Here is a 72,089-nt window from a genome sequence, read left to right on the forward strand (position 1 = left end):
TATTAGTCAGTTTGTTGTACACCAAATGTAGCCAGGAGAATTTTAATTTTATCTACAATATTTTATTTATTTTATCATTATTTGATAGCTATTTGTCACTGCCAATGGACTAATACATGAAAGAACCCCTGAAACTGCAGATATCACAAGCCAATGTGTTTTCTTCACTTTTTGTCACCCTTACCAAGAATTGCATGTCACCATAGTGATGTCCGTAACAGATCAATTTATTGGTAACAATCACTGTTTTGGTATAGCGTACTTCAGCAAATGGAGTAAAGAAAACACAGATTAAAATAAGGTCTAGCTAACAATCGCAATAAAAAGAAATAAATAGAAAATAATCCAATTAAGGTCTAGTAATTCCATGTTCATATGAATACATAACATCTACAGTATAAGTTAATAAATTGAAGCTACTGTATAAATACATCACCAGCATGCACAATATTGTATTATGGAGAATATTGGAGCAGTTATCATCTTACACTGAAGAAACAGTATAATAGGCAAGTGCATTTCTTGACCAAGAAACTGAAGACAAAGTAAATCCACAAACCTCAAATCTGCTTTTAGAGATTCCACTTAACATTGCATGTGCTCTGTCCACAAATTATGCTTAGTTCACTAATCACGTCTGTGGTTCAAGGTGCCGTTTCAGAGATCCTACTGATTGTTATGAAGACAGCATAATTGGAGAATAAGGGTGGACTCGTAATGTTCAATCACCACATTTTTTTAAAATTTCCATTCATTTTATTTTGCTACCTGGATTTCTGTGATTCAAATCATTTCCTACAAATATAAGGAGCCAATAGAAGTTGTTATAGTAACGACAATACTGACAATAAGAATTAGGTGTCCAAAAACAGTTAATTTATTTAATAAAGCACATCAGCACATGAGAGGGACAAGCTGCACTAAGTTTACTTTATGAATTGGTATTTTTAGTTACAGTATGGCTGTTTGACTGAGCTGGACACGTACCTGACACAAAGCAAACAAAAAACATTTTTTATGTTATCTTCAGTAACAGAGACAACCTGCTTTTCACTCAACGATCATAGTGTGGTGCAACTAAAGATGTCGGTACGTTTGACGTTACACAATGAAGTTCGACACCCCTAAAAGCCCGTCTTCCATCTCTGTAACCCATCTGCTCTCTCACTCACTTTCTCTGTCTTCCTCTCTCACTAAGCAAGGCCATGACATTCAAGGTTACTCTAATTTTCTTGTTGCTCAAGCATCAAAACTCAATTTCTGAATGCTCCTCCCCTCACCGAATACAATAAGACAGCTCAGCTTCATTTGCGCGATAAGACCAGTCTCTGCCAGTGTGAAGGTATCATTACCCAATAGTCACACTGCGATGAATGACATACCTCTTGCTTCTAAAGTGGTATTTTGGCAAATGCTGCAGAGGCTACCAAGGAGGGGGTTTCATTCTTTTATTTTTTTTTTTTAATTGTAGGTTATTTCTCAAACTAAAATTGTCTTCCCTCCTCCTACTTTTTTTTCACTTTTAATTTGTTGAAAAATAAAGAACAGCAGCCGCGTTAGTAGCATCGGCTAAATTGGCCACCGATGTTCCACACCCCCCCCACCCATTTTTTTAATTTTATTTCTAAGAACTTTTTAATTATTATTATTTTTGTCATCATTTGTGAGCGTGTGTGTTGTTTTGGCAGAATGAGGTTTTGGACTCTTTAGTTGTTGCCCTCTCCTCCCTCGTCGTCCTGCTGGTCGCTCGTCCACAGCGTCAAGTTGTCTCGTAGCAGCTGCATGATGAGAGTGGAGTCTTTGTAGGAGTCCTCGTTGAGGGTGTCCAGCTCGGCGATGGCATCGTCGAAGGCGGTCTTGGCCAGGTGGCACGCCTGCTCCGGGGCGTTCTGGATCTCATAGTAGAAGACGGAGTAGTTGAGAGCCAGGCCCAGGCGAATGGGATGGGTGGGCTGCATGTGCTCCTTGCTGATCTCGTGGGCCTCGCTATAGGACTTCTCGGAGGACTCCACCACTGAGGCTCTCTTCTCCCCCGTGGCCACCTCAGCCAGGTAGCGGTAATAGTCGCCCTTCATCTTCAGGTAGAACACCTTGCTCTCGTGCTGCGTTTCATTGCAGTTCTTGATCAGGAAGTTGTCGAGGAGGTTGAGCACGTCCTGGCAGACGGCCTCCAGCTCCTTCTCGATCTTTTCCCGGTAGGCCCGCACCATCTCGATCTTCTTCTCGTTACCGTCGGCTGACGTCTTCTGCTCAATGCTGGAGATGACGCGCCAGGATGAACGCCTCGCCCCAACCACGTTCTTATAGGCCACAGAGAGGAGGTTCCTCTCCTCATTGGATAGTGCTTCGTTCAGCTCTGTGACCTGAAGAAACAAGAAAGAAAGAAAAATATGCTGGCGTTAGCATGTCTGTTTTTGTTATCTCAATTGTCTTATTTATGTCAAATATGTGAAGATATGTCTCAATAACATTCAATAGCTGACAATGGGACAGTTATAACCTGCGACATGCTATAAAGTACAAACTATTGACACGAAAAAACATTTAATCCTCTGTGCACATGTCAAACTACAGCAATCGCAAGATGCTGGACAACATCAGCAAAGAAATACAAAGCTACAACTCTGGAAACTGTCACAGATGCCTCTGGACAAACTCGACTACAGCCAAGGCATCCAGCAGGGTAAATCACGCCTCCAGCTCACTGACATCATCCTCTGAGGTGACTCCTGATTGGCTGTCTGCAGCTCTGAAAGCTGGTTTTGTTTTGTTTTGACAGGCCTGTGTCTGGCTAGAGGATTTAATCCTTTATACCCCACTGGGACTGTGCAGCAGAGGCATCTTTACAGACCTTTTCTGAATATAAAGCTTGTTGTTACTTTCTTTTTCAGCACAGAAATCAGTTCCATGAGTATACCAAAGCAGGGGCCCCTGGCCGATCACGTGGAACAGCTCTTTACAAAGCCCTTACTGAACGCTTTATCGGTCATCATAAAACTACATTCTGGCTTTATTTTCAGGCTGTTTTGCTTTTACTATAATGCCCCAGAAAAAACTATAATAATAAAGAGACTGTTTCTGTTAGAAACAATTACAAATCCATGTCTTACTTGATGTTAATACTGGTACATTCATTCAGCATCTACAAATTCAACATTTGCTTTGACGTAATCTAAATTCAGATTAAAATGATTCTAAAAAGACATTCACAATGACAATGCTAACTTACTCATGTATAGCAGGTATTGTCACTGCCCGAGCCGTACCAGAAACCAAATTTGTTCTGCACATGTACGAAAATGCGGCTACTTCCTGTCACCGCTATCGTTTTATGCCGTTGTTCTCTGTTGTTCTCTTCTGTTTTAATGCAGAAATTTGTTACGTAAAGCTTCAACTCAAGTCACACTTTGTTGATAAGTGGAACATATCTTTAGAAATACATATTGATAAAATATGTTTAGTGTGACTTTTACAATACTACCAAAATCGAGTGGTCCACTTAAATCTGATAAAACGTATCTTAGGTTAAAATTTAACATAATAAATATACATTAATATATATTGAATTGTTCATAATTTAATGAATAATTAATTAATTTTTTTTAACCAATTACTTTATTCAAGCAATGCAAGCGTTTTACCAGCTTTTTTTGTATGTAGTCTTCTATTTCATTAGCGCTATTTATAATACACATTCTTTACAAAAACAAGAAAAACATTTAGTTATTTACTAAGAAAAATTTTAATCTTCTATTTCATAACTAGTAAAACCAAAGATAACATTATTTTATTTAAATCCCAGAAACTGCCGTAAATTGCATCGACATACTTCCAACAGGAAGAAGCCGCTTTTTCGCACATGCGTTGAACAAATCATGTTTCCGGTAGGCATCGGGCAGTGACAGGTATAATGTTTACAGTGGTCGATAGCTTAGCTTTGCATGTTAGCATGCTAACATTTGCTAATTAGCAGTTAAAACAAAGACTGAGCTGAGACTGATGGGAATGTCATTACGTTTGCAGGTATTTGGTCATAAACGCATTGGACAAACTAAAAATTTGACCTGATGATTGCGCTAGTTGAAAAGTCAGAGGATCGCCAAAGTTATTACAATTCATCCTGAGGGGGACATGAATTTCGGCAGCAAATGTCATGGCAATTCATCTAATTTTTGTAGAGATATTTCACTCAAAACCACAAATCAACCTCATGGTGGCGTAAGAGCAAAAGTCAGGGGATCACCAAAGTCATTAGGATACATCATCTAGGAACCATGAATGTCTGTAAAACTGTACAAAATTTCATGGCAATCCGTCCAACAGATATTTCTGTCTGGACCAAAGTGGTGGACCAACCAACAGACTAACATTGCCATCCACAGAGCCATGGTAGCGTGGCTAAAAATTCTACAATTTTTCTTATTCTGTTGTTTCATTTCAGGTAAGTCTGTTTGCTGTGTTTGGGTATAGCAAGACAAATATTCCCCAGAGAGTATACTGCATGATAGTGTACGTGCTGCATACTCAACACATGGCAGAGCCTCAGTGTCTTACTCAAGGACAGAAAAGCTTAAACCTGTGACCTCTGAGGTGCATCACAGTCACTGTGAGCTAGCAGCTGTGTCACTCTGCTTTGGTTTGACTCCAATAACACACAGAAGCTGCTAATCCCTGTTCCAGTTGTTACTACAGTCTCTATTCATACAAACATATGACTAACCATGTGTTCACCTGATGATCTCATTCTCAGCATACATAAATCCTTACATACATCGACAGCCATCTTTCACACTCAGTGATGCGTAAAGCAGCACCTCTTTAATAAGATTACTTGAACTGTAAAAGTGAAGGGCAAAGAGCAATCAATGATGCAATCTCCTGTTTCCATAGCGACTGCAAAATTTGCTTCTTGTTTGTGAGCGCCATAGTATCTCTGCTGGAGACACTGGCCACAAGCTGCTAATGGCAAGGATGCTGACATGGCTGATGGTATGGAGAAAGCTGCAGGACTGTGGGTGGGGATAAGTGCAAAGAAGCCATTTCATATCTCATACCTTTCAACCAACTCATACACTGGGAGTCAGTCCAAGCAATGTCATTTTCATAACTCTGTACAAGATCAGGTCAAATTTTCAACTCTGTAACTTAAAATATGAAACACTGCTGAGTACATGTCCATGAAATTTTGGGTGACCACTACTTTGGTCAAGATTGAAATACCTCAAAAACTATTGGAGAGGTTGGCATGAAATTTGGTACAGATATTCAACGTGCCTTGAGGATGAATTCTAATGACTTTTCCTCTAGCACCACCAGAAGGTCAAAGCTTTCACTTATTCAGTGAAATATCTTCTACTGGATGGATTGGAACACAATGTTGTACAGACATTCATGGTTCCCAGACAATGTGCCATCATCAGGTAAAATTTTAATTTGTCCAATACTTTGATTTACAAATACCTGCAAAACTAATGACATTCCCATCAGCCTTAGCTGCACTTTGTGTTCGGTGCTAATTAGCAAATGTCGGCATACTAAACTAAGATTGTGAACCTAGTAAATATTACCTGCTAAACATCAACGTGTTGCAACATGCAGCATTGTCACTGTGAGCATGTCAGCAAGCTGATGTTAGCATTTACCTCAAAGCAGTGTTGTGCTCCTGCAACCTCACAGAACTGCTAGCATGGCTTCAGCCTCTCTATTTGTAGTCACCAGAGGAAGAATCCCACTGAGTCTTGTTTTGTTCTGAAGCCAATACTAGGTCAAAAGTTAGACACGTCTCAAAATCCTAAAGGCAGATTACCATGGCATCTACTAAAAACCACCAGCATCCCACAGAGTCTCTGCCCATTTCAGGCATTACATGACCTTTTTCTTCTGGTACCACCCTAAGACCAAATGATCAACTTGGTCCAAGGGTAACTAGTAGCCAGATTGCCAGGAATTTTTAAGTGGATTTTCATGGTCCCTACAGGAAGCACCCCTTTGAATTTGGGTTTCCCATGACTTGTTCTGTAGTGTCGTCCCGAAGTCAAACTTTAAATTGTTTTGCTCTCACAACCAATCCATCAATATGCCTTTCGTTCCTTACTTTACAACTGACAAACAAAATGACTGTCTGTACTGGAAGAGTATGAAGACAGCCAAACAATAAAATGACATCCATTGCGTAATGATCCCACTTACAAGCACAGGAGAAAGTCACCCTGCCCCCATTAGTCATTGCTGAAACACAGCCTCAGCTCTGTAACGCTCTATACTGTAGCCCATTAAATTACAATTAGCGTAAACGAATATCTGACCTACAGCAAATGCAACCAGCAGAGTAGGTCAGTGTTGGAGCAGCAGAGAGGTCAGAAAAACAAGGCCTAAACAGCACATCTGTAAAAACATGGCAGCCTTTGTTTCAGAAGGCTGCAGGGTGAGCAGAAAGCCCTGACGGAAGCTGTGGTGCGGGGATGACAATAGAGCTCTGTCTACCCATAAAGCTCATCAATTGCGCCTGCTCTCTCGTGACTCATCCTTGCACAAGGCAGTCAAACTTCCAAACAACTGAGTGTTAATACAAACAAAGGCCAGGCAGGACAATCAATAATTTCCTCTTTGACAGCTCTCTGCATGGCCATTAATATCCACAGGAGAGACACAGTAAGAGCTGCAGGGCTGGGTGGAGTGAGAGGATATGTTGGGCCTAAGTAGGGGCTGGGTTAGACCTCAATGCTGCCGCCTTACATTTCCATTTAATGGATTACAATTCACATAATGAAGGCTTGCCACAGTCCCACAGCTCCCAATTTTTCTTGCTGTTCCACGCTTTCCTTCTGTCTTTTCCTTGCTCATTTGCCGTCACTCCCTGGTCTCTCCTAACCTGATGTGACAACCCCCCTGCCGACCCTCTTTCAAGCAGCAAAGCACAGAGGCGCCATGGACTACCTGACGTCACTGGTGGTGTGAATAGGGACAGAGCCTTTTGATAAGAAAAGGGGGATGCAAGGCAGTGTATGTGTGTGTCTTAGTAATGGTGGTGCAGAGGGAGCTTCAAGCAGCTCTTTGTTGCTACGCTACCACATATGATTGTTTTTTCTGTGATTACAGCTGATGTGCGTATCCAAAAATAAGACGCAAATAGGGTTGATCACTCAAAAGGAATGAGAAAGATGCGTAGACCTAATTAGGCTACTGGACTGGTATGGAGGAAGGCCAAACACCAGTTAATGCAAGCTGGGGCCTCTCTGTTAGTACTAGCTCTCTGCTGTGATTAAAAAAAACCCAACAACAACAACAGAGAAACAGGCAACACACAATGTGACCAAAAGCAAAAGTAAAATGTTAGCCCTATTTCATGCTGGTACGTGTGTCATATATTACTTTGATTAAGTAATGGCTTGTTAAAAAATAAATAAAATGGGTGTACAGTATAAGACTATCGTGTTCAGCCCACATTTTTTCCTGCTTAGCTGTTGTTGTCAAAGGCTGATGTGTTCTGCCTTAGACAAAAAAACAGATCTGACTGAATATAATATTCCACTGTTATTTATTAGATTAATAGTTGCTGTACAATTATAAGTCACATGAGGTGAATAAGAAAATGATAACTTTGGGTTTTCTTTAAATTCCTCATTTCCAGATCACAGTTTGGATGCACTGCAGACTCATCACGTATTGACTCGTAGTGTTATTAACAATGACAGTACTGACATTATTGAGTAATTGCATTTTTTTTCCAGGTCTGTGATAATCCTGTAAACTCATTCAAGAAAATGACAAATAACCCTCATCATGGTGCCAAACCACTCTTCTACAAACATGAAATGTGGTGTCAAGTGACATTTCACCCCATGAACTAAGAAGACGAAACACAGTAAACACAAGAACCTAGCCAAAATTAAAACAGAGGTCCACAGATTAAAACCCACTCTTAAGATGGTAGAACCGAGAGCTTGTTTGCCCCAAAGTCCTTGCTGACCATGGCCGTTTAACCTAGAAAGCATTACCGTGCTCTGGTAATTGTGTCACTTTCATAATTATTCACTACTACAGTATTAATGAAGGAACGGGACACTGAGGAGAGACTGTGTCCCCATATAAGACAATTTTACAATCATTCAACATCTGGCAGAAACTGCTGCCACATCTCATCTCATCTCATCCAATTTACCTACAGTATGAATAGAATATTATTTGAATGCTGAAGACGAAGATTTTGAACATGGGAGTAAGTGGGCGTTCAGACCGAAAACTGCCGTAAATTAAAAGGAATGCAAGGGGCTGTGTTGGTGGGGGCGTGTTGTATGTACGTGTATGATCCAGGAAGTCTAGTTTGTTTAACAGGTTAATGCGTATGAAGGCTTATCAGACACCAAGAGAAGGATTTTACAACTCTTAAAAGTTATCACAGTGACAATTATTTTCTTTTGTCGGGACAATCTCCACGTGAATGGCAGCAATACGGCGTTCACATTACAAAGTAATCTGCTAGGAATGTGCGTTTATACGTTTGATTAGCCACTGCAGCACCTTGCCAGATGACATAGCATTGTGTGGCGGCGAAAGTTGAGCCAGATTTAACGTTTCCTGGACAACCATGGATTTTTTTTGATGGGACCCCTGCTCCGTCAACGGATTGGCCACATTTAGAGCAGCGATATCACTGCCCTGTGGAGTATTTGACCACTAGCAACGCTATGGAGCAATGTTTTTACAAGTGGATCCCCATTTTGTTTCTATCATGCATGCGCACAAGAACGCACAGGACGGTTCACATCCGCTCTGCAAGCTTGACAGTTGGTGGCAGTAAGAGGCAAAGAAATGTAGCATTGAGTCAATAAAGATAAGGAAGAAGAAGACTGCAGGCAAGCAAACATGAATGTAAACAATGCACGATTTAAAATATAATAAGTGTAATTGTAATTCTCAATAAAAGAAAACAAAATAAAATTGTAGATGTGGGGATAATACTTTTAAATCAGCCGGTATAAATAAATGTACAGTTTTGGTAAGAAACAACACCTGGAAGAGAAATGTGAATATCCTAAAAGCTGACATCAGTCTGTACATGTTTTCACGCTCCACACTGAGAAGATGTTTTCAGTACCAAGAAAGGAGCTACATTAATACTCTCTACTTATTCCTTTCCTTTGAACTACAACTTCAGGTCAGGGTAGACGTGTCATTGTGATGCCTTATATTTCCGCTAGCAGGTGCGCTGCACCCTTTGATAGTGAGTAAGCAAAAGGAAAAGTAGCGTAGAGTGATGCTATAAGATAAGGTGCTGTGGAACTTGGAGAGGAATATCACTCAGTTTAATTCTGCACATATTGCTGCAAATGTAAGTGAGGTTCTTAGATGTTGAAATTAACCTGATTATAGTGTGTGTAGGTGGGTACGGTGCCTTTGTGACTCACCACTGAGTCAAGACTCATTTCAGGATATCCTGAAATGTCCTGAGATGACATTGGCTGCATTCATAATTGGATTGAGGTTCAGGAGTGTGTTCATACTTCAGAAATAAAGAAATAGAAGTGTGATACTTCCTAGGCACCCTGGACAAAAACTCCAAAATGAGGAGGATGAGGATGAGCTAGAAAACAGGAAATGGTGACTGAGAGAAGACAGACATTTTCTGGGGCTATAACCCCATTTCCTAGTTTAGCACAGTGATTGCAGCAATCATTATCTAAAATGATGCTCATCATAGGTGTCAAATAAAGAAAATCTCAGTCTCCCATTCACATCATGGGCACATTTTGAGATTATAAATCTCATTTGATCTTGATGATATCTCCCACAAGATGCACCATCCCATTCACACCCACTCCTATGGAGATTTCAAAAAGACACATGTAGCACTTGGAGTTTTCTTTAAGCAGTGAGAATTAAAAGTGGATAAAAAATATTATGGATCAGGTCCCTGTTTCTCTACCAGTTTATGCTGTTTCCCATAGCAACAGCCCAATCAGATGCTGGAGTGTCAGACTTGAGAGTAGCAGTGGTGTTATTGTTTACAGATCAGATTTGGATCAGGGATGGCAATTTCAATAAATGTGTAACCGTCTACACAATAATAACAGCCTGTCGTATTTTCATATATATATTCGATTTATGCATTCATCCCACAATAAATGATGCTGGCCACTCAGTCCCACCAGCACTGGAGCAAGTATATTCTGAACATTTGTGTTGGGTCCTGTGGGATCAGCAGGGTCACTCACTACTGGTACAGATATAGAGCATATAGCCTATACTGTATCTGTGATTATACACAAGTGGGAAACCCAACGCTTTAACAAATAAACATCAGTTTTACAGCTTAAGGCAGTCGGATAATTCTGTTGCACCCTGAGATTTACAGACAAAGAGACATTTGTGTCTTCCATTTTTGAAAAAAACTATTTCTTTATCCAACACAGCAAACACAATATGGTCTAGTCAATACATATTAAACATACATTCTATGTATGGAGCAGCTGCAGCACAGTGCATCTGTTAATGCATTGAACGGACTTCCAAAGGAGAATAATGCATTCAGTTCATTAAACATGATGGAAGCACTGGCTCTCTGTGCCATGCACTTCCTTTCGACAAAGAAGTATGCTCTCCGATAGGATGTGTGTGTGTGTGTGTGTGTCAAAGTTAATTCAAAATAATGGAGTCAAATCACCACATCATACTGGCTATGGTCACTTGGTTAAATCAGTCCTACTCAAGCTCAGAACTTTTAGCATGCATATGAAAGTGAGCTCTTTTCAGTGCAACGGCTCTAACAGACCCTGATTTTACAAAATTAGAGAATACATATTTACATATAAATATGTAAATATAAATATATATATATATATATATATATATATATACACACATATATATATATACACACATATATATATATATATATATACATATATATATATATATACACACATATCCATCCATCCATTTTCTGCCGCTTATCAGGGGCCATGTCACGGTGGTAGCAGGCTAAGCAAGGTAGTCCAGATGTCCCTCTCCCCAGCAACATTTTCCAGCTCCCCCTGGGGGATTCTGAGGCGTTCCCAAGCCAGATGAGACATATAATCTCTCCAGTGTGTTCTGGGTCTACCCCGGGGTTCCAGTTGGACCTTATTTTGGCCTCTTGTATCCGCGATCTCATTCTTTCGGTCACGATCTAAAGCTCATGACCATAAGTGAGGGTTGGAATGTAGATCGACTGGTAAATGGTGGGACAGCATTGTATAAACTATAGACCAGGACAAAAACTGTATCTTAGCTGCCGTTGCTATGGGACCCTGGATGTCAGATGCTGGAATCTGTTATACTCCTTTCAGACCAACACAGTGAAATAGGAAAAAACCCACATCTGTGGTTGATCTGAATGGGGCAACACGCATCATCCAAAAAGGTTTCTTGACCCTCATCCCAACCAGGATTGAACGTGAGTTGGACACAGCTAACGTTACTTTGCAAACTTTGTTAACGTTTAACAAAGGAAAAGATAGAGAGTGACTAAGAGAAAATATACTGAAGCTGAAACTCAAACCTTGTTGTTTAGTTACTTTACGTAATCTAATTCTGTGTAACTTTGTAGCTCTGTGGTTTAGCAGACTTTTGTACTGAGCTACAGTTGCAGACTGAAGTCTCTTTGAACATTGATGCTCAGGGATTAACTTGTGAAAGCGCTCTCAACTGAATCAGGTCAAACCCGGGCTGAACACATCATACCCGGGTTTGTATGAAAGGAGCATAAACCTTGTATGGCTTGTAAACAGGCAGCGTTTGATTATGCTGCTTCAAAAGCTTGAAAGAATAACTTGACATTTAGAGATTTATTTTGGGTTTTTTCTTGTGGGAATTAAAGGGACAGTTCACTCAAGATAATCCACAGACCTTGTTGTGAGCAGTTTCATGTAGGAACTATCGGTAGAAAGCAAATAGTTCCTACATAAAACTGCTTACAACAAATCTGTGGATTATCTTCAGTAACCGGGTCATGATTTCTGGAAAGAGACGTTGCTGTTGAGTTTTTCAAATGTATTTTGGCGCTGTGAGCACCACAAGCCGAGTGCCATCTAGTCCCATTATCAAATTAATTAAAAAAGACAGGCATCTCTGCGGCCGATATCTCCAAAACTCAGCAACTCACACGAAAACAATCTAGATGGATAAATAGCACTACAGGTAAGCGGAACAATATGTGTTTTGGATTTTCAGGTGAGCTGTCCCTTTAATGTTCAAGGTTTCCCCCAAAATGGCATGTTGGGTTTTTCATTCTTCAAACGGAGACACACTGCTAGTCGCAAGGTAAACTGAGTAACAAACAAAAAGAAAGTCACTAAAATTCAAACTGTAATGATCTCCTTTTAACAGACGTGTGAGCATTGAAAATGATTATTATCATTCAAACATATATTTAGCAGAATGACAATTTTACTTGATAAAACTGAGTACATGGCTTGAAAAAAAAATCTTTTGTCAGTATTATTAAAACTATATGTTTGTATTTTGTCTCTACAAGTTGATTTTCATGGTGAATGCAAGTGAAAGGAAAGCCCACAAGGTAGAAAAAGCTCATTCAAAAATCTCAATAAATGTTTATCTCCCTAAAAAAAGAAAATGCGTATGGTTTGACGCAAATGGGCTACAAAATGCAAAAATCCTGGCGTGGCCTTTTAAGAAATACTGGTGGAAAACATGTAACATTCTTCTAACACTCTAAATGCATTTTTCTTACATTAAAACTGGTGTATTGATTTTGGTTTATTAGGCCTTTAAGAATGAATCATGACTATATCAAAGGGCTGAGGCACTGTGCCCATGTGGATACTATGATGTAATAGTTTCATTAGATATGCACACTGTAGTACTGAGGTCTTTTTACATGAATATTCAATATTCACAGTCACTCTTGAAAATGACTCCTACTACAAACAAATTCCTCATCAATGGTCAACTGTATATACTTTAATAGCAGCAGGCATTTTGTAACATATACAGTATTACTATAAAAGGCAGTAGCACAGTACTGCTCCATACTGTACAGTACAGGTTTTTGCAACAAATGATTGCATAAATTCTGTTTTCTATACACTCCAAGCACTTCCTCATTAGCCAAGCAATACTATATCCCAAGACATGGACCGCAATTTGTGACATGTGGTTCTGATAACACGTAGGGATTAGTTATGTGAGTTAAATGGGGCGTATGTGCATGCTAATGTAATGCTCTCCAGCTGTGATGGCATCATCTTCATCCACAGTAACTGAGAGTCAGACGTTTTGTTAAGAGGGACCAAATTATTGGGGCCCAAAACACACATTTCTCAGAGAGAGATTTTTTTTTGTGAATTTCATTGGCTTTTAACATCCCCTTTGAATCATTTATAGTCAGAAGCATTATTGAACAACTAAAAACCAAATTTTCAGTTCTTGTCCAGGACCCTGTCATTTTTGACCAGAGAACCACATATAACCAATGTTGTGCTCTATAGGTTAAAGGAGAATGCACAAGAGAAACACAAATATTTTGCAGGCAACTGGGTCTGCATCTCTGATCAGTTACTGATCACTCATAGCCGTCCCCGACAGACAGAAAGAGGACAACCAGAATTTAAGGCTGTTTTTAAACCTGTGATGTCACACTCGGCTCCTAAAAATGAATTTGGAAAAAACACGAGAGACCTGTTAATGACTCTCTGCTGGAACATTTTTATTGGATGTAAAAAATGATGACAAATAATATAAAAGAACTAAACCTGTCTCTCATTTACTGTTGGTTTGAAACACAGCTCCCAAATAATGATTGACCGCCCCACATAATGAGAATAACTTCTGTGTTCTTCAATAAAGATGATTTGCCTTTGTCATTGACTAAATTATTGATGCTGTAAGAATATACTTGATGGTGAGACATGCTGTCCTGATATCTACTTCATTATAATCTTCTAAAGGCAGTGGTGAAAACACAATGCTAACAGCAGTCCATCAACATTATCGTTCTTTTTGGTTGAGCCTGGTTCCTGAGTCTGAAGCTTTACAGTCCTCCTGACGATGGGTGCAGTGTCGTGTTCTGTGATCCTGGTTATTTGGTTCCGTTGCCACCGAGGCGGTTACCATGTCTGCAGTGGCAAGGGATTCCCCTCAAATGATGGGCGAGGCAGCAGACACACCCCGCTGCCCAGTGCTGCAGAGAGACTGGCTGGGTGAGGGGCAGCTCTCTCTGACTCGGCATAAATCGGAAGGGGTGGAGCCGGGCCCCCTCTGGCATTACCACTACAGCCTGGTCCTAGAGAGCAGCACACAGCGTGGCCTTTAAACAGGCTGACAGCTTACTTGTTGACTCTTGGAGTTGAAGCTGATGTAGAACAAGTAGCTTCCACTAATCTTGCTTACTCCACTATTAAACACAACCACTGCCCTATACAGCCTGGGCTCACACTGAGGCTGCTGCAAGTAGGAGTGGCCTTGTAATAATAATCAAAGCAAACAGATACAACTCTTAGAAAACACAAGATAAGTAATTCTATGATCATTTTTAGAGGAAAATTATAGAAATATGACACCAAAACTACTAGCCTCTGAATAAAAAAGTAAAATAGATAGTAAAGGCTTCTAGAAATGTATATATTATCTCTAGACGTCACTATTAGTAACCAGAGGCACAATATGAACTCCTGCACAGATATTATTGCCATTCTTTTAAATAAAGGAGAGTGGGCCTTCTCACACAGCACAACATGCCTTGACGTCTCCTGCCAATCTGTCCATTCCTCTATTATCTTATTAGTATCCAGACAGCACTGACAGAGAGAGATGCAGCCTTTGTGAAGCTGTGATAAAACGCTGCCTACGAAATGGTGCACTACGGGTGGGCCTGTGCTGCATCTTGGCAGATGCTGCGGCACGCCTCTGTGTGGGAACCTGCTGTAAGAGGTCGAGGACGCAGGGATGCGGTTGCTACACGGCATCGATTAACACAGGCGGCCCGTCATGCTACAGGTTGCATACAGAAACGACCATTTGCTGCAATATGACATCTACGGAGCCATCTGGAAAGCTGTCCGTCCACCAACACCCACGTCTGGACGGCGAACGCTTCGGATTTTGTGCGCTGCTTCTGCGCAAATCGATTGCGATCAACCTTCAGCCAACATTGCGCCAAATGTGCAGCAATAAGAGGGACGCTGGCTGTTTTTTTTTTTTTTCTCCACATCAAAGCTAAAGAAAAGTGCCATTCCACACTACATGGATGGCTCATTATTTCGTGCTCAGCAGCATGTAACGTTAAACCGGAACCCGAGCATCAGCGCAGCCTACGATGTCACTCTCATCATCATGGTACCACCTAGCTCGTCCTGTGCTCCGCCAGTATGCGCATCTTTCGACGGGATCATTTTGACACTCTTTCGTTATTAAGCCCGCATTTGATCCAGACAGACGATTAACTTAACGTCTTATCGTTGTGCTGTGCTTTAATGCCCCTCGGTTCGTTTCCAACCAAGCAGCCTGGCCGCTTTTAAAGTAGCCTGGCGAAAGGCACCGCCCCAAGATCAAACAGTCCGCATTTCAGACTGCCACAGTCCACCGCAGCACACCGCCAACAAAACCCTTTCATTTACTCTAAATTAATGCTTATAACTGAACCTCATCATATCAAAACGATGTCACTAATACCTCTGAAATGTATGGAAATGGGTGAAATGTGACCGTAGGCTTTACAGGCCTTACAGTCCTGTTCAAAATGATGTTACCCAAATCTTATTATAACAGCCCTACACCATGCTCACACTTAGGTCTTTCTCACGAATGTAGTCTTTAATCATAAGTTTCATACACCAATTTTGTCTGGCTTGTCCGTTTAAGCCAAAATGTGCTCTAACACAGCGGCTCAGTCCCCCGTCTGCGCATTACTGCCCCTAATGCTAGGTTAGCTAGCTTTCACACATTTCTCACACATACACACATATCGACGAGGCTGTTTCTAATAGAAATGATTGAAAAGAGAAAGGTTAATTACAGAGGAAGCCAACTTACCGATTTCATGGCAGCTGCCATATCATCATACCTCTCTGCCTGCTCGGCCAGCCTGGCTTTCTGCACCAGTTGCTCGCGGTCTACCATTTTAGATGTGTGTGTTGCTGCCCTGTGTGTTTCGGAGCTAAAAATCGTAATATGAATGTGTTAATGCAGAGTAACGGTACCGGCTCCTCTCGCTGCAGCTGCTGCCTGCTGTCTGTGTGCCTGCCGACGGGACACCCCTCCCCCTCCGAGCACTTTCCCCTCGATTGTGTCACCACCCAAAAAGGCGTGTCTTCACGGAGTGATGTAACGACCCAGGCAGTCCAGAGAAAATGACAGCACAGCCTGCTGCCCTTCAGTCAGGCAGTGTAGGGTTTGTTATAGAGTATCTTTGGTGTAGACTTCACATATCCATGGAAAAGGAGGTGTTTCTTATAGAGTGGTGACATGGTGGCATTGGGTTATGGAGCAAGTACAGCACTCACATGCCAAATGCAAAGCTTGGTTACCGATCAGGCAAATGCCAGCTGCCCTGGTCCCCAGACCCCCATGGGCCACTCCTAAGGCCTGACGTTGACTTTAGGATGCACCACTGAAGCACAATACCAAGTGACTTGATAAGGGTCTAGCTGATCTGTCTTGAAGAGGGGCCTTGTGTCAAAATCTGGCCTTCATTATGCAGCTGATATAATGTTTGCATTGTTGATAATCCTTTATTAGCGTGTTATCCACACACCAAACCTTGTAATGCAATATTACAGCATTGGAATACTGGAAGCAATGCTAAGAGAGAGGGAGGAACAGGGCGTTGATAGGAGCCCAGCAGCTCATTTCTACCTGGGGGGGGCCAAGAAGACCTGCCATTTCCATGTAGCCCAACCTGTAATAATAAGAATGTATGGCACAAGATAATGTTCTCATAATATATCTTGCACCGACAAGATGCTATGTTGTAGAATATAAAATCATGCTTCCAGGAGATACACAAAGGCTCTTTTTGTGTAGCTTTAAACAATGTGAAACTTCTTGACAGCAGTGAGCCCGGAGAGGCCGTACGTGCAACTACAGGATGCCAAATGTTCAATGTTTCTAACCGGTAATATAATAATATAAGAATACATGTTTTACGTATTATTTCTGTGATAATGTAATCAAATAATCAATGAAACAGATTTCCTGTCCTCAGGTCTGACTGGCTGAGTCACCTTCAACGCCTGTGTAGCTGATAATGAAAAGACACACCTGTGACCACAGAGCTATTATTATCATCATCATCGTTATTATTATTATTATTATTAAAAGTTAAAGATTTAGAACATATCATAACAGTTGCACTTTTTATTTTTAAACAGTGGAGTATTAGAGCTGTATTTTTAATATTGTGAAGTAATTTTTTTAGAATGTATAAACTGAATACGGTTTGTTCTCATGTAATCGCATGCAATATAAAGTGTTTGTGAAACCACCTTTGTAACCATGGCTATGCCATTTGCTAATATTCCTGGTGATTGTAGTGACTGTAGATATGAAACAGGCTCATAATGCTGATATGCTGAGTCATTTTATCATGAGTCATCAAACACGCCCTCTTATACAGGCCATTTTATTTCCCAGTCCGTGTAGAAACTGGATGTTTCTGAAATTGATAAATCAGCTCCAACATTGCTCTTGATCCTCCCAGACTATGGAAAGCCATTTTAGCTTCTTGTTTTCTGTTTACCACATTCATACAGCTATCTGTAATTCATTTATGAGTCAAAATGCCAACTTAAAATATTGTATCTTTTATTGTATTTTACTTATGAAAATGTTAATTCAAGATGCTGAATCAATCAAGTATGATTTGACTAATAAGACTAAAGTTACCTTTTGCCATCAGAGTGTATGAAACCTCCAATTACAGATATCTGCAGTTCAGCATTGACTGTCTGTGAATGCCAAATATCTCCATTTAAATTATGACTTGTCATAAGTCAAATTCAAGATACTGTCTCCAGCTTAACATATCCTTAATTTCCGAGATCATAATCTTTTTTATCTAAAACTCCACTTTTTTTTTACAATAATTTACTAAAATATTGATATATTTCTGTATTTATTCCTTATAATATCTTAAACTGAAATTATTACTTTTTTTATTACTATTATTACAAAAATAAAATCAAGAAATTTTAAATTTGTTTAAAGTCTATTACACAGAAGTAATTGGTATTTTAAAAAGGAATTTTTAAATCCAAGATCATCCAGTCTGTTGTTGTTGTGAGTTTCAGGAGATATAAAATGTGCTAAATTCTCAGCAGTTTCTTGGGCAGCTGTCAGTCAAATGTAGCTTTAGTTCACTACAAATTCCTTTATATTCAGCTCATTCCTATTCTTCAAAATGTTCCTTCTACTTTTGACAAAATGCAATATAACAATGCATATGGTTTCTCCAGAATAGGTAATCAGCACAGTCGTAGTGCTCTGACATCACCAACTGAGTGGAGTCTGAGTGGACAGAGGAATGAAATTTCAGCTAGGTCACATTCTTCCTCTTAAAGCAAAGTTGAATTCACTACCAATAAAACGCACCCTTGCTCATTTCAACACACTCTGACTGACCGTTAGCTGATTGGGGCTAATGTTAGCTAATGACATTAGGTCGATACTGCTGTATAACTGACTTACTGAGCCAGTTTGCTGGCTTTATTCTCTACTTTTGCTACTATTACACTACATTTTAGCATTTATCATTATCCTGTAATTGTGTGCACTGTTAGCTACATAGTATCAGTATTAATGTTATGCTATTGTCCAATGTGGGTGCAGTCAGATAGCTTAATTTTATTAATTATATGGCAGTTGGCTTATTTAATTTGAGAATTACATATCAACAAAATGATGTTAGCAATATTGTTCTTTTTCTTCTTTACATTGATTGACTAAGCTAACATCACGCATTAGCTCAACAATTAGCTTGTTGCCATTAGCTACAAATCGTAAATGACTCCTGGAAGGAAATGAGCTGGCTTAAAATGTAGAAGAAGGTGTAAAACCTGCTGTAAAACAAACTCTAAATCTCACTCTCTCTCCTGTAAATGAAGACATCTTGTTTTGCCGGTGGTGCATTCCCAAAAATCCTCTCCTTTGTGCAAATTCAAATGATAGAGTCACCATATTTGCACGTGCCATCACAGAAGAATAAAAAGTTAAAGCGATGCACATGTTTAGGACAATGACAAATGCAGATACTGTTTTAAACATCATCTCTGTTTTTAAACCAAAAATATATTATATACCAAAAAATAAGAACATTTATTTTGTCACATGTAAATGATTATTAGTTACATTTATTTATATGATGGTTTACAGAACACAAGTAACACATAATTTATTTGTAGATGGAGAGATACTATATATTCACAAGATATAACACAATTGTTTATGGATGTTTCTGTTTTCTTGCATTCTTGTGGTTTGTAGTATATCATTTTTTCCCATTTATATTTCTGTTTGTTTTATCATACATATTTGCGACTTTTGGAGCTGAAGTCCACAAAAATCCTTTTATCCACATAATTAATAATTGATGGACTTCCTCCAGTATACCTTATCTAATCGTCAAAGAATCACATGTACAGAAAATATTTTAACATTTTGGGGCAAAAAAGAGAGAGACAGACAGTTAAAAGCTTTGTTTTTCTTTGTTTATCAAATTTTAAAAAACTGTGTACACTGCATTTTATGTCATATTTATTTATAAAGTGCTTAATAGGCATAGATAGTTTATAGTTTGTAATCGTATACTGTCATATTAGTTATTTTGTATGTTGTTGGTGGTGGAGTATTCCTTCAGCAATGTGAAAGCTGTTATTTACATAATGTATACAAGTCCCAGGTTGCTACGCCCACTTCCTACCCATGGTGGAGATGGGAATGTGGTTCTGCTGAAATCACGACAGTGAGCAGGTGACGCCAGCATCTTCAGAGTGGTCACAGTTGTGCACATTCCAGGATATATGGGAGCACTTCTGCAGGGAGGCCTCCGTACCGCTGCACTTGAGATTGTCCAGCAGGATTGTTCCTGTGCCAGGCCCGAAGAAAGCCTCTCCCCGAGCCGCCGTGGCCTCTCCACAGCCCAGCTGGCGACACACAACCTGAGCGTCAGGGAGGTCCCAAGCATCATCGCACACTGTGCCCCATCCAGAATTTGCAAACATCTCTACCCGACCCTCACATTGATGCTGGCCACCCACCAATCTCACCATTCCTACAAAAACAAAGAAGATTAACATAAATTCAGTCTTATGTGTTTTTAATAACCAGTCTAGGGGAAGTGGGTTGATTTTGTGCTGGCTGAAGATATATTTAACCTACCTTCAGAGGGTTGTGTGGTGGTGGCAGGTATCCTTTCTGTTACTCTAAAGTCACGTCCATTTGCAATGTAGTATTCAAAAGCTAAGGGTAGCAGAGGAAAGCAGAAAAAACAGTGATGCTTCTGGGTCCTGGGCATACTCAGAAAATATCAGGTCATAAAAGCAATAGCAAGGCTCTCTTGTAATTACTGTAGTTATCAATATAGGAAGCATCTTGCTTGGCTCCTTTAAAGCCACAATACAGAGACACGCTCTGTAGCAAATTTCAACATCAACTGTTTGAAAAATATGATTTTGCACAGATTTTGATGCTTATTGTCATGCATAGATTACGTCCCCTTTGCTAATTCTAACTACCTGCTGAAGGAAGAATTAGAGACAACTGATTAAAAACTGCTGCCTTTAGAAAACAAACGTATAATCATATTTTCCGATTAACCGGAAACCAAGGGTGTGCTAGTAAAGGGGAGTCTGTATGTGCTTTTGATTTAGCCTCAAAGAAGTGAAATTTGGCCTGGAGGCATGCAGTGATGCTGATGTGCCTTGACTCATCCACTGTATTTTTCATGCTCTCTGGGCTGTCTCCTCCTCAGAGTACTACAGTCATGCATTGCAAAAGCCCAGCTCAGCAGGGCAGGCACAGATGACTGGATGAAAAGGAAGTATGAGCTTTCAGTGGATTTGATGACTTAACATAGATGTTTGTGATACAGTCATTCCCTATGTTCAGTATTGTATATGTGCATGTCATAAATGTATGCCTAATGGAGCCTGCTTTAGCCCCACAGGATGTTAGAGAAGTCCAGTCAGGTCTTACGTGCACAGATAACTCCAGCATCCTCGTGATGGCCACAGTTGTGCTGACCCCAGCCCAGGTGGAAGCACTGGGACAGCTCCACTTCAAAGCCGCTACATTCCACATTGTCCAGCAGGATTGGACCCAAACCGTAGCCGAAGTAGGCCTGGGTCTTGGCCGCAATAGCTGGGCCACAGCCAAGCTGCCTACACACCACGTTGGCGTTGGGCATGTCCCAGTCATCATCACACACCGTCCCCCAAACATTTTTGTAGAGGACCTCTACGCGTCCCTGACAGCTACTGTTACCATTCATCACACGAATTGCTGGTTTGCCTGCACAGGAATAAATAGACAGGTACATCATTGCAATTTTAGAGTAGAAGTGTGTTTTCTGATATAATCTATGTGGCTAATAATTGCATTAAAGGCTATAATATTCACAGGTCAGTCCAATATTAAAACATCCAGTATTTGTGTTTATAAAGCAGGAAGCAGTTTAATATTGTTACCTTTTGTCTGGGCAGTTGTGGTGACAGTCGTTGTACTTGGTGGCTTGGTGACTGGAACTTTATCTGTTTCTGTAGGGAAGATATAATACATGACAAAATTACTTGATGGCTCAATACATCAGACTACCTGTTTATAATGATCATGGTGAGGTTAGTCTGTTGCATACTTTCGCCACCATGTTTTGTGCATGGTGTAACACATTTAAAGACAATGGGGGAGAAATGGCTCTCCCTGTTGGCCATTTGGCAAAAGTGCACATTTCATTTTTACTGTGGACAAAAATCCAGCAAAACCAATTGGACATGTTGATGCAAAGGAGTAATAATCAGTGAGTGCTTGCTTGCTTACAGATACACATCTACTGTATAATATGTGTGTATACCTTCAGTTTTATATGTTCCCCAGAGCGCTCTCTGGTTTACTGTTGCCGGCGGAGGTATAGTAGAGGATCCTGAAGTGGGTAGAAATGGAAATGAAATAGTTTTTATATGTACAGTAACAACTTCTGCTATTACTATTTCTACTAATACTGCTACTGCTTGTTACTAACACAGATACCAATACTATTCTACTGCCATTGTGAACTCTTCTCATCCTCCTTATTCAATATCACCCTGAGAATCAACAAATTACCCTAAGATTACAGCTTATCTTATATATATCTCAACATTATTAACTGACTTATTCTCTAAATACCGTCAAACTAAATATTTCCACCATAAGCTCACAGTAAATAGTCACTATAATAAATGGTTGCCATGCAGTTTCTAGCCATGCTAGTGGCATAGCTTTAGGGATGGTAATGTTGCTCTGTCGGTCGGTCCACCACTTTGATTCAGTCTGAAATATATCACCTATTCAGTGGATTGCCATGAAATTTTGTACAAATATTCATGGTCCCCAGATGATGAATCCTACTGACTTTGGTGCTCCACTGACTTTTCCTCTACCACTCCATGAGGTTCACATTTGTGGTTTTAAGTGAAATTTCTCAGCAACTATTAGATAGATTGTCATGAAATTTGGTGCAGACATTAGGAGGAATTTTGGTCGGGTAAAAATTTAACTTCGTCCTATACTTTGATTTCTGACCAAATACTTTCAAAACTAAATACATTCCCATCAGACTCAGCTGTACTTTGGGTTTATTGCTAATTAGCAAATGTTAGCATGCTAACATGCTAAACTATGATTGTGAACATGGTAAACATTATACCTGCTAAACATCATGTCTACAGCATGTTAGTATTGTTATTGTGAGCATGTTAGCATGTTGACATTAATAAGTACAACCTGACTACTACTGAGCTACTTGCATGGCTGTAGGCTTTTAGTCTAGTTTAGTTATTTGTTTGAATAATAATAATAATAATTGTTTCTGCTTTACATCTGTACAACTTGTGTTAATGCATATTCCATAAAGCAGTGTACCAGTGCAGGTGACCCCAGCATCCTCATGATGGCCACAGTTGTGTTTGCCCCAGCCCAGGCTTTTGCATCTAGTCAGGTCCTGTTCAGTGCCGTAGCAGTTGACGTTGTCCAGAAGAACCAGGCCGGTTCCATAGCCAAAGTAGGAGTTGGTGTGTGCATAGACAGCAGTACCGCAGCCTATCTGCTGGCACACCACCCGGGCATTGTTGAGGACCCAGTCATCATCGCACACTGTTCCCCAGTTTCCCTGGTAGTAGATCTCCACCCGGCCCTGGCAGGTGTTCTGTCCATTCGCCAGACGGATGGTGCCATCTCCTAAACCAAGAGGGAGGGATTTACAGGGACTGATGTTGAACACAACTGTAGATTTTTACTAGAATCTATATTAATGTCAAATTTAATATGTGCTGATTTGGGGGTATCAGAGGAAACTGTAACTGCTAGGATTTGTGCATGAGACAGAGGAAATGAGGGTGGGCCCTATACAAGACATACTGTGGCTCCAGAAAAACAAAACTGAAGCAGGTCTTAAGATGAACATCTGATATTGCACTAAGCATAGATGTTATCATCTTATGCCTCGGCCCAGACAAAAACACACCTTTAACAGAGACAATAGACTGTGTTCATCATTTAAAAATGCTCTTTACCTGAAAGGAAGCCATGAATCTGGATGACTTCACTGCATTCCCAGTGGGTTTTAAGGCCACCAGAGAATTAGCTAGATACGTCACTCAACTAAATTTGATTCTGTTCTAGTCTCTCATGGTCCTTTTGGGAATTAAGGGAAAAAACAGCAGACCGACCACAACAAAGGCAAACCCAGCAAACAATAAGGACGGCCTGGAATTCAAGTGGCCTTTTCCAGGTGTATTGTACGGTTTCCCTGAAAATGTCCAAAAGATACTTTCCATTGAACTGAAAAGTCTTTGATGCTGTGTCACATTTGGTTGCAAAACTGAAATAATATGTCCCTTCAATTAAATTTATGTTTTTTTAATAAACCTATTTTTTAAATGAGCCTGACTGCGTGAGTTCATTTCATGAGGATTCCTGCATTTTGGACCCACACAATGGCAAAATAAGCCATCATTATTTAATGAAACCTGCCCTTGCATTTTGTAGTGACATCTGGCATGCCACCTGTCTGCTAGATTTAGGCGTGTGTGTTTTTGATTTTGATCCTAGAGCATAAAAAAGCATCTAATCAAACACAGAGAAAGGCTGGCCTGAAGTTTAATTCCTCTGAATATACAACATATTTTCTAAGTAGGCCTATCATCCACAGTCAAGAAAGTTGACTGTGGATACTGGTGGTATGATTCCATTTTTGGAGGTGGACGACTAATTTCATCAGTTGCCCAGATTAATGCCACATAAAGGTGTGGTTTGTGTTTTTCAAAGTGCATGTCTGATGCAGGGTCAAATGCTCAGACCTGCAAAAACAGATTTGTTTGGCCACTTGGGGGCAGTGCAAACAAGCTGTGAAAAAAAGCACTGACATATCACCTATTAAAGTGGTATGGTTACTGTGTTAGCAAACAGTTGTTTATTTACACATCCAGCAGAAACGGAGCATTAGCATTAGCATTAATTTTGAAGCATGTTTCTGGCCACCTGATGAATGAAGTCCAATTTTTGCTTTACTTTTAACTCTGTTTTGGTCTCCACTAACTCATGAGGGAAACATATGGCTTTTTAACCGCTGAATGCTCAGAGAGTGAACCAAAACTGCCCGCAACGGGCAGTGGAACCAAAACAATGAGATAAAAGATGCTATAAAGCTCCATAGAGCTGAGGGGAACTGCTGTTTCGGGTGAAATTTCTCTGTGGGTTTATCACTACTGTACAAGCGACACCTCACACATACAAGAAGTTATGTGATCCACTGTTACCTACCTGGGGTTGTAGTTATACACATCTTGTTTACATAAGTATTAATTTTACACATAGTTCCTAGTTTATTATCTCAAAATTATCTTAGTTGTTCCTGGATTTTGGCCATTTGCTTTTATGCTTTTAAAAAAAAAGACAAATTCATCCCTGTGACGTTTCAGGTTGGCAGAAGACCATTCTCATTTAGATAAAAGCAGGGAGCACTTACGTAAACCGGAGTTCTCCTGGGGCGGTGTGGTGCGATCCTCAAAACCTTTTGCCCCCACCACTGCTGATTCTAGCAGCAAAATGAAAAGGAAGCAGGAATTTTAGTCACTTTGTCCTCTTTTCTTTCCAGGTTTATACATGAAGAGATGATTCACCACTACTACTGCCAACTCAAAGTTGTATAAAGGCTTTACCTCTGCAGGTAACACCCACATCCTCATAGTGGTAACAGTTGTGGACACCCCAGCCCAGACTACGGCACTGGCTAAGGTCTGTTTCGCTTCCTCTGCAGTCCACATTATCCAGCAGGATGAGCCCTGTGCCTTGTCCAAACTGAGAGCTGCTGCCCACCGCCACAGCCACACCGCAGCCCAGCTGCCTACACACCACGTTGGCATCCACCATGTCCCAGTCGTCGTCACACACTGTGCCCCACGAGTCATTGTAGCGCACCTCCACTCTACCCTCACACCTGTTACGTCCATTCACCAGTTGTACTTTGGAAAGATAAGCAGACAATTTCTGTCAGGGCTTCTCTCTGTCAGATTCATTTTGCCATCAGTGTTTCATCACAACTCCATTCTCTGTTTTTGAGTGAGATGAGGAAGTTCAGGTTGTTGGGTTATGATTGTGCTACCTCACTGAAAAATCTGAGGACCATAAAACCTCTACTGTCTGAGGGACGTTTTAACAACATGTTAATATTTGGGGGGAAAAAAGAGAAGATGAAGACAGACTAGCATGGCTGTAATGTAATGACAGTTAATAGCAAGAAAAAATCCTTCTGGACACAATAAGCCACATGACTCCTTGGAAGTGAGTGAGGTGGATGCAGGAGGGTGGAAGGTTACATAGCAAATAAGTGGGGATTAGGGAAACAGAGAGCTGGGAAAGTGACCTTGTTTAAAAAGCCCCAGGCATTGATCTACCTTCTGTACTCTCTTTCACTGACACATAGCATGGCCTGGATGCAGACATATGTGACTGAGTGTCTGGGCAGGTGCGGAGGTGGAGGTAGCTGTACAGCTCATGCTTACCTTGGTACTGCGTCCTCACTGGGGTTTGCACGTCATTGGCTGAAACAGGAGGGAGGAGGGGATATGGGAGCGCGAGAGAGAGAGTATGGTCAAATTATTTGTTGAAAGGAGGCTCTTGGCCTTCCATAGTTACTGTACTCTATATCTACTATATCTATTTTCCTGTAACACTAGACACAGACTGAAACCACAACAGGAGGCCTGTTCAGACCATGAACTGCACCAGCCACAACAGAAATATGTTAGCCTGTTCTTTTAATTTGGGTTTTTAGCCATGTTAACAGCATGGAAAATAAGGGAAAGTCAACAATTATTGGATGGATTGCCATTAAATTTTGTACATACATTCATGGTCCTCAGAGGATGAATCCTACTAAATTTGGTGATCCCATGACTTTTCCTCTAGCGCCAACATTGGGTCAAAATTGAAATTTGCCCAATACTGGTTTATGACCAGATAACTGAAAAGCTAATTACATTCACATCAGCCTCAGCTGTACTTTGTGTCCTAATTAACATATGTTAGTATGCTAACACTCTGAAACAAGATGGTGAACATGGTAAACATTAAACCTGCTAAACATCACCATGTTAGCATTGTCACTGTGAGCATGTTAGCATGTTGGCATTAGCATTTAGCTCAAACCATTGCTGTGCCTAAGTACAGCCTCACAGAGCTAGCATGGTCATCACACAGTTCTTATTCTAAGGAGGACCAGAAAGGTAAAATGTGATTAACTTAAATATTACTTACTGGATACAGCCCGTCTGTTTATTTTCACGTCTCCTGAAATTTTAATACAAAAAAATATTAGTAAGGCACACATTTGGATATCATATCTGCTGCAAGAGGAAAAAAAACAATAAGCTGGTGTCAGCACATTTGAATAAATTGCTCTCTATATATTTGTTGGTACATAACGTCCAGTGAGTGGAATTGATCCTGGCTCCCTTCAAAATAACTGCAGGGCTTATAGCCAGCTATCACTGGTAAACACAGGGCAGTGGAAACAAAAGCACTCGTCGACAGGGAGTTCACTTGCAGGTACACCCAGTTCTTGAGCATGATTAACGCCCCAAATGTGTGGTTAAGCACTGACACACAAGAAACATCTCATGTGTCACATTCTGTTTCAGTTCATGGCAGTAGTTCCTTGGAACCAATTTTTCTAATATGAAATGTAGCATCTCAAAATGAATTTACCATAGTCTATAGACTGGAATGACCAGCAAAATGCTGAGGGCCCATACTTAAAAACTACTGATCGAAAGGGCCATCATATTATATATATGTATATATATATATATATATATATATATATTACAGTAGCAGACAATAGCTTTCGATAAAGTTTGTGAATCAGTTTCAGTCTTCATTCAACCAACCTCTGGTCCTGAGCCAGAGTATGAAAAATGACCCCTTATGGAAATTATATACTTTAATGAGCTGTTCTATTTGACACTTGCCATTGAGAACCTGAAACAAGTGCATCAAACTTTTAAGGCCTATTACTTTTCCATATATATTTCATATTGGTCCCTTGAACAAAGAGATTGCACCACAAATGTCACTGAAGAAGTCTTTCAGCCATTAAAAAATGTTACATAATGTTATTACTGAAGGCCTTTAGTTTAAACTGTATTTCAGATTGTGGTTACTCTAATATCTGCTACCGCTTTACTAAATTAGTGTTTGTCAATATTTCTCAAAAATGGACCCAAATATAAAAAAATACATTAAAAAAACACTTTTTTTCCTGATGACAAAGCAGAAGGTGAACTCCTAATAGTCCACTGTAGTTTTTGGACAAATCCAACATGGCACCCCTGGCCCCAACCCCAAACCACATACTCACCGAGTCGCAGCAGCACACTGACGGCCACCAAGACTAGGGATCCCAGCAGGGACACCAGGAGCCAGACGGCCGGGTTCCAGCACCTACACTCGCTCTCCACCACACGCTGGCCTCGCATGGCTGCCTGACTGACCATCCGCCTGCAACACACACATTCACACACTATAAGTCTCTCTCATCAAGCTTCCAGAAGTCCTGAGCTATATGTGAGCACACCTCTAAATGTAGCAAACTAGGGTGTAGTAGACACTTTTCTACTACTACAAAAACAATCACTATTTGTTTGTCCTGGTTCAGAGTAGCCTAATTATAGTATTGGATTGTTTTCTCTGATGGAGCCTGCAGCTATTGGTATTGTGCTGTAGTATTGATGGTAGTCTGAGGTCAGGCATGGGAAATGTGCAGCTCAAAAAGAAATTGTTTCCAGAGATCATGTGATGCACATCACTCCCTATGGACATGAAAGAGCTATAAGGAAGTTTTCACGGCATACAAATGCTTCTCGGAGCAAACCAGGAATAGATTATGAATATAAAGTCAGCCCAGTTCCCCAGACATGGGCATGTGCCACCGAAAAGTGCTGCTGTTGCCAATAAAACACTGGGAACACAGAGTCAAGTTACTATTCTGTTTTGTAAGCACAAAATGGCCACCGTGTACCAACTTGGCAGCACCAACCTGGCAGGTAACAGAGAAGAATCGGGGTGAGGTCTGTTACACTGATGATCAGAGCTGAGGAAGTTTAATTTCCAGGCTTCCCAGCATCATCAACAGCTGGGGAAGGCTTGTGTTACAGACAGAGGCAGGCACCTGTGGCGTGGTTTTCGATACTCAAGGGGATTTTCCTTCTGACAGAGAGTATTGGGATTCACTGACAATCACTCAATAATCAGAGTTAGATAGTAGCTACTATGGTCAGACATTGAATACCCTGCATTCTTTTCAAGTGAGAAACTGGGATGAAAAACATTTATCTAATACTCCAAGGGAATTCAAATACTGCAAGAAAATGCTGGTGTGAATGTAATGTGAGGATGTAATAAAAAAATAACCCATAAAAAACCCATACAATGTCACATATTTTAACACACACTGCCAAAAGAAAAAGCAATACAGTAAATTGTAAGATTTCTATGGGGAAGTTGGAATGACTAAATTTCAAATTTCACATATTCTTTTAGAGCAAATATCCCAGAAATGAATTGAAAAGTGTTTATTGGAAGCATGTTGTCATTAGGAGACCACAGTGTGTGGCTTGGCCTTGGGTTGTTTGTCTCTTCGCTGATGCAGAATTCCCCCTGACCTTACACAGGAATGTGTATTAGGGGATGATGAGGGGAGAATTTGATATTGGCCCCTCAAGATAGTGGACATTCCGAGCCCAGGGGGCACAAAAAGACATTTCTGCTTTCTGTGGTCCCCATCGTCAGGCATAAACGCTGCTTCCTGCAATCTGTCACTTGAACCCTCCAAAACGCTTAGGCACCTGATGACACTGCAGGGGCGCCTCTCGTCTCCTTGGAGAGCAGGAGGCAGGAAGGAGACAGGGGGATGTTAAAATCTTGAGCCACTGTGCTGTATACTTACAGTTATCTTCAGCTTGTGGAGGTAAATTTAACACATAACCTTTGTAGGGCCATTAGTGACAAGAAAACACTTAACAGCGGGCATAGCAACAACTCTGGACAGTGCAGTCTTCATCCAGGTCCAGTCCTTTTTTACTGGACTGGATTGTCTCAAAAGGTGCAGCGCAGTAGGCCAGAGGCCCACAGAGAGGTCATTGTACATCCAATTGGGAGGTGGGGATTTTAACACTAGCACAGCGCTCGAGAACCACGGCTGTCTCATTTGCAGACTGTACCAACAAACCACTCGAAACTCTGGGACAAATGGCTCAGTTATGAGGGATGAAAAATAATCTAGTCCCCAATGTTGTGTTTTTCAATACTCCATTCATAGTAGGATGTAGCGCAGATCCGCTGGGGAATAATGTTGCCTTTTGTGTCGGCTCTGCTTCCCCTCCCTTCTCACTTCCCTGTGCTGAGAAATAGCTGAAAGATCTCGGCCCCACAAAAATACCCCTTAATGTCTGAGATAAACCAGAGAATAATACTGTCAGTCTCTTTAACTGAGAGAATTTTGTGCCAGTTAAACAGAATTAATGCATTTGTCAGCATGTATGTCTGAACATAGCCTTTTATGAGCAATATCCTTTTTCTGCAGTCTATTTAGTTTTTTGTGGAATGTGACAAAAAATGACAGAAGAGAGACATCTTGTTTTTAAAAAAGTAAACAGGTTTGACATTGTATGATCATTGTATGATAAATATCTGCCTTGCAAAAACACTGTACAGTATGAACATTTTAATTAACCTCTGTCCCTTCACATTATGATGAATGTGCAGTTATAGCAAAAACAACTTAAATGACAGAGAAAAGCTAGATTTAAGGACATAACCATCCACTGATATGTCACAGAACCAGGTTCATGTTGAAATTGATCATGATAATCAAATAAAGCAAATGAATGAAGCAAAAACAACTCAGTATTTCATAGAAAATACATACCTGTTGTGAAAGTATTTATCTTCACCCACAATTAAAAAAACTAAATAAAAATAAAATAGATTTCCTCCCCCCCAAAAAAGCCCTAAAAAATGTCCTCAGAGCTCAAATAGCAGGCGGGTTAATTCCACAAGTCACAAAGAAAACACAGAAACTTTGTGTAGAAATGGAGGCAGGAAACTCAGAGTATCCAGCACTACTTGTTTAAGGTGTTTCATCTCCTTAACCCTGCTTGACTATAAGTACCTGGCTTCAGTGACAGAGATTACGTAAAACAATAAATACCAGACCATTGTATGTTAATATTCTAACGCCCTGTACCTGTCTATGCTTAAAAGAAGCAGGAGGGGCAAAAAAAAAAAAAAAGACAAAGACAATGAAAGCTAACCCTTCACTGGTACCCCTGCATCTCCTGTTTCAGGTAGTGCTCACAGAAGGTGCGGTCCTGCTCATCTCTGCACACACTCGCGGAGGGAGACAAGGCTGTGGCTCAGGTCCTGTGTGTGTGTGTGTGTGTGTGTGTGTGTGTGTGTGTGTGTGTGTGTGTGTGTGTGTGTGTGTGTGTGTGTGTGTGTGTGCATAGAACTGTCCCACACAGAGGTACTCTAGAGAGAAAAGACTGTGTGATTATGAGGCACTGAAAGTTATAAATCAGAATGTTGTACACAGTAATTCCTAGAGAGTTTTGAAGTTTTTAAAAATCTTCCGGTCCTTGTTTACTCCCACAGAAAACTGATGCCTGACAAATAATACTGGATCCAGCAGAGTGGAAGGAAAAGACAAGGAAAACCAAACATGAACATCTTGGCTGAGTGCTTAATAGTGCAGCTTCAAACAGCCATTTATCATCTTTGTCAAAAGACTCAAAATATGCTCAGTGGGGTCAGTATGGTACATTTGACCTTTAAAAGTTCCCACAGCACCTATAAAATCTTTCATCAGCTGAATGAACAATACACTGTCTTAAAGATTCTTATCATCTTCAAAAATTCTCTCTTTAATGTGTCCTTAATAAGCTTAATGTGTCTCAATGTGTAATATTTCAGACACACAAGATATTCTATAGTTCTTTCAATTGCATGTCTTCTTACAAGGAAAAACCTGGGGCCTCTCTGAATTGTGCAGCAGACTAATAACAATTGCTAACAAACACTAATCCTTCCTGAGCCGTGGAGAAACGTGCAAGCTGTCCATGGCCATTGACAGGATTCTGTTACACTAAGCTAATTTTCTGAACCTCCAGGATAGGATTGAGAAAACACAACACCACACAGCCAAAGTTACAGATTTACTAGTAGCCTTGAAAACATGTTTTGCGTTTTGTGTTTCTGCACCTTTTTTCTTTATCAAGGAACTGGTGAAGGTGTCACAAGTCTAGAAACAGTGGTTGAGCCAAAATACAGGGATTCTGTTACACTAAGCCATTGCTTACATTACTTACTCACTGAGATATTAGCATCAACTAATTACTTTTAATTTGCTTACTTAGTTACTTACTTAAATTTTTACTTGAATCCTGCATTAACAAATTTATTGACCACTTGGGGACAGTGGGCAAGCTGTAAATACAACACTGACATATTATCACCTTATAAAATTGTTATAGCAAACTTGTCAGCAAACAGGGGCCCTTTTACACATCCAGGAGATACTGAGCAACATAAGCATTCATTCAGAGTCATGTTTGTTTTGTGACCACCTGATGAATGCAAGTCCAATATTCACACACTTTTTAGCTCTGTTTTTGGTCTCTACCAACTTCTGAGGGAAATGTCTGGCTCTTTAGCCGCTAAATGCTTTGCTATATTCACTAGCTACTTGCTAACTTTGTCTATCTGCTGTTTAGTGCTGAGCAGGTAATGTACAGTGGGTTTATCGGAGCTTTTTTCACTGTAAACAGCTGTAAACACTGATGAGAGCGGTGGGAATGAATCAAAATGGACAGTTGCGGGCCGTGACACCAAAACAATTAGCTGAAAAATGCTATTTTGTAGAGCTGAGGGGAACTGCCGAGTCAGGTAATAATTCTCTTTTGGTTTGTAACTACGAATGACCCCTCCAACATGTCATGAGTCATGTGATAATTGAAAATATTGATGATAACCGCTTTAAAGTTATATAAAATTAAAGATTAACCAAACGAATTACACAATTAAACAGAAGTCTGCTAAAATGTCTGCTGTAGTAAACCTTACAATTAAATCTGTACCTGGAAAGTATGTGTTTGTGGCCACCTGATGAATGTTGGTCCAATTTGCACTCTCTTTTTGCTCTGTTTATGATCTCTACCAATAATAACCTATAACATCAAATATTCTTTGAAGATGTATAGATATATTCTATAAAAATGTAATACTAACAGTAGTAAAATTAATACATTAGGAATGTAGATTTACTGTACCACAATCTGTTTAGGAAGAGAAACCAGCCACTTGATTCTTATTAAAGTATACAAGAAATGTGAAGTAAAAGGATTCAGTGCATTAGAATCTGCCCCCAAGGTGCTAATAAATGTATACACCAGGGAAGAGCAAGATAGTCGATGTCTCTCCTTACTGTATAACAACATGAAAACACAGCTGGTTTATCAGATCCACAGTAATGATTTAATGATTGTGATGTTTCAGAAAACTACTCATAGATGCCTAGTATTTCTTCTTTGCATTGTATTTAAAAACTACATATGCAGCACACAGTCACAGTCGATGTGTAATCTACAGGTGACATCCCCATCCCAATTTGTGACAGCCTGTGCTGGAGGGTTCACATGTTACTGGACGCTTCTGTACACATATTACAAGAATTCCCAGCTGTGCTAAGACATACAGTGATGGGGAGATGATCAGCAGTGACTGATCTATGGCTGTGACTCTGAGTTAAATAGCCTCTTGTGTTTTTAAGTGCTTTGAAAAGGAATTTCTTTGTCAGATAGATGACTATATTATTTCCTCCTCTCTCTGTACGTCGCTAACCTGTTTATATTTGATATATTGATTGTAAATAAGTACAATGAGTGCAGATGTTTGTGCTGGTCTATGCTACAATTAATAGGGCTAAGATGAAGAGAGGAAACAAGGCTATTGCAAACAAAAGGCCTGAAGGAAGAAAAGTCGGGAATTGTGAAGTTTCTGTTAGTGTGATGATGAGTTGGTGGGGTCAGCTATTGTACATGTTCTTGGAATCTATTTTAAATAACTCCAGTGGTGCAGACTGTAAGAGGCATCGATCACCTTGGGTTAACTCTCACAAAGATATGGGTTATCGTAATGCTTTTGTTCCCTACTTATGATGGTCTTGAATTTGAACTTGACACAAATAGTGTAGCGTGACATCCTGTTACCATTGTCTTGGACAATTTTTTGTCCAAGACAAAGTGGGTCATGAAGACAGGTAGTATTCTGTATCGCAGGTGGTGAAAACTGTGACACAGTTCGCAAATATGCACATTTCAAGACCTTAAGATTTAAGTCCTTTATTGCCATGTAATTCCTAAATTCTTTAATTAGAAATGAATGACAGCAGTGAGTGCTATGTATAAAATATGGGCTCACTAAATAAACTTGATCTGACTTGATCTTGATGTTTGTTTGAAAGATTTCAGTAACAAAATGCTGCCGGTATATTACATAACCTCCAGGGTATTATATTTAAGGTAAGGAAATACCAGTGTTGCGCAAAATGAAGCCCTATGTCCCATACAGATAGCGCAGCATAGTGCCAATGCACACTGAGTCACAATAAAAAAGGAGACTCAAATGTCTTGGAAATAAAAGACCATAAAACAGCACTATACCTGCCTGCGGTCTTTTGGCTTGTCTGAATGAGAACAATTTACAGAGGTTTTCCTTGAAATATTGTTTCATTACAAATTACAGATGGTAATACATCATGTAGATTCACAGCTGATGAAAAAAAAAAAAGATAAAAGGCCACCAGACACTTTATTCTTGCAAAATATCAGATTATATCTGATGAAACTACAGAGAATAAGAAAAGAAGGCAGCAGAGTATCACAGATACTACACAGATAGATCAGATTGTTAGTATTCACAGATGGTATTACATTGAGTTGTGTCGAAAAATACAGAAACCATATGTGTCAGAACATATTGTATATGAAAAATACTGTAGGTATAGGTACAGAGACATGCTCACAACACGTGCATGGGCTTGGATCAAAACTGCAGAAGCAGGGCAGATGCAAGAAGTCTGCAGACAGAAAGGTGTCCAGAAATGTGTATCAGCTCAACAAAGATTCATAGGTTAATACTGCATGTACAGATCACAGACAAGGCAGTGGCGTCAAGAGCAGCCCAGAACACAGAAACAAGATAGTTATCTATTTGCAGGGAAGTCTTGTCACTGTTAGAAGCAAACTGCATTAAATGATTAGGGAGATACAGCAGCAGGCATTGGGGTTTTTTGCAGTGCATGTGCTCTCCCCCTCTCTTCCAACAGTCTGCCACACGTGAGCAGACAGAGATGGAAATGAGAGAGGGAGCGGCCCAAGGACACCCTGATAACACCGAGTGGTATGCTGAATCTCTCTCGTTCTGTCTATCTCTGTCTCTTTCACCCTCACAATGAACACAAACCATTAGAGATGCTCTCACCTAATGCACTTGCATTACTGATGTAACATAAATACTACAAACATACAGTGTAACAATACAGGCTTATTCCCTGCTTATACAAATGCCACCCAGTGGTCAGACATGGCATGCTTTGCCTCTTTGATGGATTTTTGGCAACATGATATTGAAAAGGTATGTACATACCTTTGAGGATTTATACATTTCAATATCATTGCCTTTGCCAAATAATGAAATCTCAGGAAGCATTTTATCAAGGTCCCAGGGATCATATTAAACAGTGCATTCCTGTTGATTATATCCTCACGTGCAGAGCAAAGTGAGATATAACTGTAACAGTAGTAATCACAGATGAAATGCATATTGTGAAATGCAGCTCATAACTCCACCAGACTAATACGCTGTTGTGAGAAAATATTTCTGTGGCCAGAATGTAAGCATAAAAGCATAAAGGATTCAATTCCTAATAAAAGGACATGTAAGATGGTACCTAGTCCTCATCCATCAGATCAGGTAACATAAAGTGATGAGAAATCAGGGCTATTTAAAAAACAACAAGGTGCCATGGTGAGATCTGCACTGTCTCCCTTTCCCACCACATACAGACTTTCTCTCCCTCCCCAGTCCCTGTTTGTCCTTCCCTGCCTCCTCATTAACCACTTGCCTTGCACACTTGTTCCTCGCTTCCTAATTATCTTTCCTTGGTGTATTTAGACTGTGGGCTTGTTTCCTCTGTCTAGTTGACTGCATAGCTTTACTGTCATAATGTTCAGCCATTCCTTAATCCTGTTTCCTGTCTAACCACTAAAGTTTTTTTTTACATCCTGTGTGCCTGCCAGTAGTCTCCGCGAGCTTGACTTTGAACTTTAATTTAGTATACTTATTTTTAGTCCAGCCTGCTGTGTTCTGTGTCTGCTGCTTCCCTCCTTCCTGTTTGCCAGTTATCCAAAACTGTGACACAAGGGACGTTTTGTCAGTGCTTTTAAACACATGCATACACACACACACACATCACAGGTATTCCTCTTTCATTAAACACTGTTGCTAAGAGAAGGTTTAGTGTTAATATTGCAATTTACGAATATAAGGGACGATTGGATTCTACAGAATAGGCCCTTTTCACAGCAGACATTTTGACTTGTTATAGTAGGAAAAGCACAGGTAACAACTTTAATGATGGCTTCGTTCTATTCAAGTGTCCCAGTAACCCATGATAGTGTGACAAAGAGCCAGGATGCATATTACCTGGACCCAGAAACTGGAGCAGCTAAATGGAATTCCACCATCATTCATTTTATTATTTACATCCGAGCTTTTCCTACAGTGACATGTCAGAATGTGTGAAAAAGGGGCTTCTGAAGAAAGTCCTACTTGATGTACAATTTGACCTAGTGGTTCTACAAAATCAGATAATTCATAACATTTGATACTTTTTCAAGAGAACATATAGTGCTGTTTCATGCAATTGTGTTGTCTTCCAGAAGATACCAGTGGCATAAAATCAAATTCTTCCTCCCAGAGGACATGATTATACTGGTTTTATAAGATGGGATCCTTCTCCACAGCACATAAATATACAGGTCTGTTAACCCTCACAGCTCTTGCATACATACATTGGCCACGACAAAAAGGAAAATAATACAGGTTGTGTATGACCCTCTGTCTGCCCACTTGACCATCAGTTAGTGGTTTAGCACTTAAGGAGCATTAGGAGAATGCTTTTTTTATGATAAATTAAAAAAAAATGATGCAATAGACCTACAATGAGCCCGCTTAACAACACTGCACTGGCAGCCTGTAGCCACTAGTGGTCATCCATCTCACACAAGTTAGTTGGATCCAATGATTATGTTGCCTTCCTGAATAGTCGGAAATACTGCAACTATTGTAAAAACGCACATCAGCAACTCAACATGTCTGTAAATGCCCCCCAAGAAAGGCGTAACTTTCTATAATAACAATGAAGTTCAGAAATAGAGGAAAATGTAATTAGAAGGAATGGTATGGATGTAAACAATGACTCCTGAAAGATAAATCACTGAAAACTTTGATTGCATAGCCAATACACATTACTCCCCTCCTTCTGTTATTGTAGGACAACGCTATCCCGTTTGACTTTCAAAATTCACATGAAAAATTTGTTTTGGTATTCCTAATGAGTCCTTCAAATGCGCGACAAGTCGTACAGTATTAGAGCAATTGTAAATGACGAGACAAGGACGAAGGACACTTGAAGGCAGCACTGTTCCTGGACTGGCCAGCAGAATGACGCTGGACGCAACCTGTGTATGTGACACTGGTGCCTGACAGATAAACAAAACCTTCTTGCATGGCTCTATGAACCTTTAACAACTAACGTTATCGGACTCAGTGTTGCTAGACAGCTCATTTTAATGCCGACAAAAGTGCCTTGGTTGAAAGAGGATGACTCCATTGATAAAAAGTTAAATATAAGAGTTGAGTCCGCTGAGAGGTGAGTTTGATACAAGTTGTGGCTAGAAAACTTAACGGTTAGCTAACACTGGCTAACAAGACGTAGTAGCTAGTAATCAGGACTTGTTCCAGCTCCAATATACTACAGACTGTTATTCGCGTTATTAAATACCGTTACCTTCATTAGCATCAGCTACTTGACCATATAATAGTCTACTACATTAAGCTAGTTAATTAGCCATTGACCGAAGTCCCATCCTCTGTAATATGAACCGTATCCCAGCGCTAAGTTGAGCTAGTGATGGGTAAAACTGGCTACAGTAATGATAGCTAACGGTGCATTGCTGTTTGCGCTTTTCATTGGAAGTTCACCAGTTCACTTGTTGCATGCTCAGCTGACTGTTCCTAAGCATAAGCTCCATTAATCGTATCTCGCACCTAGTAAATTTAGAGTTTGTTTTTATGTTGTCATCTGCTTAAAGGTTGTCAGTTTATGTCTTACCATACACCTGCATGATATGGGCATCTGTTCATTAAGCCAGGTTTAGATAGAACAAATTAAAAACTATCAGGTACAAATACCGTCATAATTTGCATGATAAGGCTTAACATAGCATAAGCATCTACGGTATTGCTACAGATTTCTTGCTCCTCACTGCATAGAGAGGGTTTCCAGAGGCAAACTTCTTTCTCCATTTATAACAAAACAGCAAGTTTTCACTGGTGTGTTCATTGTGCTTGCTTTCCTAAAGCTCTCCAGAGTACTGCCCTCTTTTTTTCTGAATTCTCCCAGAGAAGAACGACACTGTAATCATCACCTGTGCTTTCACCATGCTGGAAACATTGCATTTCTTGTTACTACATTCATCTAAAACATTTGAAAATACCTGACCAATTCTCTCACATCTTCCACTGTCTCATCTTTCCAGTGACCTGGTGTGATAATTGCATGCTGCATGTCTGCTAACCCCCCCATCACCGAGCTGCACTTCCTCTCATTTCTGATACATGGCCCTTCTTTAGAGATGAATACAACTCACTTTTCCTTGCATGTTGTGCTGTGAATGTGGCGTCATGAGGAAAAACAGGGATAACCCTCTGGCACTATCATCCAAGAAACCATGCCAGGACCAGACAGACTACAGACGAGAGCTAGAGAGGTTGCGTGCTGATTTGGAAGCAGAGAAGAACCGAACACAGCAGTCTACTAGACACCTCTGTGTGGAGCTTAGGCACCTGCGGGAAGAAGCAGAGAGGGAAGAGCAGAGGGCCGTGAGGGAGCTGACGGCCAGGCGAGGGTGCCAAAAAGACAGGCACTCTAATAGACACTGGCGTCTGCTGGCTAAGGAGGAGAACATTAAAGACAGTGGACAATACACTGAGGTTGAGTCCACAGGGAAAGAGGCTTTTTGTTTTGGAGAAACATATACAAAGCTGGAGCAGTTGCTGCTGACGCTGTATGAGAAAATAAATGGTGAGCAGGCAGTCTATAAATTGCATCACAGGGAAGACTTGGAGCTACAAAAGGCCATCTTCCTCTGCCAGCTGCTAGAGGCCCACGGAAGACTGGTGCATGGGAGGCAGAGAGCAGGACACCGCAGCTACATTTTTAAAAGTCTCTCAAGAAAGCCAACTCAAGAAGACAGCACTAACTCCTGCCAGACAAAGCCTCTCCTAACCAACTCCAGGGCCTTTCTACAGACATCCCAGAGTGCCTCCCGCTCACTCAAGAAGAAAACCAAACAAGATCGACGAAAGCAGCCTTTAGGGAGGACCCTCTGTGCAGCTGACCCCTGCACCACTGCTGCAGTCGTGGACACCTGTCGGAGCAGCTCTCTGAAAATTTGTCACCCTCACAACTTTCCCCATGCAGGCTGGGACAACCAGCCCCCCTACTGCGCAGAGTCCTCTGGGTCTGGCATGTCATCGCCCTCCAAATGCATGGACAGAAACATGGAGGTAAGCTATTTCCACACATGGTTCCAAAATTGAATAGAATGTGTCTAAGTGAGTAAGTAAGTAAAGTACTGCTAGCAGTATAGAGGTGTAATGTCTTTTACTCTTTTCTTTGTTGGTCTTGCTTCAAAATCATACATAATATGAAGCCCTGAAGGTTTTAGGCGGATTGACAAAGAACTAATAACAAATATTTCTATTATAAGCATCAACTACTGTTACTCCATGCGTACTGTTTGCTCAATTTAATATTAAAACATGATGAATTAGTTAAAACAAGAAAAAGTTATGTGTATCCTTGAATTGTAAATTGCAAATTGTAAATTTGCTTCTTGTTTTCCTCATTACTGTGCGTAAATGCATTACATATAGATGTAGACCTAGGCTTATGATAAACATAAGCTGATCACCACAGTAATCATACAGGAAGGTAACATCACAGAAGATGAACTGCTAACTAACACCATGGTCATCAAATCAAAACCGAAATGTTAATATTGATTCAGCACGGGCTGCATCACATAACATAGTATAATGTAAACCATGGTTACCATATTCTGCAAATCAGTGACCAATTTTTATCAATAGATCTTAATACCAATTGGGTGAAAGCCTGTTTAGACCACTGAGTTCATATTATATTCAAAACAACTGAGACATAAACCATTTAGGCTATCATAGCCAACTTTCTCTGTTCTTATTAGTATTGTTTGCATATCAAGTAGCCTCAATCAAGTGAAGACAGTGTGTAACTGTCAAATAATTCCCTCCTATTTGAGCTAAGCTTAGTATGTGGTCTTGTTCTCAGGCACCACAATTTTGTAAAGGCAGCAGTGGTGTGTATCCAGCAGCATTAAGATGGAGAACTAAACAACAACTGGTAACATTTCCACGAGGAGTTTTGTTTTATTTTTTGTAGCAATTAGACACAGACTACGTTCCAGTACAAGAAAAAGGAGAACCAAACGCTAGCTAATGTTGCATCCTTTTTAGTTGCCATTATGATGTGTTAAAAACATTTAATATGACTGGTGTTGTGTGGTGTAAAATACATGTTAATTTCTGTTGTCAGAGAAGAATTGTGCAGGATGTGAGGAGAGAGGAGGGGTAAGCACGTGTGGGTGAATCTGTTTATGCCTCTTGTTGGAGTGGCAGAAGTGGGTCAATGTGCTTCCATCTCTTAAATTTTGGTTTGAAGTTTTCATCGAGAGGAAATTGAATAAGTAATCAAAGCTTCAACTGTGTCTAAACAGCAGTGCCCAATTGCCAAACCTCATAGTTGTTTCATATTTATTGCACAGCCCTGCTAAGGCATCGCCCTTGTTATTACAGCAACTGGCATCAGGGTGAAGTCAATTTTTAAAGGTGTTCAAATGGGAATCCCTTTTAAAACAAGATTGGACTGGCTCATGCCTGTTTCTTTTAAGCATGTCAGTTTTGCACTTTTTAAAGTGTGTAAGAGGGCATCTACTGTAATTCATATTAATTGTTAATTGTTGTATATTTGTGTATAGCACAAACATGCCAACGTTTTCATTCCAGTTAGTCTGCCACCTTTTATATTTTCTAAATAAACTCTGCGTTATGAAACTGTTTGTTTTTAAGGTTAAATGGGATACTGTTCCTGAAAAATTGTGCATATGCAATTCGCTAGGAGAAATATATTTATCATAAAGCCATTTAAAGCACTGCTTAGAAAAGAAAATTTAACAGTGAGGATAGAGTCCTATATTTGTATTTTGGCTATACTGACATGTTCTTGGTATGTTAGGTTTGTATATGGAAAATAGGCTTTTGTGATTTTCCATATGATACCATATGATAAAATGCTAATTTGCATTTGCAGTTCACCCCAAAATCAAAAACACATATTGTTCCTCTTACCTGTAGTGCTATTTATCCATCTAGATTGTTTTGGTGTGAGGTGCAGAGTTTTGGAGATATCGGCCGCAGAGATGTCTGCCTTTTTTGAATATAATGGGACTAGATGGCACTCGGCTTGTGGAGCTCAAAGCGCCAAAATACATTTGAAAAACTCAACAGGAATGTCTCTTTCCAGAAATCATGACCCGGTTACTCAAGAAAATCCACAGACCTTGTTGGGAGCAGTTTCATGTAGGAACTATTTTCTTTCTACCGATAGTTTATAACACTACAGGTAAGAGGGAAAATATGTATTTTTGATTTTGGGGTGAACTGTCCCTTTTAAATCTGAAAGAATTTCCAAAAGAAAACCAAATCCAAATTGTTTGGGATCAAACAAAGACAAACAATTATTTATATTGTGTGATATAATACAACACAGCAGGCAATGAAGAAATGACGGAAGGATCAGTGTGCAAATCTGCTGTTGTATCTGATAGGTGTGGTGATACTGTAACAACACAGTCAGCTAACAGCTATTGAAATGAGCTTCTTGCTTAATTCCAAGTGATCTTTCAGAGTTGCTCCTTTTCCTCCCTGTCCTAATTTAATGGAGAGCATTTTATGTCAGATGTATTTGACCAGCAGCCGGCTCTTCAGTCTCACGACAGGCAGACGGGGAGACTTGGTCAAAATATGTCAGTGTGATAGGATGTCAATACCACTGAACCACAATGGATCTGTGCAGAGCATATGTTGTTTGACATGCTTTAGGTTATGATGACTGGATGCTTTTCTTTGTTGTATGTTCAGTGAGATTTATGTTTACTGTATGTGTACTGTGTACAACGTGATAAAAACACTTGCTGGTGGCAGTGTTCATGTGTCCAGTAGTAATCTCACATGTTTTGTTCTTTGTTGGTTGTTTTGCTGTCAGCACCTCTGTTCCCGATCAGAGAGTACATTTATATTATCAAAGGAGCTGACGCAGAATAGAAATAGTGTTCAGTGGAGTTCACGTCAGAGTTGGTTTCAGTCTGTAGGCTACTAAAGCCATGGTCTTGTGAGCACACTGTAATTAATAAGCGAATAGACTGAAGCTGTGAAATGCAGTGTTAGGGCAAAGTAAGAAGCTCATTTCTGTGGCATGAGCTTGATCTGTCTGGTCGAGGCTCTTCTTTTTCTGTCAAAATCAACCTCTTTTCCCTTTATTACTGAGTGTACATACTGCACATGCCTATCAGTACATTAAAATGGGGATGATAGACAGTTAAGGGAAAATGGATATCACTTTCGTTTTTAAAGTGAGCCATTGTAAATGTAACAGTCTTAGTGTTGACTACACCAGAAGTGTACCAGACAAATGCCAGTTAAAACATTTAAGGCAAAATATCTATCTTTAACTTTGCTGCACCCAGCTATGGGTTTTCTAACAGTGACCTTTAAAGGAATAGAAGATAGACTGTTGCACTTTATCAAAGCAGCCACACCCTCAAGCTTCAGCAAGCTTTGTGACTGCAACAAAGCCGTCACAAAGTATTAAAATACATTTTGACCTGCTGTAGATGAGTTGAGAATAGGCTGGAAAAGCGGTTTGGAGTGATACCTGAGATGAATGTGTAACTACATTTTACTTATTGTGACATATAACTATGTATATTAGCAGTGGGCGATATAAATAAAATCTTAGAACATGGTATATATAATTTTATATATTGACAGTGCATGTGCAGAAAAAGATCTGGAAATTTAATAAATAAAATGTTAGAGTTAGAGAAAAAATATGTACCAGTTTACAAATCTCTATTGCGTCTCAGTATATATTGTCTCCCATTCCTAGTGTCTATACAGTAATGATCCTAAAGGTACTTTCAGATAGTTAGTCAGATAGTTCCATTGTTTCCAGTGTAAACACAACAGCAACTATGCCACTGCAAGGAGAGGGGGCTGCTGCCACTCTTGTGAACATGACTGGATATTTGCTGCCTGAGATGATGATGGTTGAACTGTTTTCAAGTTGCCACTAGGGATGCACTGATCTGATATGCCTGGTCTCTCTAACTACTTAATGATGATGTTAGAGTAGGTGGATAGCAGCAACCTGTAGCGTATGGTACAGGTTGTTAGTAGGATTGACGGTAGCCGGTACCTACAGCAGTGGCGTTGTGCCCTACTGCCGCTTATTCAAAATACAAACCACAGACATCGCTCAATCAGACGCAGTGGTAACCAGTCGCTGTCTGAAAGCACCTTAACGCTTCTATTTGATCATTTAACCCCTTAACAAATACCCCTCTTGTTTGTGCACAAGCTCAAAAACACACCCAAAATAAAAGGGTTAATGTTCTTGATCCCTTCTGATTATAGTCATCATCTTGGTCTCCTCCTCCTCTAAAACTCTTTGGAGTTAATATTAAAAAGTCAGAATTAGTCTTGGTGATAGTGAAGCAAATTTACAGAGATACAAACTTGGTAAAATGTAAGGGTTTTTCCTGCTCATTTTTATTTTTTATTATTTTTTATTTTATTTCTTTAATTTACTGTTCCGTATACACGCATGTTGTAAAATAAGTAAGTGACACAGTGATATCGGGATCTTAAAACTGCTTTAACCAGATAGAATTGTGAGGCTTTGTGCTTTCAAACAACGTATAGTTATCAAGGCTGAATGAGGATTTAACCAGATGCCATCCCAAATAACGTAACAAACCCCCCTCCTGGCCTGTATTCAGGCCATCTCATTTGATAGACAATTAGCTGGAGTACCTAATAGTACCTCCTATAGGTAAAGAGGAGGGTAGTAAGACCAAATGACAAGTTAATTTATAAACCAACGTTGAGTTGTGAGTTAAATTTTTGCAGCATCAGACCTACAGCTCTTGTTTTTTAATGTCTGTGTCCAAGGCTAAATCACTAAAACATAAGTAGCATTCATCACCGTGTCAGACATCTTATTTGTTTCTTTAGTGCACAACTGCAGTAAAACATTAGAATTAGTCTGGGCTGGACACACTTGTTCCTCTGCCTGCCTCCTGCAGGCTCCCTGTGTTGCTGTGTGTACTGCCTCTTGAACAATCAATAGGCAGCCAACATCATTCCAGCGTCATCTCCATGGAAACGAGCTCTAGTCGCGGTAATGATTGGGCCCTGTCTCAAAGCCTGCCTTTTTGTGATAGGACGATGGAAGCAGTCCTCCCTACCCCCTCCTCTCAGCGACACTCGCCGTCTCACACACACACATTTTCCCCTTCGTCCTCTTTCTTCACCTTTATGGCGCTGTAACCAAGATAGGATTAAGCAGCCTGTCGAGTCTTATTGCATCTGGATGAAATGCTTTTTGACACATCAGCATCAATGAGGACGGACTCAGCTGAAGAGTCAACATGCCACCCACATCACAGCCTTACTGAGAGAATGGGGACTGGAGTGGAGACCTGTTAGTTAGATCGTTCTCTTGTTTTTTTCTCAATCGCATGTCTCTTCTTGTTTGCTATTTCAGTTGGGCCTACATGCGCTGTTTCAGCGTTGCGTAGGGTAAGAAATGGACTGGTGTGTCTTTTCCCTTTTCTGGACAAGCACCTATGACAAACCCCAGACAACAGAGCGCTAAAGCATGAAGACTCTGAATCTGAATGCTACACTGTGATAAATACTAACCACAGTATGTTCAAGAATGCTACCAGGACAATGACATTCATTAAATTGCCTTCACAAGCCAAGGCTGAAAATATGTAATATCCCTTTGGAGCTGATTGTCCTCATTTTGGAAAACGTCACAGTGCAGAGAGAGAAGAGGTACTTTACAACTCCTGGTTTATCTAATTGGTTTTGTCTTGGATATGGCACACAGACTCTTCCTGTAACAGATTTTAGGCACCTTCACTAGTGCTGATGTTGTCAGCTTAAACTTCCACTATATAGGGATTTACAAATTTTAGGCTTGGCGTTGGGTTACCGACAACCATGGCAATAACAGTCCTTTGCTTGGTTTCAGACACTTCCCCTTAGCTGTGAAAAAACACTCCTGCTTATGAGCTGTTGGAGAAAGGGAGGAGAGTGACATCTTTAACATTTTGAAGTCAGCCTGCCACAGCTGATCCGTATAATTCTCCTCCAGCAAATGAAAAGCTGGGATGGCTCGGTTTTGGCTGGGCACCTCATTTTGTTATATTGATCCCATCTGCGCTGTTTGACTTTGACAGAGAGTGATGTATGACCTGTGCACTCGGCCTGAGCAGCCCGAGCCTGCACCGGCACCCACAGAGATGGAGAGCCGTGAGGTGGCTGAAGCTCTTGGACGACAACAGCAGGAGTTAAGGAGGTCGGAAGAGCACGATAATAAGCAACATGGGATCTTGGACAAGACAGTTCCAACTACGGATAATATCACTTCAACATCATTGTTAGGAAAAAGACACCACTCGCTTTATGCAAACCTTAATGGTTTTGAAGTGGAAGCCATACGCAAGGTAAGTGTGGATCATTTGTTGTGTCTTCCAGTACCATTCTTGATGGTTGACATGAAAATGTTTGGGGCCCGGAGATACGCAAGAAGCGTCTTGTTCTCACAGTAATTTTACAGATTTTGTAGTGTATCATAGCATCGCCAATCTTCCTTAAAAAACAAAACAAAACATTTTGATAAAAGATTTTCAACTCATTACTCAAACCTTGGTTGTGGTTGTATTACTCTTTTCACATTGCAAACTCAGTTGTCTGGTTCTTCATTTTCAATTAAATATATAAAGCGGAGGAATCTTAAAGTTACAGGATTATGCAGAGTATGTGCAGTACATTTTCTTGACACCTCGTCTGGGTCAGTGTCATCTGTAAAAACAAAGGGTTGGCAGGTATTTCGCTGACTTATTGTGACCTCCCTTATTTCACACCTCTGCATATCCTGTTAGTGCAAAAGGTCCACTTAATGGTAGCCAACTGAAAATCAATAGCAAACCCATGAAATTTCCATGTAACTGATGGATGCTCATATAGCTTATACAATGAGAGACATCACTGTAAGGAACTATCAGAATAACTTGCTTACATTACTCCATCCAACTAACAAAATAGATCTCTTTAATGTAATAACAATAAAAAAAGTCCAGCATATTGTTTGTGTTGAAAAACACCTGAAATCATTGATTGTCAGTGGCTTAACTGTTCTGAACACAGTTGGTAGATACACTATAAAGGTTGCAGATAGTGCCTTGTTAGGTAAAACAATGTCTCCATCCCAGACTGTCAACAGCAACACATGACAGCTGAATCAACTTGAGCCATGTTGAGCTGCCACTCATTAACCCACCACATACACTATACATATATGTGTTCCTCTACACTGTCATTTAATCGGATTTTAGAATTAGACTGTGTTCATTCTCAGCTGAATTTGGAGCTAGACTTTTTGAATCACATGGTAAATATCTTAGAAAGGAATGCCAGCTAATAGTTATCAGCATTTTGGGGCCATATTTTCCCTGTACTAGTACTACATTATTGTCCACCACCAATTCTTCCTTAAAACCCCAGTTTTCTTTGTTTAATGGTTTGAATGTATCCTTAGTTGTGGCAGAATTTCATCATTAAACCAAGGTAGTAATCTGTGTGCAACATTGCCTTCTGTCTTCCCCACCCCCGCCACTTCATTATCCAATCACTACAATCACAGCGTAGTGAAAACCCCTAATAAACTATCAACACACAACATGGGAGAAGGTCTGTGGCCACAGAAGCTGGGAGGGAGCATTAAATGATGCATTAGAAATTATTATTTGGCCATTTCAGACCAGTGGGGGTCTGCAGTTGTGTTTTTAAGCAGGGGGTTGTCACTCTTAGATTATTGTTCATAATTACACCATTATTTGCAGTGGGGCTACCATGATCGTCCTTTTATTTCTCATCAGTTCCATAATTGATGACTGCGTGTGTTCCTACAGCAGGATGCGTTTTTATAAGAGTCCTATATTAGAGGAGTAAAACATTGATGTAAGAAGCAAAGCAGGTATTGTACAGCAGAGGGAAAGTGGGTGAAACCAGCTGGAAAATAAGCATCATGTTCAGCAGACCCCCATATTAATTGTCTGGGTTATAAATGGAGTATATAGAAAGATGGCTGGTTTTACTGTGTAGGTGATGTTCATCATCAGATCTCCATGATCCAGTGTGGCTTAGCCCACAGGGCAGATAAATATTCCATATATTGTATTCCACATAAAGCTGTTAAAGGGCTGTTTTGGTTTTGTTGATTGGGAAAATATATATTTATCCTTATATCTTCCTATAATAACTAATGAACATTTTTATCATTCATTTAAAGCATTGTGGAGATATTTAAACACAAGCTTGGACAAGATAGTAATGAAGCTTTTAAGAAAGACAAGCATGCTCCTTCGTATAAACAGCTCTTAAATTTGTGGTCAATTAAGGTTAAATTTTTAACAGATTTTTATACCAAAATCAAACTCTGTGCTCATGTCATGACATTATTGACCCAAAATGCATGAGAGCACTGGAGTGTTTATTTAAGACTTGAATAGACACCCTCCCAAGTTTCGGTACAGTGGTACGAGAACATATTTGATCTTCCCTTAACAAAAAGAGCACACAACTCAAAGCAGTTAAACAGGTGTATCATCTTATTTGAGGTTATGGGGACATGAGGGATGTGTAAATATATTTGATGCCTTCATATTTGCTATTATCCTTATTCTCGTTCATTTAGTCAACTTTATTTTGCTGTGGCTGAAAAAAGTGTTTTATGACCAAGAAACTTAAATAGTCAGATTTGAATATCCAAGTGAGTCAGGATGATGTTGATGTACAAAAGTGCTCAGTTTCACAGTGTGAGTATTCCAGTGGCTGCAGTTGCATCTGTCATCTAGAATGATTATAGAAAACCTATGTTAGTCTGTGTGTGAGTGCAAATTACATAAAGCACTTGTCAATGTCAGTCCTTTTACTTCACAGAAGAAGGAAGCATGATTCCTCTGAAGGCTAATGAGCTTGTTGACTGTGTGGTCCTCTGTGATCCCAACTCCTTAACACCTGTCTGGATACCATATGGCTGCCTCTCTAATGATTGTTGGGGTTAACACACACACACACACACACACTATGAGATGATATACAAACCCCTGTTTCTCCTAAATGACGCCACTAAAGACAGTTATTTTTCCTGATGGACCCTGTATTTAGCTGTGATCCCTTCCTGTGATTATGAAGCTAAGGCCACGCTGGCACTGTCTGAGACCCTTTGAAAGTGGTCTTTTGTTCAGTGTTGTACCAACATAAAGACCTTTGTCCAGAGTACATTTGCCACACACAGTTTAACTCCAGCCGCTGCCTAATCTCTCAGTAAAAACAGTTATTCTTGAGGAATATCTGGTTAGGCTGACTTTGGAGAATGTGCAAGCTATTTTCAGCTCTGACAAAATGCTGAAGCTACTATTTGTTTGTATTTGGGGTGCTTCTGTTCACACAAGGAATACCTTTACATCATTTAAGCCAGTTAGCGGGGGTATTTCCTGCCTTGTAAAATAACCCAAACGTAAGGGTACTTGTTGCTCAATTTGGTGTCAGCTGTGGTCCTATAGCCTGAAAATATAGGCTTTGTTACCTTGTCAACATGTCATTTCCCCTGCTGTGGATAAACTGACAAAAGCTGATGCTCAGCAAAAATTCTGGAGAGCTATTTTACCCTACACGAAGCTGCTCTTTTACAAGTGCAGTCAGATTTCTCAGGGTAAAATGCAGTAAGTCAGTTTTGCTACTGATCTTTTGCAAAATGCAGAGGGTTGGGTGTTTGACGCACTGATGCCAGCTCTACAGGTCGCCACCGACCCAGTTTGTACCTATGGGAGAACTGAAAGTGGAGCTGTGTGTGTATAGAAGACCTGATTTTACCATAACTTGGCTTGTATTCTTCTGAAATTAATCACAAATCTCAAAGAGGATGTAGTCATGGTAGAGTGTTTGAATTGTGAGTCAACCGCTTATTGATTTGCTTCTGATGAAGTAGCCTACGTAATGATGAGCCTAGCATCCACTGTTAGACAGACAAGTATAAGGTTGATTAAAGGGTTGATCAAAACAATTAACTTTTATTTTATTTATTTATTTTTGTCTTTAGTCACATGATTATTATGGGTCCTTTCATTGTAGGAAGTTGTGATGTATTTGCAAAATGACAATATTTTCACACCATAAATTTAAAATGTATATGAAACGTATTTATTTCATTATAAAAGTACATCACAGCAATAATCAAATTTGCTTAGTATAAAATTAGGTTTCTCACCACCTCATAACAAACTTGCACTGTCCACTGAAACGCCAGAGGGCTTTTAATTTGAAATGGATACAGGAAGTGTTGAGTTTTTTGCAGCAGCATAATGCAGTAACTTTAACAGGGTAAATGGGAGCAGATCAAAACGAAGCTTCGTGCTAAAATATTGTCGTGACAGCCCACATTTCCCATCATGCCTAGTGCTGAACTGAGTAGTTTGTTAAGTTTGCTGTTATATGTTTAAAAATGCAAATGTTACTTTTTGTTAGTGTTTGCAATGTGTCAGTTCAGAACATGGTGATTTATGTTGGTAGTTGTCATTTTTGTGCTGGTTTATAGTTTTAACCATTAGTGAGGTGGCTGTTTCATTTCTAGACACCACCTGTATTTTGTAACTCTGCTTTTAAATTGTTGTCTCTTGTGTTGAATGTCTTTAAATAGTTGATATTGCAGAGAGCTTATTTCTCTCTCTCATTCTGTGCTGCCTGCCACAAAATGACCAATTACACTGATCAAACGAAGGGAATTATAAATAAATGCTTGCTTCAAATAAAGGGCTGTTACCTTCTGCAGGTAAAAAGAAGCCCTGGTCACTATTTGAGAAAGTACGGTATGCATTTTACTCTGCCAATCAGCGACCCGTTAAAAACGAGTCCATTTTGGGTCGCAACCCTAAGTTTGGGAAATGCTGGCTTAGTCTATAAAACATAAAAAAATAGTGAATAATGTCCAAGGTGAAATCTCCAGATGTCTTGTTTTGTTCGACCAATAGCCCCAAACCCAAATATATTCAGTTTACAATGATATAAAACACTAGAAAAGCAGCCAACCTCACATTGGAGAAGATGGAACCAGAGAATTTTGGCATTTTTTCTTAAAGATTGATTAAAAATTAATCGGTTATCAAAATATTTGCTGATAAATTTTCTGTTAATCAATGAATCAACTAATTGTTGCAGTTCTAGTTAAAATGTCACAGTTTTAGATTTTTTGGACAATTTCATTTAACAATCCAGATAAGATTTATTCCTGTTGCTGATTCTATATGGCTCCTATTTGCCACAAGGTCCTACTTGTGTGTTTGTGTGTGTGTGTGTGCATCTGTGCACATATGAGTGTGTTTTATTGGCCAGCCATGTAATGACTTGTGAATAATTAATAGAGCAGCGAGAGGGGAATCTCTGGAGTAATGGTCTCTCACCATATTCCAACCCAAACATCACTGTCTGTCTGGCTGCTGTCTGCCAGTAACAAGTCGCAGACTCTCTCTATGGAACAGGGGTCAGACATTGTGTTCGCTGTCGCATTTATTCACAACTGTGGGGCCAGGAGCTTGGGGTGTCACTTCCACACACATATACTGCACTGAATGTGGGTTGTCCAGAATATATCTTGTTGATCAGTAGACCCTTAGCCATTTACTCCAAAGTATTGCTCACTGTTGCACTGATTTGCTGTGACAAAGGTTGAACCGTGAAGACGGCTGGAAGGTTTTATAAAGCACTGTTGAAAATGAAAATGTAAGCCACATTCTAACACCATGATTTTTCCACTACTGGATATGCTTTTTACCCCTGCAGTTGCCCTTTAGCATATATCCTCCAACACCTAAGAATCCTTTACATACCCTTCACTTGGCAGGAGCCAGACAATACATATATTATACTATATTGCAGTCCTTATTATGATCAGCTCAAATCTAGCTTGTTTTATCTGTCTGCTCCCATTCTTACCCATCACATTTGCTCCTCAGCCTTTATTCACCAAGCGGGTGCCCATTTATTGTTTCCCATTTTCCTGTCATTGCCATACCTCCTGCAAATACTCTCATGAACCTACTATGACACCTAATTCACTGTGAGAACAATGGTACACAAGCAGTTTGGATTTTGTACAGTAGTTACATGGTGGGAAATAGTTTGTGTGACAACTCTGTCATCAGCTGTTGGTGTTTCTTTATGCATCTGTTTCGCACCTAAAGTGTTTGCCTCTTTAAAGGCTTTAGCTCAGATCTAATATCACACATACGGTGTCTCCCTCCCGCCTCACATTTACATTCACTTGCCTGAATCCAGACTGTTACATATTTGGCGTCCTCCAAGGGCTCTCTGCTGTCTCTGACATTTCTGCGTCATTTGGTCCAGATCCCAAATTGCTGGCGAGATTAAAACCATGATTACCTGTGTTCCACTCACAATGGGAAATGCTTTTTGCCTGGAGGACGAAAGGGAGACCTATTTTGTTGATGCGCTGAATGTCAAGAAAGGTCACTTAGGCTTTTCATTATTGGAGTGCCTCTACCAGATGTACATTTATTGAATGTGACTGGTAAAGGTTTGCTGTGGAACACTGTAATAGTGTTTAGACATTTGAATGGTGCAACGTTGTTGTCAGAGACTTATTGACTGTCTTGACCCTCTGCTGTGTTGTCCTAGACAGTGTGTGTGTGTGTGTGTGTGTGTGTTTTATTAATTGTTCTGTCATCTGGAAACTAACTTTCAAGCCTGGTCTGCCCTATTCTGCCTTTAAGAGATGCTACCCAATTTAATGTATTGAAGAGGAATGTAGTTTAAAGGTAGTGTTAACTCCTAGTGTCAAGGACAGTCCAATCAATATTTTGTAACATCGCCAACCCATCAATAAGCTGTAAACTCGTGAGTAGGTCAGCCACTGACTAAACACAAGTATGATAGTGTTCAGTCATTTAGTGTAATATTACATTAAAATACCTCTGTAAATAACAATGGTTGAGCATGTTTGCACCTGTCTGGTGATACAGGAATGGGAATTTCCAGTGCTCACTAAGAATATGTCTCTATCCTGGAAACATCCGGGGGAATTTTCCAGCTCTTTATCAGTGAGCTGTGGGTGATGAGATGCTGGCAGTGATGACAGAGTAGGAGGAGTGATTTTTGGCAACATCAAGAATGGCGAGAAGGTCCTTGCGGGGCTGGCTGGATGCATTTTTTCAATTAATTTTATGCACTTCCATTTCTGGCCAAGTGCATTATACAGTAGCTTGTGGAGGTCAGCCCAATCTGTAGAATGAAACTGGCTGAATGCTGTGCCCATATTTGTCACTTGCTCACTTTGATTGTTTTTATCAAACCTCCAGTTAACAAAGGCAGTTTAACCTCAGTCATATAACTTTTGATCCACTACACAGATGCAGCCAGAAATACTTAAATGCCAATTTTAGTGTCCATACGACATTGCTTTTCTTCACATCATGTCATGCTGAAAAAGTTGCAAAGGAACCAACATAAATTTCAAAATGTGTGTTTTGGGAGAAATACAATATTCAATATGTGAGTCAATATGTAATTCAATATTATGCTGTTGTGCATAAGCAAAGCAGAGTTGCATATAGTAGGATGTGGGCACAATGTGCATGCACTTGAATATGTCTTCCTCACACTTAATAAAGCCAAAATATAGCCTCTTTTTCCTATTATGATGACTGATGTGGTTTTAAATGTTTAAGCAGATTCTGTAAAACCAAGTGTGTCTGTTGTGCTAGACCACAAATTAAGTTGTTGCTAGTGTGATAGCGGGGGGTCGAGGGGTTTGTATGCATATGCAATTTTCTTTGACAAGATTAAGGGTTATATTCATTTGAAGCTCTCAGGGTTGAACCTGTGGAGGGTCGGGGGAGAAACAAATCATCTCCACTACATTATGTCTCCCCTCTATCCATTTTCTGCTGACACTGCAGTAAGTGGAATAATTTGGTGACCCTTCCTAGTGTTCATCTTTTGACTTTTTAAAGCCAGATGTTCTCTGCATGTCTGACATCTTATTAAGCCCATGGAGGCTCAGGGGTTTTTGACATTTTTATTTGTGAACTGTGAGATGATGAGGCAGCCATGCTAGTATGGATTTTAATTACTGTGTCGGTTGGACAGAGTTGCAATGGCTTTGTAAGAAAGAAGCTCCAAGCCATAATAGAGACAAGATCTGAAGGCTGATGGGATGAGTTATCATAATTAATGTTACATCTACCATGCATTACAGATGCTAAAACATCCATGTTGATTTCTTAACATGGATTAAGCGTAAAATCACTACTGGCATAGCAGATGAATTAGCCCATTGCCACATGAGAATGCATCAGGACATGTGGACGCATCATATCTTCAGAGTCTAATGGTTGGAAATCACATCCCTGGATATAAACTAGATAGTTCATACCACATAAAGGTTATGTGTTGAAATGTATGCACATCTCATATTCTAAACCTATTGAAAGGAAAAGGCACCAACAAGCATTTCCAGACAGTGCATTTCATTTTTGCACAACCTCACCCAGAGGACGTTTGTATGAGGGGTGGTAGAGGTAGATTGCTGGACGCCTGGGGGAAGTAAAGGGGTGTCTCGTGTTGGCTCTTTGTTCTCTAACGCCATAAGAGAAACCCCCTAATCTGTCACCGTCAGGTACCCTGGGGGAGATGAGTTGTGATAAATACAGGAGGGGATTTGAGAGGACACTTAAGAGGGCTTCTTCATGACTTATATATGAGTATAGCTAGAAAGCTGCTGTTAATAAAATACCTCGGGCCACTAACAGCTTTGTGGTTCTTTTCATGTGTAGTTTTTTTTAAAGATATATTTCTCTGCTTTGTTTGAGACCACTATAGATAGCAGCCTCCCTGTTCCCTAACCATAAGGGAGTTTTGCAATGCCACAGATCTCAGATGAGTCCTATGAATAAGGTGGATATTGCTGTCTTGATCATTGTAATTAGAACAAAGGCTTGGAAGGCCTGTGTTTTGTGTGCATATAAAAATAATATGTAGTAGAGCATTGGAGACAAATTTCTGAGCATTCTTTGCACTGGCAAATTCATGTGCACAGGCAAACAGTGGAGTGTTAAACCACAAGAGATGTAGGTGGTAACAGAGTAAAACAAAAAAGACTACAAAGCATTCTCTATTGTAAAAGATCAAAATGGATTCACTCTTAAACTCTTTTCATGTCCAGGAAACCTCATTAGAAAACCATACATTTTGTAGGAGACAGAGATAAAGAGAGTCATTGATTTGACTCTAAATTGTAACGCTTCACTGATATTGTGAAGTCCATTAGTATCCACTTCAGTGGAAGGGTGGCCATTCATGTCCCTGCTGGATATAGCTAGTTCTTCTCTTTCTCGCCTCTGCTGGTAATTAAAGCTGTGTTCAGGAGTAATTTCTCCAGCCATGTGGTATTTGAGGGTTGGGTCTATGGGAGGAGGTCTTTCCCCTTCCATTATTGTTGGGATCAGACAAGGCCTGGATTAATTAAGGCACATTTCCAGATTCAGACTGCCTCCTTCATGCCAATCCTCTGAGCAACATTGCAGAATAAAACTCAATTTCTCAATTTCTTGCAGGTTGTGCATTGTGCATTTATAAAAATGAATCTAGTACAAGAGTACAAAATGTAGGATGATCATAGCCTGACTCTCACAGTAATTATATTTGAGAAACTGAAGGACTCTTTTTAAAAACAGAAATTTCTTCTACATATCTGAAAGAAGCTGCCTCCAATAGTAGTAGTACTGAGACACATTGGATTAAAAACAATGATTATCATATTACAGAAATTCCCTTTAATGCTTCAGTACTTTATTACTGCTGTCTTTAAGTATGCAGGCAGCAGACCTACTGAATTGAACAGTGTATGTAACCATTATTTATTCAGTTGCTACTGTGTGTTATCCTTTTTTCCAGAGCATTGGCAACCAACTAAACCAGTGTAAATAAAGGTTTACAGATTTTTTCAAGTCTCAACCTACAATTGGTATAATTACTGGTGTATTGATGTATTGCTTTAGTAGTAGACCCTGTGACTGCATGGGTTGCGGTTGTAATACAAACTGTATGGACTTTGGCTGAAATGATGCTGTATTGCAAATGAGAGCTTTTATACTGCCACTTCAAATATCATGTCCAACAAAGAGTTAACAATGGCAAAACATGTGTTTGTGCGTGTGTGTGCCTATGTGCATGTCTTTGTCTTTGTCTTGCAGTCTCCTTAGAGGCTTATAATGGGGGATTTCTAGCTGTCAGCTAAAAATGCTGATGTTGGTGTTTCTGTAGACATTTCCATATGCCTTACAAAAGCTCGCCGTGGATCCCAGACAAAAGCATAATCTGGTTGTGAGACCTTATGAATATGTAAGAATAAGTCCACAGACATTTCATGATCTATTCAAATCTTTGTTGATAGGTAACTAAAGGCTCCTATTGTGTCAAATGTAATAAACATTTAACATCTGCTCTTCTCCTTTCCTTATAGCCTTTAAATTGTACTTACATTTATTGTCAACATTTCTGCTTTTCTTTCTGCCAAATACACTATATACTAATTACTGCAAAATATTTACCAACATTGCAGTGTTTTTACATTTTCATCTAAGAAACCCCCATATGGTCTTTTTAACAGCTTACCCTTTGTGATACAGGAAATCACATAAAGCACAGCGAAGATGGGTGATTCCTAGTAGGTCAGAAAAAATTAAACAGAAGAATGCATGGTGGCCTCAAAAGCTCAAGGGCCACCGTAAGAATGACATTTAAGAATAACTTAAATGCAAAACACAGTGAAGTTTTATTTACTGGTTTTGCTAATAAAACAGTTACTGCATGAGCCCTGTTCTGTGTGTTCTGGCTCTGTCATAGTGCATGTTTTGATAGCACTATTAGAGCAATTAAACATACATTATTTCTTCACCTCACATATTGGCATCCTGTGTATGAGCAATTTTATAAGCTCCAAATAAGATATGTCATACGGTAAGAGCGGACAATTTAATATGAAGATTTGACATAATAAACTGCTATTTTATTATATTATCTATGTTTCTGTCTACTATTTTATTATCTGCTTAATCTAGCCATGGTGTCTGTTTTGCTTCTCTACTTTAGAGCTTGCAATAAAATGGCCATGAAAGGAGATGAGTTCCAGAAAATCCTAAGCCATTTTAATTTAGACCCTTAGAGGCATATAAAACAGCAACTGACCCAGATAATCGAGATGCAATTTAGCCTGCTCTCTGTACAAAGCTCAGTCCTGTCAGTGTCAGCCTGGTGTAAGAAATATGAGTAATGCAAGTGGATAATTAGTAATAAGTCACTTGTGATGTTTCTCTTTAATGTTACTCTTTTATTTTGTTGCTTAACTCAAGTTAGGTTGTTTTGAGTGACCTTTAAATTTTCATTGTATGATAAATGGGATTAAAGTGACTGAATTGTTCCAGTTGCATTTAATAACAAGGTCAGTAACATATGTTGGTGCTGGAACCATCTGCTGTGTTTCCAAACTGTGACAGCCATGTGAGTTTGTCCTTCAGTGGGTGTACTTAGAGTACAAGTATAGTCCCTTTCACAAGTGTGACCTGCAACAACAACACACCAGCAATTAGTAAAGGCTCATCCACCCTGCTTTTATCAGCTGCAGTCTCACAAGCGCTTTCACAGCAAAATTAGTCTATTAGGACTATGATAGGAATGGGCAATTTTGGCTAACTGTGTTTATTTTAGGTATTGCATAATCACATCTTACCTGGAATGTCTTATGAATTCTGCCATAATAAGTTGTTAATGCAAACAAAAAACTTTTTTCCCAGGTTCACAATCAAATAGAATACTTAGTGTTTCCATATTGATAGCTATTACAGTGATACAACACAATACAATGATAATTTTCAAATGCTTAAAAAAGTTCACATCTATGGTACATGATGATGTGTTCTGAACTCCGCAGGCTGTGCGTTTTATAATCAGCACTCCCTTCAGTTATCTGCTTGTATCCACAATTATTGCAGACAGATCCAAACAGCATGTAGGGAGATGGCTCCATTAGGCCCGTCTGCCCTGCCCAAGGCTCAGGCTCTCCTGACAGACGTTTGTGTACAGACCCCTGCCCTCCTGCTACTGAGTTACATCTGCCTTGCTTACTGAGCCAGGCCCATGTGAAAACAGCACTGCTATAAGAGAGGAGAACTGGCAGAATGCTAATACACTGGCCTTGAGTGGACCTCACCACCTGCAGCCCTTTTCTGTGGCAGCAAGAGAAACAAGGGCAGGGTGGTTTTTAGTCTGTAAGAAGCCAGCATTACCTCATGCCCAAAGAAAAGCCTCCAGTGTATTTCAGTGTGATTCCCAGGGAACAATTACAAGACATGGACGGACTCCAAGATCATTAGAATCAGAATGGAGGCAGGCGGAGGCTGAGTTCACTCCGGCTCGCCTTCCTCTGAGGTGATTGATTGGGCTTTAGCACCATCCTCCTGAGAGGAAGACTGGGACATTGGGACCGGCTGACTCCTCTAACTGATGGCAAAATAACTCTCAAGGACACAAAGGTTCATCTGAGAGCTGAGGCTAACTCTCTCTGAGCCATTTAAGAATGTTTGCTGTGAAAAGGCAACATCTCTGCTTCCATCTGAAAAACAAATTCAGGCTGCAGCTATTTCTGCTAGTTGTAGCATCACTTCAGTGACATTTGGTGGTGTTATTAAGTGTAAGTCTTGTGTCCTTCTGCCATTGGCTTGGTATAGCATATTTTAATAATGGCATCCTCTGGTGTGTCACTTCTAATATTGCTGTAATACTACTTAGGAGGAGGGTCAAAATAGGTTGTTCCCCACCCTTAACTGAGCTGCATTATGAAATCATCATCTAGAGCATAGGTGTCAAACTCTGGCCCGCGGGCCAAATTTGGCCAGTGTATAAATATATTTGGCCCGCGAGGCAGTACCAAATGAATACTAGAGCTGGCCCGCCGGTATTATACAGCGCATGCACCGCTAATACTACAAATCCCATAATTCTCTGCTGTTGTTTTGGCACGTCAATCATGACAGGACTCAGAAACGCCCTCTCATCTGTGACAGTAGTCATAGCGACCTCATGCTACAACTGTCACCGTGCTACCCCTTCCCCAAAATGGCGAAAAGAAAGGCAGAAAAACCTATGGGGAATTTTAGCAAGAAAAGTCTACAAAAATGGTAAACAATTTAATAACAAGAATGATTTAAAAAAGGCTATCAAAGGTGCCTGGGAGGACATCGATGGGGAAACAGTGAAAAGTCTTGCTTTTAGCATGCCAGATAGGTGTTCATATGTAATTCTTGGGCACGGAAAGCCAATTAATTATTAATTTCCCTATATTTTTGTCGGAATAAAAACAATAAAAAACATTTTTTTGATCTTTTTATAAAAGAAATTGCATCATATAGAAAACAAAAAAATACATAAAAATAATATAAAAAATAAATATATTTTACGTTGAAATTTGGTTCAAAGCAAATGTCAATTCAAATATTTTTATTTCCCTATAATTTTGTCGGGGACTGTATATTGTATGGTAGCGTTGCTTGTTCCATATTCAATGTTAAAGCAAAACTTGTTTGGGTCCATATTAAAAGATTCATTTGTTCAATGTTGACCAGCGACTTTGTTCAAGTTTTTAGTTTTTGGCTCACTCTGTATTTGAGTTTGACACCCCTGATCTAGAGACAGAGTACCATATTTAAAATGCTTATTACATTCAGTTTTTCAGTACTTTTCTACCTCCTGTGTAACATAAGACTGGCTGTTTGCTGGTTTGTTTCAGTTCTTCATTACTATCTTTACCTCTGTCTCACAGATAGCCTCACTGTTTTCTGATCCACTCTCCTTTGCTGTACTATCAGAGCTGTCATGAATTCTGCTGCTGTGCCCACAACCGGTAATTCAAACTGAACACTTTATTGCTGCTTCATGTTTCAGATTTCCACTGGTATTCAGACATTCATGTTTTCTTAATTTTACCCCCAGCAATTAATTTGCATCTAATCTAAATCTACCATGCAGGACAATAAAGACTGAACTGAACTAGTAAACCACTGAATGTCCTTTATTGTCAAGCAGCTACAAGAATGAATGACATAACCACTGAGGTTAGCAATTGACTGCTCTCTCCTTGTTTGATTGAAAATTGGTCCATATCGAGATTTGGAGATTGTCAGCAGATAGTTTATGGGTAGATGATGAGGTGGGGGCAACCCTTCTTGGTAAGCCATTCCTTTAACCGTACAATTCCTCGGTTGTAGAAAAGCACCTTCTGAACCCGGCTGCTTACAGCACAGAATAGTGCGGGTGTCCCAGCTGTAAGGAAATTTAGTATTATGCGGAAAATCCTTTTTTTTGTGTCTCATTTGAGCTGGTTGCTTTATGTTCTCACTCTCACTCTGGTATTAATGTTAAGCCTGTCCTAGTAGCTTTTTTCTGATACTTAAGTACAATGTAATTTTTTTAGGAGTTGTTAGTTATAGTAGGAGTGTTTTGTGTCTTAATGCTTTTTAAATGTTTCCATACCATATTTACATTGAAAACAAGAGGCATCACATTTGAATAGATTTAAAGAATTTACCAGATATTTTTTACTTTGAGCACTCCCTTATCCCTAACATTACAGTATGAGAGATAAATCAAACCAAGACAGTTGAATAAGCAGCGTCCCTGAAAAATTCATGTATCATCAACAAAGCAAATAGTCTGGTCATGAAGTCATAGGGTTTTATGACAAGCTATGCACTTTTGTATGCAGTTTCACTATGTGCCCTAATACATTATCTAAGGAGGATTCCTTTATTGCATGTGATCCTGAGAGTGTACAGAGAATGGAGCATGTTGTAAAAATCTTAGTACCAAAAATGTCTGTCAAAGGCATTAGTTTCTACAGCATCAATTTTTACTTCATAATAACAAAAACAACAATTAATGCCACCCTCTCTTAATCCCTTGTGTTTAAATAGGCAATCTGAATCCAGCGTGGGAGAGGCAGGCTCTGCCACTACCAATAAAAACTACCATATAGAGAGATAATTACAGAATGTAAATACATTGACTGGCTATTGCAGAAGAAATGCCAACCATAAAGAGTATCAATAATGGTATAATGGTAATATTTGATTTCATGAAAATGTTAAGGATATAACTTAAATGGGAAATGGCGTAATAGCTTCAGTAGTTTCCTTGTCAAATATATGAAGCTCAGTCATGCTTAACCAGAGTAATGAGATCACATTTTGTCTTACAGTATCTTAGCTGGTGCCATGATGTGCCCAAAGAAAGCATTCAAGTTTAAGGAGAATGTACTTGCTGACTCAATGCCTGTGTTGATTAGAATGTTGTTGAAGAAGCATCTTTTTTGCCTACAGTGACAAATAGTGGTCACATCTTTGCTTTGACTGCAAGCTTTTCACAGCTAATTTAGACAGTATTGGACATTTACTAAAGCTTGCACTTTTTTTGGGAAACATCAGTGGATCTGGCCATCGGCAAGTGATTTTGCATTAATAGCTGCATTGTGTCCCTCGACTATCTTAAAATTCTGCCACTTTGATATGGACGTTTTTGCAGATTGTTGCACATCCCTTATTTTTCCATGCTACTACTCGCTAGAATTATTCATCACCACATCATGTGTTAATGATTTCAGTCAAATATATTGTGTCTGCTAGTTTGTATGGTCTTACCCTGAAAACATATGGTCTTTCTGGCACTAGTTTGTAACTTACTAACTACATATTCAGACAGGATGTCCAGTGTTACCAGTACAATGGTATTGGAAGATGAACAAACTGGAGCCTCAGCTGCTGGCTTAATAAACAGCTGGTCATTAGTGTTGACTAAAATAACAGGTACAGCAGCATTAAAAACCCTCCACGGAGCCACCAGATCGCCCATTATCTGCAGTCACCAAGACAACATGATCTCACAAGATGATGGTCACATGATTTTTAAACCACACCATGTCATCAGGATGTTGGATATAACATTTTTTGCTGTTACGAAAGTGTCATTGTGGCGGAGGGCTGTTTCAGGTTAGTAATGAGATCCCAGGAGTATTATGGAAACATCATGGAGCACAGTTTAACAAGTTCATTGGTGTTTCACATGTGGAGCCATCTGTGTGCTTTTGTCATACTGAGATGATCTACTACAGTCTTGGAGAAACAACCTTCCTTACTCGTTATGGGTAGGGACATGCAGACTGCTTCACACTAGTCAAGCTGACCACAGGTGACATGAGGCAGTATTACCTTTCTCAACAGTAATTGCCCACTTATCATACATAAGCAGCCAAAGTCAGTCTAGTTGACTGTTATGCTGAAGGTGTTTCACTCAAACAAACCCTCCCCTTACCACCAGTTTATCTGTTCACCCTGCCTGTCCATCTGCTCTCACTGCAGCCATTACATTCATGTGTGCCAGGTCTACTCTCAACCCTTCCCTCTGCGCTTCAGGGCTCATGTAGAGCATCCCTGTCACAGATGCAGGATGCCATTGCCTCCATTCAAACGAAAGACCAATCTGCGTTTCCCCCCACTTCCATGTGGGCGATAAACACCAATGACTGTCTTGATCACCACATTGACTGTCTGCCACATCTGCTGCTGCTTTGGTGAGCTGTCTCTTCATTAAGCGCTCACAAGATAACAAGCTTATATGTGTAACAATTAGGACTATTACACTATATAAAACTACTATAAAACCTCAGAGTGCATATTTATTTCAGTACATGACAATTGACTACAGTCATTTAATATACACAGGGTTTGGAGAGTATATTTGGGAAATATTTTGATGCCTTTCTCAGTTCTTTATTTCTAACTAAACGACTGTTTATCGCAGTCCATCGCCCTAACGTGTCATCCTCACTTTCAACAATTTACTATATGTGGCTACCCTATTAACATGCTCATGTTAACTATTTGGCCATGTGGTCTATCATTAGAGCATCAGTAAAGTAGAAGTGAGGTGAAGGTCCATCCGTCTTCACAACAACAAACCAAAGCACACCACTAAAACAGCACTGAAGTGGCTTTGGGACAATTCACTCAATGTTCTTGAGAGGGACCGCTAAGCCCCGAACTTGAGCCCAACCAAAAATCTGTGAAGAGACCTGAAGATCACAGTGAATTGGTACTCCTGTCCGGTTTGAGAGAGCTTGAGAGGATCTGCGAGGAATAAGCAAATTAGTTTTAAGAGCATGTCATCATGGGGTGCAGAGTGTAGATTGATGACAAAAAAATAATTTACAATAAAATATGAAATGACAAAATTAGTAAAAAATGTAATTACTATTATACTATTACTTTCATGAATCCACTGTATGTGATCTCCTTTCCTTGTTTATTTCTCTCTCGCTCTGTCTCTCCTCCCCTCTCTCCATAGCTCAGTATGAGAGCTCTCCTTCCCCTTATGCTGAGTTAGTGTGGTATAATAGGTATTCAGTGCCAGTGGTAGGCTGATTTAGTTGGTCTAATGAAATGCCTTTTCAGCAGGCTGTCATCTGTCAGCCACCATTAGATAGCACTATGTAAACATTGGCTGACAGCAGAGGGGATGCTTTTCTGTAACTCAGAGATGGAACATGATTGAGTTTCGTGGTGTTTTCATGAAAACAAAAAAGCCAGTAGTTGGTAAACTCTGCATCTGTCTTTGTTGTGCTTGTTTTTCAGAATGGTACTGACTGTGGGTTCCTGGTGCGTCAGAACTCTGAACTCTTGCGAGCCCTCGATGAGCTGGAGAAGACCTGTACCACACTGAGGGAGGAGAATGGCCTGCTGGTAAGGCTAAAAATAACAGAGAGTTTGTAGTCTTGACTGAAGGCTTCCTAGAAAGTAGGCCAGGTGCACCGAAAGAGCGAACAAAACATTGAAAATGTGCATTGTTTCAGTTAGGTGCTGTTACTTGCCTCGTTTTCTTTTTCCACAGTCATTTATTCCGTTTATGAAAGATTCTGAATTTCCACTGGCAACACAGGCAGATGATATAAAACTAGGAAGCATGCTACTCAATCCCTCTTCAAACCATTAATAAGCCTTCCTGAATAACTGTTTTTGTGACTTTCTTGTTTGGCGTTGCTGTGTTGACGTTACATTATTTGCTGTAGGCATTGTCTGATGATGATATTTGTTTCCCGTCTGTTTAGCGGAAGAGCAGCGCCCCAGAGACGGAGGAGAAGGTCAGGCGGTTGAGGAGAAAGAACACAGAGCTGGCTGTTCTTGCTAAAAGGCTGGAAGAAAGGGCTCGAAAACTGCAGGAGGCCAACCTCAAAGTGGTAAACCGCACAAATAAAATACCTCAAACATTTTCACAGCGAACTGCGTTGCCCAGCGTATTTGCCCTCAGTCTGACCCAAATACTGGGAATGACTAATTATCAAGCACCACCATCCAAATCACCACATCACCATAATATCTGGTAATGAGTTGAATGGAATAATTCAGCATGTGATGAATTGCAGCTTTGTTGAAAAATACCAGCACCCTATTGAATAATTTAATGCGTCACTAGAATGGCTACAAGAACTCAGTTTCAGTAGGAAGTCCAGGAAGTCTCTTGAGATGTAATATCTCTACAAAAGAGATTACATAAAGCAAACTAAAGATCAAACACACAATGAAAACATTTAAATTCCTCATGAAACATTTCTTAAATGCAATATTTTAAAACCTGATATACGGCAACAGATGGACGTTTTCTTTTACTGTAGTTGATATATATTTATATCTATATATATGTAGATATACAGTATATCAACTACAGTAAAAGAAATACTTCTATTTTTAAGATCAAGGGATCAAGTATAAAAAATGTAATCATAGGTTACAAATTTGGTTTTACACTGGTTGAATTCCTCAGCCTATTCAGAAGCTTGTAAGAAGGCTAACTGAAAAGGAAGAAGGCTGAGAAGACAAGCAGTTTAATAGAGTGTGCTGTACCAATGGTTTAAAAAACACAAAAATATACTGTAGCTTTAGCAAAATGTATGTCCGCAACTACTTTTAATATAGTAGGTATAAATGCTTAGGCAGTGTTTTTGGGCATCTTTTTATTGAAGCAGGACAGTACTAGTAGCTCTGCTTTTCCTGTACCACCTGCCAATACCGGATGTCTACAGCAGTCATTCCTGCATACCTCCATGAGACTTTACAATGTTAAAAGAGCTTGGTTCATGTAAAAGTTAAAAAATATTCTGATGAATCCAAGTCATTTAAGTTTTCCTTTATGTTTATTTTATTATTAATCCCTTCCGTTTCAATGTGTGAACTGTCAGTAAGAGTGTATTCCAGACTTCTATGAAATCCTTTCTGGTGGTTAATACATATTTCCTTCTTGCTCTTGTGCAGGTGAATTCCCCGTCACTGATGAGACCCGGATCAGTGGAGCAGTACAAGAGGGCGTTTGCCCGTCAGCGAGCTCGCGACCTCGCCCAGCACGCCGATGCTCTGTTGTCTAAGGACAAAGAGATTGCTGCCCTACAGCAAGAGTGCAGAGAGCTGGAGGCACGGCTGGGCACCTCTAAGGTACTTAGTACACAGCTCCTCAGTAGCTTACTCATTGAACTGTGGTCACTGCTGTGGACTTGGGCTCATTCTTGACTGAAAGCCTTATTTAGAATAGACCACTGCTCTTTACATAACTCTGATCTTCATTGATCTTCCAAGTTTTTGCCTCAGTGTTCCATCTAACCCTACTCATCAATGCCACAAGCTCGCTCTCTGCTGGACAACATGGGTACTACTCATCCTAACTCCCTCCTAAGCCCGTATTACAGAGGCTGCGTCACTGCAGATGACTAGATGACAGTGCAGGAATAGGCTGCCTTTCTAAGTGCCTGTTTTTAATTACTGGTACAGTGACTTAGGAGCTCATTCTCCTGAATGTGAACATCTGTTGGGTTTAATAATGAAGGGTCTTATAGGGTGAGCTGTGCATTGATCTAGAAATGTCTGTGCTGGATCCCATGTTCAACCTAAACACATTTTCACCATGTGATAAGGGTTGACAGGGAGGGAGCGTGAAGTGGTCTTCTCAGCTTGAATGGAAACATTTTAATATAATGTCCAAGTGAGATGACTTTGATATTTTTGATGTCCATGACCCAGAATGATGTTTTTGTTTTTACTTATGCAGTTCCCCCTCTGACTTATATTTACTACTGTTTTGATTCATAGGGATTTATTGAACACTATTTTTTCTCAAGTCAGTTCTAAAGAAACTTGCAAGAAAAACAGGCCAGATGATAATGTACATGATTGCATACGTATTATTGATTGAGATTATCAGTCTTTGATTCAGTTCCTTACTTGTGATGCAGTTAACTAAAATAATAATAAAAATATCAACAATGTGCTGAATTGATGACATTATTGTCTTATGGCTGTCTTTGATGCATGTGTCTGTGGTCTGTGCAGGGCTCCCCTGTTCCATCTGACAGAGTGGAATTTGAGAGGCTTCTCAGGGAGTCTCAGAGGGAGGTGCTGCGGCTCCAGAGGCAGCTGTCGGTCACGTCATCCAGACAGCAGCACAACCATAGTCCTGACCCCGGTGGCCCAGAGAAGTGTGGGGAAATTGAGAAGGAGGAGGGGGAAGAGAAGGTAAAGTCATCCTCTTCATATCGGAACACAGCTAGAACACATAGCTCTACGCTGACCCCTGTTGGTCATAAGCGACTTCAATAAGTGAACCTTGTCTATGCACACTAAAACCGATGACATCAAATGAACTATAGTTTTGCACGAGATCAAAACAGTAATGGCTAAGCAAATTCCATCATAGTTGCTATGTAGTGAGAATCTTTTTTGAAAATAAAAAGACTAAAATTATGCATATACTGTAACCTAAGTCAGTGTCGGTGCAAAACCTGTAACACTTTCTGAAAAACTGGTATGATGATACTGTTCAGCTTATTTGAGGTTCAGTATGTGATTACAAACGAACACAGACTGGATTATTTTTTCACACCTAGGAGCGTTTATGGTGTTGGTACTACAGTGTAGTTTGAATTATACATGGTTTGGTCATGTTAATGACTTTTTCAGAAACCTAGTGTATGTTTATGTTGGCATGGACGCTGTTTTGAGGGGTTACATAATGGCTTGTCGTTGGACCCAATACTAATCTGCCACAAGCCATAATGAGATGATTCCCTGTCTTGAACTTGGGCCTGATCAAAGATACACAGTCACACACTGATCATCTCTGCATTTAATACTGACCTTCTCTCTTTTCAGATCTTAGAAACAGTCACCGGTGAAGTGATGCTCAGATAAATCACACAGTCACTGGCCAAAGAGTTGAAAAGTGCACATATATCATACATATATGAATAGGTTACATAATGTAGAAAATGTTATTTGTAATTGTGAAATTTAGTTTGCCACACCACTGAACATCTGTAATAGGGGAAAATGTAATTTACCTGGTTTTCTTTTAAGAGGTACATTTTAAAGGTACATTTTCTGTGTATTTTTTATCAGTTTACATCTCTTAATGGCATACATCTTATTTCTGGATTTTTTATGAAAGTCTCTACTGCCTGTGAAGTAGAGTAAATTCTCTGCCTGTAAAGCTCAAATGAGAATGCCGATTGTGGTAATCTCTCGTTTGTGGGACGCACACACGCACTCCCAGAGGCACGCGCACACCCAGAAAGGGGCCATGTTGTGTGAACTCTAATCCCCTCTAACAACAGAATGGTACAGTCCAGTAATCCGCTCTCTGTTGCTGTGGCAGCGGTGAGAGGGTTTTGGGTGGTAGGTAAGACTCCAGCCGCACTAAAGACTTTTCTATCTCGCCCTGCTCTGGATAGCTAGCAGGCCAAGGGAAGCCTTGACGTTGCCACAGATCACACAAAAGGGGTAGGTCATCTTGTGAGTTTTGTTGTCACTGTGTGTAGGTTTAAGTTGTCCGTTGTAGTTCTCCTTGGCTAACCTCGTATGTGTCTGCTTGGATGTGAGGCTGAAGTCGTGCAGGACTCAAAGTTGAGACTTGAAAGTCATCAGTGTCATGATGAATCGGGAGTGTGAGAGAATTGGCTCAAGGCAGTGGGTGTTGCATTTGTGTTAGATATTAAAACCACCAGATTATTCTGAAAGATTATTGGTACGTTACATGTCCCATGTTAGTATGACAATATGACTTGCAGCTAAGGAGATTTTTCTTTTAGGTCTCATAGCTGTTTTTTTTTAATATTCATTTCAGTAAATCCTGTGGTCAATCCCACTCTTGTCTGTGATGAAATGCCACTGTCTTACAAATTAGAAAGGTGGGACATGCATGAGGCCTAGTCAAGGGCAACCTGTCAGAAAACTGGTTTTATAACAGTCATATTTTGGAGCTTCCAGATGCAGAATTTAGACAGACCGACTTAGTGACAGGGTGGTAGAGCGTTTGATTGGTGGACATCGATATGCTCCGTATTAAAAAGAAAATCAACGGCCAGGCCAATCCATTAAGGTGCTTTTAAAAGAAGTGATCCAGTTACCCGTTTCAGTAGTCTGCAGGGATTACACCAATGTGCTTATGGCATTCAGGGCCTGCTGAATGGGATCTGACCCTGCTTTAGTACGCATAGGCCCAAGGTGTACTTGATCCTTTAGTATACATGGACCTCATCAGTGTGAAGTGTACACAATGGCACCTCGCTGTGTGAAGCAGTGTGCAAGTAGAGGTGAGCCTCTAAGCTAGGACCTCATCTGACAAAAACACATTCAGTGGCACCTCCTGTGGCCTCAACATCTTCAGACATGGCTGCATCCTTCATCATGCCATTTATTTATAATGATGATGATAAATGATGATTTATGTCTTGTTTCTATGTCTTTACACATCCAGCAGGATTTGAGTATTTACTTACAATATCCAGTACTAATTATTATGTTTTTATGCATTCACACATTTTTTATTTTTTAAGTTTTGTCACATCCCTTCAGTCCCATTAACTTTTAAAAGACACAACTTTTTTTACTGTGACTGAGAAGCCAACAATCACATTTTGCAAATTCTTCAAAATCGTGAAATAAACATTTCAATTTTAAAAGAAGTCCAGTTCATCATGTTACATTGAACACGTGCACTTGCAGCGAGCACAGGAGTAGAGAGAAGACAGGAGAAGGCGTCAAGTACTAGCGTTCTCTGTTGTTACATTAGGACCTATTGTCCTGTCTGTCATAACCCAGTCAAGCCAAAAGACATACCAAAGCAAGATGCCTCCATTAGGTATAGTCTGTGAAATTAAACTGAAACTCTATACTGAAATAAAACAGCAAGGGAATGTAGGAAGTGAGAAAAACACTCTGTCAATATGTTCTTCAAGGCCAAATGTATTTAAATAATAATACATTTATACTGTATGAAAGTCTGACTTAGAACTCATGCTTGAATGCATAGTAAACTGGTATACTTACTTAAAAAGCTCATATGGACTCCTATTCATTTCATACATTTTATAAAATAAAAGTACATATAAGTTATATTCACTAATAAATTAGTGCTACTTCAGGTAAAATATGTTACCAATCACATTCCTCTATTTATATAAAACAAGTTTGCATGCCAGGAAATATTATGTTCCTCTGATTTTAGCATCACAATTCCTCATTTAGCGTTAATCTGTAGAATATTAATGCTTGTTAGCTGTAATTGATTATATAATAATTGCTGTGTCATATCATTATGGACACAGTACTTTTTCACTCAGAGCTGCAACCAGCTTTTTTCCTACCAAATTACTGTCATTGATGATTTAATTTGACTCCAGTGGCTTCAGGAACAAAGTGTATTCGTCTCCAGAGTGTGTTTGAACGTCTTGTGCTGCTCACTGAGCAGAAATGGCATGAATAATACTGTGTGTGTAAAATAAAGAAAACATCCTGGTATGATATCTGCACAAATATCTCAGTGTGTGGTATTCATCACATTTTGAAATCAGTGGAATTTAGGAATTAGCGTTTGAAAGCTGGAACTGATATGAGATTTGAAGCTGATGCTAACCACAGCGTCTTTGAATTTGACCATTTACTTGCCGTAAATTCCACAACGTGACATTGACTGGTTGGTTGATAATTCATATTTTATGAAAGACCAACACAGACACAATAAATCAGCAAATCAATGTACAGTTTAACTATAACGTTACATTTCAGGCTATTGGCTTGATGAGACTGTTCGAGAACAGGAACCAGCTATACACTTATTTTATAAGGCCTCAAACAAACCACTGCTATCTGTATCCAATCCTTAAACCATGTTACCTTAATGGTGGGTATGTTTTATTCGAATTGTTCAGATATTATTATTTCTGCAAAGGGCAGCAGCTTTATATTAATGCAACTCAATCTTATAATTTCTAAGAGATGGTCATTTATTTTAAAACACTGATTGACTGTTTGTGACCAGTTTAGGCCAATTCAAGCACATAATTCTTGCAAATATACTGGATGATATTTAACATATAGTCAAAACGCTGAGTAGTCCTTTGGGGACTCTATACAAATGTTTACACATCCTATTCCAATCATGCTCTGACATGATTCACCCTTTCCCCCTCATTATAACCATGTAATATTCTTGAATTGATAAAAGTAGTTAATGGTAATGGATGTTTCTCCTGTTGGGTGGTAGGATTGAAACAACTAGTGATTCCTTCCTTCAGTGAATGTGATGCTCTGAAGGATGATTTTGGCCTTTTTTGCAGGATACATTTTGATATTTATCTTCTTAAAGAATTACCGCTGCTCGAAATGGATAAGAATATAATAATTCTCCCCAGAAAGGGACTATATCACTGCCCAGACATGACTTGAATTTAATCACTGTAAAGTGGGTACAGAAATGCCACAAGGGCCCATGATTAATGTAAAAAAAGTACCCCATTTTTGTACCCCTCAACACCTGATCTTTCAGCTCATGTACTTTAGACTATGCAATAACTCAATAATTCCTTTGCTAATAGTAATAACAATGTGCCAAGAACTTTCAAGTCTAGATTTTGTTTCTAAATGTATATTATAGTTTTGCTTCTGTATATAGGAATTACAAAATATAAAAAAATGCATCACTACTTTTGCTTAGAAATGTAATGTATGCTATTTGAATTTGTTGGAGCACTGATGATCTTTTCTCTTAATTGTCCAAATGAGAATAGAGAATTTAACACTGCACCATGACCAAGTAAATGCACAGTTTGTTAGGTCACACCAAGTTTTGTTAGGTTAGTGTGCTGGCACATAAACCTTTGAAATGATTCATAATAGCCTAAGCCTTGGTCTAATGCTCTCTATGACAGCCCCTTTATTCCTCATAACATTGTATAAATGAGGCATTATGTAATATTCCCCCTGTGTGCTCATTCGTCAAAACCATGTCAGAATTATATCACACGTCGCCTGAACCCTGATTATATTCGCTTTGAACTCATCATTGTGAGCTCTCACATTCCGTTTACAAAAAGATTGCTCTTTTAAGGGATTTGACCTGTAGACTGATAGCAATGTATATCATACTGATTATAATATGTTGTCACTATGTAGTTATATGAAAATATCTTATCTTCTTGAAAGAGAGGTAAACACAATGACTGTTTTTGCAAAGTAGAAATGTTTAATTACATCTTAGTAATGGTGTTAAAAGTTTTGACTTTCCTTAACTTCACCTGTGGTAGAAGTAGCTCAGCGGAATCAGGTTTACTTATTGCAAAGAAGAAGTTAAGAAAATGAGAAGCGCTGCAAAAGTGTTGGAACAATAATTAAAAAGAATGGCGTTTGTTCAAATTTGCATAGGAATCTTACCTTGGCCACCACCAGATTGTAGCAGCAAACTCCACTCACTAAAGCCTGCCCACTCAGTAGGTATGAAGTGCTACAAGCTAATTAAGAGTCACAAGAAGACAGACTGGTTTAACCATGACTGGCCAAATACAAAGGTGGGCATTTCGCCAGGATGCTGGGATCACCTGGCTCTCCTGCAGTTGTGATGGATGTGACAGGATCTTTAATGACCACCAAGAGAAGTCAGGACAAGAAAAATCAGCAGAGCCCTTGTTTAAAGCCCTCATTCCTGTGCACTGTTTTTGTACAGGGGCCAATGGAATTAGTGCCTCCTGCTGGCCTTTCATCACCACTACTAACACCATCTGGTCTCCTATCCAAAAGATAAACCAGGCACAGCCTTGCTTAACTTCACAGGCATGCCACCGATTTGGTGCTGAACAGTCACAATGGGTTATCAGCCCCATATTGAGGTCTTCCGTATCTGCCATGATGCTTGAACATAAGTCTTAGAAATAACAAATCTTCACCATCCCTGATGCAAGCTGCTTCACACATGAAAGGAAGACAAGCTTACAGTATTAAGCACCTGCATGCCTACAAACCTTCACATGGTTTTCATGCTGCAAGTAGTGGTACTACGGTGGCTGGTACCCTTACATAGAAATTGTCCATACAGTATATGAATCTCTCCATGCC

General features: G+C 39.8%; 3 protein-coding genes across 22 annotated transcripts in view; 1 reads left to right on the forward strand and 2 right to left on the reverse strand.

Annotated features, from left to right (window-relative positions):
* Positions 1-209: 209 nt before the first annotated feature.
* Positions 210-16,258, reverse strand: ywhag1 (3-monooxygenase/tryptophan 5-monooxygenase activation protein, gamma polypeptide 1). The gene is made up of 2 exons (XM_044222496.1): positions 16,030-16,258; positions 210-2,363 (listed from the first exon to the last, which is right to left on the reverse strand). Exons 1-2 carry the CDS (start codon positions 16,114-16,116, stop codon positions 1,707-1,709), a joined length of 744 nt encoding a protein of 247 aa, XP_044078431.1. The 5' UTR covers positions 16,117-16,258; the 3' UTR covers positions 210-1,706.
* Positions 16,259-19,327: 3,069 nt separating this feature from the next.
* Positions 19,328-30,984, reverse strand: LOC122888728 (scavenger receptor cysteine-rich domain-containing group B protein). 2 transcript variants are annotated; one of them, XM_044223497.1, is made up of 12 exons: positions 30,674-30,984; positions 28,106-28,245; positions 27,004-27,036; positions 26,250-26,288; positions 25,407-25,709; positions 25,214-25,282; positions 23,110-23,424; positions 22,061-22,129; positions 21,678-21,746; positions 21,187-21,501; positions 20,371-20,451; positions 19,328-20,263 (listed from the first exon to the last, which is right to left on the reverse strand). In XM_044223497.1, exons 2-12 carry the CDS (start codon positions 28,239-28,241, stop codon positions 19,947-19,949), a joined length of 1,746 nt encoding a protein of 581 aa, XP_044079432.1. In that variant the 5' UTR covers positions 28,242-28,245; positions 30,674-30,984; the 3' UTR covers positions 19,328-19,946. The 2 variants fall into 2 exon arrangements, with proteins under 2 accessions (XP_044079432.1, XP_044079433.1); XM_044223498.1 differs by lacking the exon at positions 30,674-30,984 and having other exon boundaries at positions 28,106-28,331.
* A 6,493-nt stretch (positions 30,985-37,477) lies between these two features.
* LOC122888316 (RIMS-binding protein 2-like) overlaps positions 37,478-72,089 on the forward strand; it is a 65,743-nt gene continuing 31,131 nt past the window's right edge. For 6 of the 19 annotated variants that reach the window (XM_044222615.1, XM_044222621.1, XM_044222624.1 and 3 more), the window contains exons 1-7: positions 37,479-37,735; positions 38,775-39,654; positions 45,717-45,983; positions 63,294-63,401; positions 63,767-63,895; positions 64,968-65,144; positions 66,036-66,218. In XM_044222615.1, the coding sequence (XP_044078550.1) occupies positions 37,656-37,735; positions 38,775-39,654; positions 45,717-45,983; positions 63,294-63,401; positions 63,767-63,895; positions 64,968-65,144; positions 66,036-66,218 (1,824 nt within the window). In that variant the 5' untranslated portion in view covers positions 37,479-37,655. Of the gene's footprint in view, positions 37,736-38,624; positions 39,655-44,702; positions 45,310-45,716; positions 45,984-63,293; positions 63,402-63,766; positions 63,896-64,967; positions 65,145-66,035; positions 66,219-72,089 lie in introns of those variants that run through there. The other 13 variants (XM_044222628.1, XM_044222618.1, XM_044222629.1 and 10 more) reach the window with 10 other exon arrangements.

The sequence above is a fragment of the Siniperca chuatsi genome, linkage group LG14 (genome assembly GCF_020085105.1).
Source record: "Siniperca chuatsi isolate FFG_IHB_CAS linkage group LG14, ASM2008510v1, whole genome shotgun sequence".
Lineage (NCBI taxonomy): Eukaryota > Metazoa > Chordata > Actinopteri > Centrarchiformes > Sinipercidae > Siniperca > Siniperca chuatsi.

Excerpts from the sequence above, each read along its gene's own strand:
- ywhag1 (XM_044222496.1), bottom strand. The coding sequence starts at position 16,116 with ATGGTAGACCGCGAGCAACTGGTGCAGAAAGCCAGGCTGGCCGAGCAG. Across the intron at positions 2,364-16,029 it reads TGGCAGCTGCCATGAAATCG|GTCACAGAGCTGAACGAAGC; the intron begins GTAAGTTGGCTT and ends TTGTTTCTTCAG.
- LOC122888728 (XM_044223497.1), bottom strand. The coding sequence starts at position 28,241 with ATGGTCAGTCAGGCAGCCATGCGAGGCCAGCGTGTGGTGGAGAGCGAG. Across the intron at positions 25,283-25,406 it reads TGTGGGTGTTACCTGCAGAG|AATCAGCAGTGGTGGGGGCA; the intron begins GTAAAGCCTTTA and ends TTTTGCTGCTAG. Across the intron at positions 21,502-21,677 it reads CACAACTGCCCAGACAAAAG|GCAAACCAGCAATTCGTGTG; the intron begins GTAACAATATTA and ends ATTCCTGTGCAG.